Source organism: Triticum urartu, chromosome 7, assembly GCF_003073215.2.
Source record: "Triticum urartu cultivar G1812 chromosome 7, Tu2.1, whole genome shotgun sequence".
NCBI lineage: Eukaryota > Viridiplantae > Streptophyta > Magnoliopsida > Poales > Poaceae > Triticum > Triticum urartu.
The window spans coordinates 664,907,110-664,977,052 of record NC_053028.1 but is presented as its reverse complement, the minus strand read 5'-3'; the positions used below and the strand labels follow the sequence as shown (position 1 = coordinate 664,977,052).

Here is a 69,943-nt window from a genome sequence, read left to right as displayed (position 1 = left end):
CTCTGATAACCTCGACAGGGATAACTTATACCCCGGGAGCCCCCCCCCCCCCCCGGGCCCTCTCGCTCGACCAAAACTCTCGAGGACACACCCAAACCCTAGAAAAAAACGATGTCGGTCTCCTACCCCCTCCCGCCGCGCCCCTACCCTTGAAGCGTTGCCGAGGCCACCCCAAACCCAGAATAAGCTAGGTCTACGTTTGCCACTAATATATCAACATGCTGCCATGTTTGTGTAATAATTGCCATGTTGTAATATTTGCAGAAACAATGGAGCACGGACGAGACGAGGAAGCAGAAGAGGTGTTGGGGGACATAATCTTAGCCGGAGGTGATGTCTTGTCGTATCTTAACGACATTGATGGTCTGGAAGAATAGGGTGAAGAAGCAGGCTACGGTGATCGAATAATGGAGGAGGAAAGACATGATTACGATGGCTCCGGTGACCCAATGCTGGTGCAAGAAGGAGCCCATGGTGACGGCTCCGGTGACCGAACAGAGTCCGACCAGGTAAATATATTAGTTAAGCCTGTGCTGACTAGCTAATTGATGCATTCATTGTTTTGGTATGTACACATATTAATTAACTCTCGTCTTTCTTCTTTTTTTTCTAGCCCTCCGGATCGAGCACAACTTCAGTAAAGAGACGAGGCCCAAAGAAAAAGTTGCGCTCGGATGAAAGGTTTGAGATCACAACAATCGCGCGCGACGGCCAACCGATTGAACCCATCCGGACAAAGGAAGCATTTGTTGCTCAGTGCGGGGTTCTTGTTAGGGACAAGATCCCGATCAGCATCCACCAATGGTATAAGCCTAAGAACAAAGACCCTGAGGTGTCTTATGTCAATGATATGCAGAAAGATGATCTTTGGACTGAGCTGAAGGCAAATTTCACCCTACCGCCAGAGGAGGATCCGGAGAAGCCAGTTAAAGAGCAATTAATCAAGTCTCATGCTCTTAAGAAGATGGCAGACCTATTCAGGAGGTGGAAGAATGAGCTGAAAACGTTTGTCGACAAAGAAGAGACACCAGAATTCATCGGCAAATATGAGAAGATCATAGATCACTGGCCCGCATTTGTGGCCCACAAGACATCGGAAAAGAGTAAGAAGATGTCGGCGACAAATAAGAAAAATGCTGCGAAGAAGCATCACCATCGCATGGGGTCAGGTGGCTACCTCAAAGCCCGGCCTAAGTGGGCCAAGGCTAAGAATGATCTGCTTGATAAAGGGATCGAACCAGATACAATGAACTGGCCAGACCATTGCCGGACTTGGTTCTTCGGGGCTGGCGGAACCTTGGACCTTGTATTAGGGAAGTGCGTTTGGACGGACGAGCAAATGAGAATATCAGTCAAGAGGCTGAAGCACTATATCGATGCAGCGCAGCAAGGGACGTTCGTTCCAGACAGAGAGAACGACGAGCTCACAATGGCCCTCAGGAATCCTGAGCACCCTGGACGGATATGAGGCACGCCAGGCTCCGTTCCGTGGAAGGCTGGTTTTCCGGATGCAGGCGGTTACAAATGCCAAGAGAGGAGGAAAAAAGTGGAGCATGCCCAAATTCAGACGCTGCACGAAAGGGTTCAAGCACGAGAGAAACGAGAAGTAGCTCGCAGCAAGCGACCTGCCGAAACTACCCCCGAAGCTACCCCGCCATCTCAGCGGAGAAGCAGCGTGGCTTCCACCGAGCTGCTTCAGCCGGAGCATGTCTTGACGGCTCCTGCTAGCTACCCCATGGATGCTATCACGGAGTCTCAACATTGCCACCTTATGACGCAATGGCAGAACTTCAAATTCAAGGCGGCTGTCGGCTCTGTTCGACCTCCTGAACCCGGCGCAACTTTTCACTGTCGTCCGATTCTAGAAGGATATGCCAGGGGGACGGTGGACGAAATAACGGAGGGATTTGAGGACCTCCATCTTGACCACCCTACCGGTGAAGGGGAGACTCGGTTGGGTTCTGCTCTGAAGACTCCATGCCTATGGCGGAAGGAGCTCATCAACCTTCCGAACTGGACGCCTCCGCCTCCTCCTCCTCCTCCTCCGGCGAGTAAGGGCACTCCGCCTCCTCCTCCGCCTCCTCCTCCGGCGAGTGATCAGGGCACTCAGCCTCCTTCTCCGGCGTGTGGCGGCACTCCACCTCCTTCCCTGCCTGCGCCGGCACGCCCGAGCAGCCAGCCTCTTCCTTCTCCGCCTCATTAGTAAGGGCGGAAGAGACCCGCCGCTGCTCCGGCTGCTCTGGCGCGTCGTAGTCCTTCTCCTCCGCCTCGTAAGCAAGGAAAGAAGACATCCGCAGCCGCTCCGTCTGCTCTGCCGGCGTCTAGCAGTACAGTCAGAGGCGGGAGGCAATACAGATTCGGTCCTTCTCTGAAGACTCCAGAGAAGTTACCATACGAGAGGACCCCGGAGGAGAATGCGAAGATCGCGCGAGCCGAAGTGACGAACTTCTTTCAAGGGGTGAAAGCAAAGAAACATCCACCTCCGGAGGAGAAGGTAGATCCGGTGAAAGCGAAGCTCACTCTGGCTGCCCTGAAAAACCCACCAAAGTCTCCGCCGAAAGGCAACTATGAGCACATTATTGCAAAGACATTTGTCGAAGCAAGCGATCGGGAAGTACTATAAGTGATCAAAGGATAAAAGAACGATGAGCTGGGAAAAAAATTGCCCAGCTCGGCGAACAAGCGAACCAATCGTGCCCCCCGCTCAAGGTGTCTAGCGACATCGTCGCTAATGATCCGAGGATGGTGCCCGGTTATAGCAATCTTGGAGATTACCTGCCCGACGATGTACATTATGATTTCTTGGAGGTGGAGGAACACAAATACGAGTACGGGAAGCCTCTCGTCAAAGATGAAAGATCTCTAACAACGATGATGCGAAGATTCCATGATTGGTACATGAAAACCTGCAGAGAGTCCGGGGGGAGGAATACTTTGACGCTGAGAGTTAGAGAGGAGCATGACCTCGTTGGAATTGAACTGTTGAATGTTCCATTTGAGGAGTTCTTCCAGTTTTTCAATCAAAAGGCCCTCGATAAAGCAACAGTCACTTGCTACTGTCTATAAGTAGTACTACTTCTATCATTAAGTCTCTCTATATAGGTCAGCTCTTTCATTGCATGTATTTATAATTATCCTCACTACATTATGCAGATTGAAGATCGCCGAATTGAAGAAAAGACAAATCGGTGATATTGGGTTCATTAACACAAATCTCATAGATGCAACTGAGGTTAAATATCGTGCCGAAGATACCGAGGCCAACTTGCTATGATCGTTGGTAATAAATGAAAACAAAGATATAATACTCTTTCCTTACGACTTCAAGTGAGTGTTACTATCTTGTGCATATTCAGTTTCCCTTATTAGTCCAGATTATAGTAATGTAATTGATGAGTTATGCATGCGTGCGCAGCTTCCACTCTATTCTCCTAGAGATTAAGCTTGAGCAGGGACTAGTAACCGTCTTAGACTCGAGACAAAAAGATCCCCAGCACTATGCGGACATGACTCAAATGCTCGAGAAGTAAGTTAAATCGATCATTATCCACCATATCAGCAACTTTGTTCATTTCCTGATATCAAGTAATTGTTTTCTTTGTCTGGCAGGGTTTGGAGAAAATTCGCCAAAAAAGCTCCGGAACTGCCGAAGAAGCTGCAATTTAGACACCCAAAAGTAAGTACTATAGTAACATGTTCCGCGCATCTCTTAGTGATTCAAGCGCTAGTTTCATCAATACCATTTGGCATGCCTGCTTATCAGTTTGATTGACCTCTATTTCTTGTAAAGTGGTTGTGGCAGGAACAATGGAATGATTTCTGTGGATACTACGTTTGCGAGTCCATCCGCCACACGACCTGTGAACGGGGGTACACTGACGAACAATATGAAGTGCGTAAGCAATAATATTCACAATTTTATTTAATTACCATCATTTGTGTTGGGTTTCATTTATTCATATATATATATATATATATATATATATATATATATATGTATGTATTGACCCCCTTGTTCAAATCGATCATTATCCACCATATCAGCAACTTTGTTCATTTCCTGATATCAAGTAATTGTTTTCTTTGTCTGGCGGGGTTTGGAGAAAATTCACCAAAAAAGCTCCGGAACTGCCGAAGAAGCTGCAATTTAGACACCCGAATGTAAGTACTATAGTAACATGTTGCGCGCATCTCCTAGTGATTCAAGCGCTAATTTCATCAATACATTTGGCATGCTTGCTTATCAGTTTGATTGACCTCTATTTCTTGTAAAGTGGTTGTGGCAGGAAGAAGGGAATGATTTCTGTGGATACTACGTTTGCGAGTCCATCCGCTACACGACCTGTGAACGGGGGTACTCTGACGAACAATATGAAGTGCGTAAGCAATAATATTCACAATTTTATTTTATTATCATCATTTGTGTTGAGTTTCGTTTATTCATATATATATATATATATATATATATGTATTGACCCCCTTGTTCAAATTAGATCTTTCGGATGCGGGATGAACTCCTACCACCAGATCGTATGTGAGCAATTCAGGAGGAATTGGTGGCATTCTTACTTGACCACATGATCGCTGAAGACGGAGAATACTATGTGGACCCTGTGTTCATATATAATTAGGAGATTATATTGTAAGAGATAATTATTATATATATGTAGCCGGTAGTGTCGGATAGATATACGAGAACTTGTTATTCGACCAATCTCTTGGAGAAGGAGAGGTGGTCGATATCACTTCTCTCTGTATGCATATGTTCATGACGATCTTTTGTTTCCTTCATTTGCTTACTAGCTAGCGTGTCTAGTCCTCTCTATACGTATATATAGCGTCAACCAAGTACGGACATAAGAGAAGACACTTCTCTCTATTAATTAGCTAGCTAACACAATATATGAAACACCTAAATTAAAGGGAAACACTTCTGGTCATACGTCTGATAGCAAAGAAACATCAGACCAATTGCTCACCGTTCATTCCACACCATCCCACGGTCGTGATCTCGCTGGAAAAACCTGTTTAAACCGCCCGATTACCACGCACCCAGCCTCCCATAATTCTCGTTCGGCACCTCTATCCCCATATACCTGTTTTAGTCGTTCCTCTCCGGTCCTCACGTCGCCGACAAATCTTCATCCCGCAGTGCTGCCCTTGTTCTCTTCTCCAGCACCGCTTGACCCTGGTCACCATCGAGCTCAACAACCCAGCCCTGATTGTGGCGCACTGCGCGCCCGGCCGGCCACCTATATCCTCCCGTTTTCAGATCCAGGACGACCAGGTAGGTATGTACGTGTGCGATCTATTTCTTTCTCTTAGAATTCACGTATGTTCTAGTGGTCCAGAGTAAATTATTTCTTTGAGATCTATGTAGGATGTTAGATTCATAGCAAATATAACAACTTCTCGTAATCAATCTGTGACCAACGGATCCTGGAATGTTAGAGGTGCTTCTTAGATCTGTTGGGCTCACATATATGCTTCTTGATTTAGCAAAACAAATTTATAGGTTTCAATTTGTTTTCCAATTTTATAGTCAACTTTGAAGCTTTTTGTGCATCTCATATATGTCCTGACAACACCAAATTATTTCTTCTTGTCAACCATGCTTCCTACCTTTATTTTTTATTGCAAATATTTGTGTGGTAGTGAATTTTTTGCTTCAACTGCTACTAATGTGGGCTTCAGTCACTGTAAACTTAATTTGCTCCCCTCAGAAAAAATTTGTTTCGAGCACTATCTGTGTGTTGTTCCTATTGTGCTTCCTTCCTTAGTAAAAATTTTTATAATATTTTTTTCAAGCACTATCTGTGTGCGGTTCCTTGGTTCGCTGATGATTCTATTTTGCAGACATTTTACGACGCCTTATTCCAACAATGCATTCTTGCTTCCAATAAAATTCCAATGACGTTACAATCACACTGAGTTTGATTTTGAGGGACAAGACATCGATTTATGTTTGCCGGCTGCGCTCATCCAAGATCAACCAGTTCAGCACGCACTACGACATAGGCTAGGCGGAAGTGCAAATATTGTTGTTGTAATAACGTTTATGCAAAAATAGATGTAAACTGTTACTCATATCGAGTATCTTTGTATACATGCTTCATGAGTTGTATCATGCTTCCACACGAGGTTTGAAGCAATAGAGACAATTAGGAAGCAAATAACATGAGCATGTGCATACATGTTGGTTTACTATTGAAGCAGAGAATGGAAGGAATTTTTCAGCATGTTTGGTTTCGTTATTATTTGTTGAAGAAGCACAGAATGAAAACTTACGAAGCTTCACAAAACTATGGAGGAAGCAAGTAATGAGCTGCGTACATAACACACCTGCACAAACATCGAAACATGATCTTTTATATTTGTTGCATGATATAAAGTTTTTTATGGTTGCATAATATAAAAGAATTTTATGGTTGCATAATATAAAAGTTTGTACGAATGAATATATATGTTGCACCACTAATTTCATGTGAAGCAACCAAATTACTAGTAAACTGATGAAAAACTATTGAAGCATTGGCGTGATTGAAGGGTGTTGTTACCAAAACTACTGAAGCATAGGCGTGATTCAAGGGTGCAGTTACCAATAGGAAGCAATAAGCACGGTGCATTTATATGGAAGCAGAATAGAAGATCCACGTCCTGAGCACTAACAAACTTTTAGTCCTGGTTCACAAACCGGGACAAAAGGCCCTCATCAACCGGGACAGATGACCCTTTTTCTACTAGTAGGAGGAACATGGGGATCACGCATCGACTCGCTCCCTGAAGCGCAGATGACTCTAGCAATGGCGGCGGTGGTTGGTTGGGCGGGAGGAGATGCCGGCCGGCTGTTTCGTAAGATCAGCTGTGCCGTAGTGCGAATTTTTAGTCCCACATCGCCGATTTAGGCTCATTTGCACCAGTATATAAACTCATACCTCTGCACAACCATCACCAAGTAGCAGTAGAAGAGAGTTGTTAGAGCGATTAGCATAGGCACAACCATCACCAAGTAGCAGTAGAAGAGAGTTGTTAGAGCGATTAGTATAGACTAGCACATATGCCCATGCGTTGCAACGGAAGATGGAAAAAATATTCTGCAATGGATCTAAACTCGTAAGGATGAGCCTAACAAAATGACATGGAATGTTCATGTCAGAACGACATTCTAATGGCTGCATCAAACATTGATCGAGACGCATGTGCTTCACTGAAGAACGAATGTCAATTTTCATGGAGACACGCGGCATAGCTCGGGGCCTGCTTTTGGACTCGGCGAACAAACTGGTGTCGGTTGAGGTCTCACGACCTGTCTTCACCATCTGTTTCTTTGGATCTTTTGCGACCTTGAGGCAGGTGAGTATGGTACCTGGGGCAGTAGAGATAAACTTATATCGTGCAGATATAGTTGTTGCTAAGCTCGTCCTTGTCCACCTTCCACTATGCAATTTCGAGACGGCAACAATGACACGTGCAGTTTGGAGATAAAAAAGATTAAGGCAATTGAAGTATTTATTGACCTTTGACAAATTAGTTATATTTTAAATACAAAATGATCTAACAATTCGTCTCTTTTTTGCTTGGAGATGTTTTTGATTCCTATAATGTAGATTTGTACGATATGTTGTTAAAAAAGGGTTTGCACATTATATTTTTGTTTCATCGCAGTTCGTCGATGTGGAATGCTTATAGCAGCTTGAAAATGATGCGGCTCGGAATTGGGATCCGAGACGGCATGTGACATACAGGGAAGAAAGGGTTTGCACATATGTTTCGGGTAGACAGCATGGCCTGCTGGGGCGGCTTGTCAATTATATTTGTAGAAGAGTTGTACACAGATACAATACACGGTATATACCAAAAGCTATACAAAGTCTAACATATGTCAATCATGATATATAGAAAATAGAAACTGAAAGGCAAACTCTCTCGAAAAGAAATGGACGGGTGTTTGTTTTACTTTGGTGCATGTGCGTCCAATTAAAATATGGAAAACTCACCACAAAATGAAGAAGTCACATGCATGTTTATCTCTCACAGAGCACGCGGCAGAACCTGGCGCTGCCTCGATTGCCTCGCATGCAAGCTTTCAACACATGTCCCTAGTCCCAACACAGCATGACCGCATGGACATGACAAGCGAAAGGAGGACACATGCATGCGCATGCGCATGGCGAAGAGCGGCCGGCACGGAGGCGTGGTGTTCTGACACGCAAAGGATTAGACCGGAGGAGCTACAGGCGGCGAGGGTGTAGGAGTCCATGCACCAGCCAGCCGCGGTGGCGTTCCACGGAAGGTCCTGCACCAGCGCGGTGGCCGCCTCATGTACAGGCTCTATCAGAATCCAGAAGGCAAGGCCCAGCACTACGGCCACAGAGGTCGCCGAAGTGGACATCAGACACAGCAGCGACCCAGCGGAGGTCGTGAGGTGGCCGACTGCCGCACAAGGCTGGGACGACGGCGCTGATGGGGTTCGGCATCATCGTCGTCACTCTGATGGGGTTCGGCATCATCGTCGTCATCGGCTATTTGGTGATGCACAAGAAGGCGAGGCCCAGCCCTATGCCATGGAGGTTGCCAAGGTTGTCAGCACTAATCTTGATCACGGCCTCATGCAGCGACCTGGCCAAGTCACGTTCGGGCGTGAGTAGCGGCCGGGATTCCATCTACATGCATGGCTGGTTAGTTAGTGGGCTAGCTACAAGGCTGGGCGTGAGCGATTCTAGTGTGCATGCTAGCTGAGTTGGTTAGTGCATGGAGGTGTGGCGTCGTGGTAGTTAGTAAGTGCTGTTAGTGGCCGATGGAGAGAGCTAGAGAGAGATGATGTAGTCTCTGGGAGTGTGTGCGCTCACGGTGGGGTGGTGTGTGTGGCAGAGTTCGAGAAATACAAGGGGCTGCTCATGCGGCCGGAGGCGTTTGTGCGCCGGGAAACCTCGTTTCCTCTCTCTCTCTCTTTCTTGTTTCTTCCTTATCTTCGGTGATCGCCGTGGTTCAGTGAGTAGGCTAGACAACAACATTTTGTATCAGAGCTGATTCATCTTGGGTGTCGTCCCCTTGTGGAGGCTATTGTTGCTCGCAATCTTGTTGTGCGCGTCCGCCGCCGGCGGCCACGTGAGCTCCGGGCCGTTGTGTTCGGTCTATGGAGGTTTCACGCCGCAGACGAGGAGGTCACGGATGGCGCAGGTGGTGGCGCGAGACTGCGGTGGCGCGTCGACCGATGCATGGAGGTGTCGCTGCGGTTGAGGCCGCAGCGGTGCAGGGCAATAAGCCGCTGGCGGCGAGCCGGGCGCGACCGGTGCGTGTTATGGGTGCGCACTGGACGCGTCGGGCGCCGGGACCACGGGCGCGCGTACGAGCGTGCGGTTGACGTTGGGAGGAGGCGTATGTCGCCGTTGTGCTCGAGTCCGTGCTCGAGTTCGGCTACATCCTTCCGGCGTTTGTCGCTGGCGGCTGCCATGGCGGACACGGAGGCGGCGCGGTGAGCGTCTGGTGCGGGCTCGTCGGGCTCGTCGGGTGCGCGCGGGACGTGCGGGACGCACTTGTGCGTCGGGCTCGTCGGGCGCGTCGGGACGTGCGGGGCGCAGAGGGACGCCAGGCGTGTGTCGCCGACTGAGAAGGAGCTTGGCGTGTGTCGTTGCGCCAGGTCGGGTCCGCTGGCTGGGTCACGCCATGACGACGACAACGACAGCAGTTGCAACAACTTCGACGATGACGAGCCAGTCAAGATTAGGAGGGAAATTGTCAGCACTAATCTTGATCACGACCTCATGCAACGACCTGGCCGAGTCACGTTGGTGCGTGAGTAGCGGCCGGGATTCCATCTACATGCATGGCTGGTTAGTTAGTGGGCTAGCTACAAGGCTGGGCGTGAGCAATTCTAGTGTGCATGCTAGCTGGGTAGTGCATGGAGGTGTGGCGTCGTGATAGTTAGTAAGTGCTGTTAGTGGCCCATGGAGAGAGCTAGAGAGAGATGATGTAGCCTTTGGGAGTGTATGTGCGCTCACGAAGAGATAGTGTGTGTGGCAGAGTTCGAGCTCGCCGGAAATACAAGGGGTTGTTTATACGGTCGGAGGCGTTTGTGCGTCGGGAAACCTCGTATCCTCTCTCTCTCATATTTTTTTCCTTGTCTCTGGTGATTGCCTTGGTTCAGTGAGTAGGCTAGACAACAACAAAGGTTGCCAAGGTCGCTGTCGGGCACGGCGACCATGCCGTTGGCTTCCTGTCCATCTACCTGAAAGGGCCTTGCTACCAAGTGCCCTCCTGGAACCGCACGCACGCCTACCATGATTGGATGATCCAATCTATATGTCTCAGATTTTTGTATGGGCGCAAGTAGTACGATGTAATTTTGAATTTCCTTGCAGGGACCTTATACAACCCCAGCTTCCCGCCTCCCGATGGTACATCCACCAGATCTGGCTGGGGCGACGAGTCCATCCTTCTACTGCACAGTGTTCCTGCCTGGTGCCTGCACACTCCCACTCCCACGGCGGTGCCTGCACACGCCCGCCTTCAGAATTGGCATCGGAGGTAAGCAAAATAAAACACCTTCCGTGTGTTAATTCTTCTCTGGCAGTCATTGTTGGTGAACTAAGGATGCAAAATTAAGCCGGTGATGCTGGCGGTCGGCCAAAATCGAGACGGTACGTTGGAGTGAGCGCACTGGTGTGCCTTGTCCTCGCCGTCCGACAGCACGACACGATGTGTCACAGGTCAATGGAGGTCAATCCCACGTAGATTGACAGGATAGGCGCTTAGAAGAATAGGAGGCTTGGTTGCACTATATTTATTGGAGGAGGGGTGGGCGTGGCTGGGTGTGTTTGTGTCCTTCACGGCAAGTCATGACAACATATTGTATTGGGACTTTCTATAGGTGTGGCTTCGGGCGCACGAGTATCAGCTTTTGGTCCAACGCTGCTGAATACGTCAGGGGCAGGTGGACGATCGATAATATAAGGTACATACGGACGGACGAAACCAAAGACAAACGAAATTACGATAGTAAGAAGCAATAGCCCTTTTATTAGAGGTATAGATATAGATAGATATAGATATAGATATAGATAGAAGGATCTAGGTTAGGGTGCGTATACATGGCTAGGGGGGTAGCAAGGCGCAGGTAGAGGGGGGAGCTATGCCCGGGGTGCAGGTGATAGGAGGGACCTATGCCCCACCGAGGAGAGGTGGGTAGGGTAGGGTAGGGGTGGGAGGTATGCCCAGCCGGGGAGAGGCGGGACGGGGTAGGGGTGGGAGGTATGCCTGGCCGGGGAGAGGCGAGGCGGGGTAGGGGAGCGGCAATAGGGGGGTGTATGCCTGGATGCGTGGGACGGCAATAGGGGGGAGCTATGCCTCCCAGGAAAATGAGTTTCAAAAATTCCTCTTATATAAAAGAAGGAAAAGAGAGGATATGATTGTGGAAAAAATAATTATAAAATATGATTATGGGAAATGAAGCAGAGTTAACAGAACTGAGATCACACCTATTTTCCTTTTCTTTTTGACATGAAATCGCCGGCCTCCAAACGAAGTATATTCTCGCATAGTATATCGCCAGGCCGGGGGTAGGGGCAGGAGGACGGGATGCCTGGCCGGAGAGCCGGGCTGGGGGTAGGGGTAGGAGGGGGGCTATGCCTTGCTGGAATGTATGTTCACTTCCAGCAATGGATCGTTGTCTTCTCCTTGTATGCAACTCGCTGATTCTTGAGAGGGAGCAAAGACAGACTCTGACCGGAATGTGTCCAGTGTATTTGGTATCTTGAGGAAAAATAAGAGTGCGAGTCTAGAGAACCTCGTTTTGAACAGACCATCATTTGCCCAAAAGGTTTAGAACAGGCCATCATTTTCCCTCGTTTTGAACCTCGTCTTTCCATAGTTATCTCTAGTTAAAGATGGCAGCAGGGTGGCAATGAATTGATGACAATGGGCACCATATAATCTGCAAGGACTTTCTCGTATGGTGTCATTTGTGTAGCACTGCAGAGATGCTTGTGTATTTAATTTAAGTCTGCTGGCCTCGCACAAATCCAAGAAATGCAGCTGCTGCTACTGCCATGGGGCCAGGAGAAGTTTCCTACAGCAATTCTGTTTTCAGATTTGATTATAGAGATGGGAAGGTACAGTTTCTGCTCATAGAAGTCTCTTTTCGTATTTGAATATTTGACCTGGATAATCAATCTCATGTACATAGTGGATTCCTGCAAGAGCAGTACAGAAATAGTGGATGAAATGATGCTGTGTTTGACCTGGTGGACAATCAACATCGATATTGTTTAATATTTGACCTGTGTTTGCTGTATGTAGAAAGAAATAGTGCCCGATAACTTCTCCTTTATATAACAGTAGGTGCTTGAGCAGTAGAGATTCCTTGAGTTGGAAAGAGAGCAATTGCGACGTAAATAGACCCACTTGGAACTCTTTAGGGCATGTACAATGGTTAATAAAATAGTTTTATATTATAAAGTCTTGCATATAAGATGACAGAAAAACATGTTAATGGATCATCTCTTAGTCTTATGTTAATGGATCATCTCTTAGTCTTATCTCCAATAACTAGTTATTCCTAAAAACGTGGTGATAAAAAAGGTTTTCGTCGAACTGAGGTGATTAAGATCCCTATTCATGGCAAATAATTGTGCCTGAGATTCTGTCATTATGGTGACATTGAAATGGCACACGGACAGTAACCAAGAACCACCAAAAGTCTATAAATCGAACCAGCATCAACACCTCAAATCAGCTCCTCAAGCCCCAGTCCTGAATCAGCTCAGCAGAGAGATGCTCTGCTTTAGTAGTAGTAATAAGCTGAATAAGCTTGTTTATTGCACGCAGTGCCACAAAATTCATGTTGTGTATGATGTTAAGCCTGATCATTGAAAAAAGAACATGAACATCACCTTCTAACTTCTCAAGATCAGAGGGGGCGAGATTAGCTTCTGGTATCACTATCACACATCCAAAATCAACAGGGAAGAAAACCTTCCGGTATCACTATCATACAATCGATGCATACACATACATGTGGTTGGAAACGGTGGCGGAGACGACGCACCGTGAGTAGAGAATATGTAAGCGTAAAACAACCTTCGGTGGTTGCCTCCTGATCACCATCCCAAATACATTGGGTATCTACAATAATCTGCATCGACACAGCCCGGAAAAACAATCCAAAATGTAGCTATCTATTGCTTGTACAAAATTAACCTTTGGTGTAAGCATGACTTTCCAAATTAATTTTATCCAACACCACAGTACATTGAGTACACAGTCCCCAAACACGCACAAAACATATGGAGAATACATGCTCGAGAGTGATGCAAAATTTAAAGTCGGGGAGCTCATCTGGTTCTTGCCACCCAATGCGACGGAAGCAACGTCCATCGCGTCGGAAACTGCTGGCCATGGCCAAGGAAAGTGGAGACACCGGCCGGGAGTGTCCCCTGAGAAAACAACCATCCTCTTAACCGCAAATTGACATATTGTAAAACAGATGCATTATGCGTAATACTTTAGTCTGCTAGAGAAAAGGAACAAAACGAAGTGAACATAACCCCACATATTGTCAATGTTGTTTATTCTGTGGTGTGTGCGGACGCCATGCTTAGCAAGACAACAAAATGGAATGACTTCAGCACCGTTGATCCTGGAGGGTGCTTTGCTGAAACAGAGATCCTGGGGCGGGGGCACGTATGCATGTAGCCATATGATTGAGCCAAGATTCTTAAAGTGATTTGTGATTAGAGCTTACTAGTCGTCCACCCGTGCATTCGCACGGGCTAGTATGAAATGGAGAGGACTATATAAATATGTCTTCGAAGTATGGAGTTATATCGATAGGTATTCTATGGAATATTTGCTTCAATAGTTAATGGATTGGACGATATATGTATGCATTGCAACTTGTTTTTGTATTCTCATCTATGAGTTGTCTTCTATTTATTTATTTTAAGCATTACTCATTGGAGGTTATTGCTTCATCTATGCCACATGAGTTGTTAGAGTTTTTTTTTTGGGTTGCCACATGTACCATTGCAATGGATATTTCATCTGATTAGTAATTTCAGACATGGCTATCTTTGGAATTGATACATATAACACCAAAAGCATATTTTACCTTGTGCCAGAGTACCTACTATTATGCTTTCCACATCTTTTATACTTGGCCTGGGTCATCATCCTTTCTTCCTCTCTCCCATCGAATTAAAAATAAGGTCATGGAGAATATAGACAACTTCCAAAAAAAGGTGCAAAAAGAATAAAGAATAGCACTCTACAGGAAACTTGGAGTAGGGTGCGTCATATCTGCAGGAAGATATATGTCTAGGCTAAGGTGGTTACGGAAGGGCTTCAATCTGCTAAAAACATATATACTTGGTGATTTTTCTTTGATAGCACATAATTGATAATGATATAAGCTGGAACATGTTGCCTTTTTAGATTGAAATCAAACTGGTCCCAACGCACACACGGCTAGCACTCAATAAAGCAAAAGAAAAAAAAAACCACCAAAGCATGAAAAGCGTGTGTAGCTAGCAAACATAAGATTTGCACTTCTTTTTCACATGTCATTTGTTACTTATTTCAAATATACATAACTGAACTTCGCAAAACTAATGGAAAATTGAATCACCTTGCTGCCATGTTGTTTACTTCCATCAAGTCATTTGCCATAAGTACTTTTGAAAATCAATTAGCCTGGTATGTCCGGGGAGCATGCTCCACCAACTACGCATGTAAAAAATCAGTCTTTGAGGCCGCGTAACTGCCCCCGCTCGTCCTCCTCCTAGGGCGACTCGGGCGGCCAGAAACCTAGCCGCCGCCGCCGCAAACTCCCTCCTCCTTTCCTTCCGCCGCCGCCGGAAGACGCCGCTGGGCTAAGCCTGGGGGCCGACGGCGGTGGCGGGGGATCTCCTCTCTCGCGCGTCTCCGGGGTGGGGCGGACCCCAAGGCGTGTGGTGGCGCGACCGATCTGGGATCTGCGGCGCGGCGGATGGCTGCAGGCGGCGGGAGGCCGGCCCGTCCTCGGACGGCGACGGCTAGGCGCGGCGGATGGCTGCAGGCGGCGGGAGGCCAGCCCGTCCACGGACGGCGACGGCTTGGCGCGGCGGAGGCCAGGGCTGCAGGCGCGGCGGATGGCCCTTTGGACCGCGGCGGCTGCGGTCGGTGGCGGCCAGCTTGGCTGCGGTGGCGTGCTTGCTGCCTTCAGATCGGCGACGGCGGCGTGGAGGGCCTGGTGGTTTCGTCGGCGTCACCTCCGATCAGATCTGTTCTGACCGGTGCAGCCGGCGGTGGTGGTCATCTCTTCCGTTAGATGTGGTCGGCGTGAGGCTGGGTGTTCGGATCTTGGGATCCATCATCTAACACCAGCTACGAGTCGGGGAGACGTAGTAGCCGGTGAAAACTGAGCCGACGGCGGGCGATGGTGGCGTTCCACGTCGTTACCTTGATGAATGCATCGTCATGTGACTACCGTTGACCCACTCGTGTTCCAGACCGGACGATGGCGGCACTGCGGTGTCGTTTCTCTCTTGGGAGCATCGTTTTGTGGAGCAGCGCTGGAAGTCAGAGGCAGGAGGTGGAGCGGCTTCGTCTTGCACGGAGCTTCCGTGGAGATGTCAAGTCATGCCTGACCGACAGGTGCTATGCTTGGTCATGCCTGGTCGGCAGGTGCTACGCATGACATATTCTCCAAGGGCTTCAAGCTGTGTCGGCTGGTGATACTTGGCAGCATGGCGCTGATGTGTATCAGTGGCGACCGCGACGTGTTCAGTTGTTTGCGCAGGGAGGAGGTGCCGTTGGGCGCCGTGGTGGCGTCGATGATAGCTGGACCGAGCAAGGTGGATGCATCAGTACAGTTCTGAAGATGGAGCGGTGGCAGTTGGCGGTGGCGGCCTCTGAGAGCACGCCGGACCAGTGTGTGCCCCTGACCCGGCAAGTGGCTAGGTTGGGGTCTCAGGTCTTAGATGTTAGGCTTGGCTGCGATGTCTGTTTGGTATTAGGCCCAGGCTATCTGTGTCCCTTCATCAACTGGATATGTGTAGCGACAGTTTGTTGCTTAGACGACGGCTTTAGTCTTACTGTTGTATGAATTAGTAAGGTCCTGTGAGAATAATTAATAAAATGGTTGTATGCATCATCCAGATGCAGAGGCCGGGGTCATCCTCCTTTTCTAAAAAAACGCATGTGGCTATAATATTTATTATTGTTTATTCTCTCTTCGTACATGAACCTTGAAAAATGCTCATGAATGGAAGGCCCACTCATCCATTTGTAGATTAATTATGGGACAATGGAATTTTTCATACCTTGTTTCCAGGTAAGTCCATGTGTCATGTTATCGTAGGTGGTAGCTAGCAACCATCTAATCCCTAGTGCCTCTTCCTCGGTTGACATCAAACAAATATTACTGGAATGATGGAAGCGAGGATGTATCTTACTATGTTGTCCCTAATCTTAATTAGTGTACCAATATTAAAACTAAGAAAGTTCTAAACCATATAGGGAAACTTTTGCCAAACACGGCATGTCTAACCTCATCACAGCCGTCGCTCTCCATGAAATCACTGCTACCTGTTTTGTTGAAGAAGACATGCTAACATCCTTGTAACCTTCTTGATCTTGACCTCCAGGCATTGGGCATTTTCCAAACTCCACGGGGTATGAAGAGCGCCATGAGGATAATCACCATCAGCGTAATCAAGAACATGGACGCCACTTGAACGCCATCCCGTGATAATTTGTATCATGTGATTTCATGGCTTCATGCATCTCGGATGGAATGTGACATCAATCAGTTCGGAATGGCATCGCTGTTCTTGGCTGCAGACCACTATACATGGCAAAATCAATGGCCTAAACCATACATAATCTTGACGTTGCAGCCTTGCAAGATGATGTTTGAGATGTCTAGATGGACAGCACATCAACATTTATGTTCCATTGGCTACGGCCTAAAAAGAGGCAACGCCTATAAAACGAAAGATCTCTCCAATGACACAGATGAAGCATTAGAAAACATAACAGTAGAATAGTCATGAGATGACCAGTTTCCAAGCCTAAGACATCAAGAAATACATGATTATCAGTACGTGGGGAGTAGGGTATTACTAATTAACTGAGTTTCCAACATGAATCCACTATGAGCAATAACAAAGCTTGCCACAACTCACATGTTCGTCATTGGTTACACTTCAAATAACATGTTGCCAACCGACTCTCCTCCTTGTTGTATTTCTTAGCACGACAATGATGTGAGACTGATTAGGAGGAGTCCGAGCTAATTCTCAATGATGGCAGCCATGATGTGCGCCCCGTACAATTTAGAAGAAAATGAGAAAATCTTTGTAATGATATTCGAAAGAAATTTACAAATTAGAGTATCGACAAAATGTAGTATTGACTTTTTCATTATGAGAAGCTTGAACTGTACGTACCTTCCAGCATCTTAATCACTCAGTATAGCAATCTTTAAATGGTGAGATGACATACGCATCTTTATCACTCAATTAGCATATTCACTGTACAAACCAACTGACAGGTACGATACCTGATGGCAACTTCAATCTGTTTAGTAAAACATCACGTATCAACTAACCATATAATAAACTAATTATACAAACTGAAGAAAAAAAGGAAGAAATCATAACCTAAAGCAACATGTAGTCTGGGCGCTCGTACTATTGGAAAAGCATTCAATACTCCTGCTCAATGATGACCTCTGTGACCATGAACTCGGCTGCACAAACAACACAAATTTAAAAAATCAGCACAACCCGATCTTCTCAGCTTCAAGACGCCAACCAAACTTCAGTCAAAGCTGATCAAGATCATCATCATCGTGCATGAAGTCCACACAAATAAATCACACAAAATAGGGCGCCTTTGTCAGATCGAGAAGATTGAATTAATTATCTGATGGTTTACTTGGCTGTGACGGACGCTGCAGAGAGATGAGTCCACAATAAGATGGTTGGAAGGACTCGTAGTTGGACTGTGATCCCACGGAGAGTTCGACATCAGCGACGACCAGTTTCCCATCAAGCTTGCCTGGGGCTGCTCTTCTGAATTGAGGGAGACCACGGATACCTGGCAAGGAGAAGAACACCTCGCTCGCCATAATGATGCGGCCGAGGACCCGCACACGGGGCAAGCAGCAGAGCAGAGGACGGTGAGTTATCCTCGATGGATCCTCTTTTTCTTCGAGGAGAATCCATGGCTGGATGGCAAGTGGCCGACCGAGAAGCTAAATTATGTCGTTGTTCTTCCAGAACAATCGTCGTGTTACATGAGAGATGCAACCATGCACGTGAGTCTGGGATTGTTTTTTAACAGCTACACTATATGTTGTTGTTTTCTTAGATCGCAAGCCTCAAGTTGTAGGAAGTACGATATACAGGTTATTCACGTACCCAGTTTTTTTCCAGATACATTACTTTTTTTTTCCTTAGATTGCAAGGCTTATATGAGTGGATCTACACCGTTATAATTCGGCCCCAACAAATTAACGTGGTAATTTTTAGGGAGTCTGTGATTAGTATAGGCATAGATAGAGGTATAGAAGGCTCTATTTTGTTTGAGCTTTTGCTTCTGCTTTTGTAGCTTTTTCACTTTGACCAAAAAGCTATAAAAGCTCCTAATTCTTGGATCCATGCAGCTTTTGGTATAGATTTTGGCAGAGAGTGCATGCCCCACCCATCCCATCTCCTCTGTTTTTTTTTCTTTTTGACTTGTAAATTTGAATCCATTATATCTTTTGAATTAAAATTCCGGTTTATTTGTTTGCATATTGATGTTCCTTGTGATGATGGCTTTGAAATAAGACGAATTTAGAATATATTTCGACACGTTTTTAAAATATCGTTAAGTTTCTATTGCTAGAACTTCATAAAAATGAACAATAAAATCTGTAAGTCTCATAACTGAGACTTAAACTACCCGCAAAAGAAAAAACTGAGACTTAAACCATGTGAGCCCCAAAGTTTTGACAAGCTTCAAAAACTTAAGCAAATGAAACTTTGTAAACCTTGGTGAAACTTAATGAAACTTTGTAAACCTTGGTGAAACTTAATGAAACTTTGTAAAACTTAAAATTGTGACTATTTTTTTTAACATTTGAAACTTCGGTAAGTTTTTTGGAGAAAATGTGTCTAAATGCTTCAAAATCCACCTTATTCAAAAGTACTCATTGCAACGAACACAAATATGCAAACGATACTTAATTTGGACTTTCGGTTCAAAAGATACAATAGGTTCAAAATTTAAAACAAAATGGAAAAGCATGGGAAGGGAAGGTGGGTGACGCACGCAACTCTGCCAGAAGCTGGCATGTATGGACCCCGGTGGAGTGATTTTTAATACCATAAACTAGTGCACCAGTCAAATGGATGGCCGCATGCACGTGTGCCAGGCGTGCGTGCCCCTTTGCAATTTTCTCGATTAAAAATTCCAATAAGGAAAATAATAGACGATGACGATGATGGCATTCACGATCAAATGTTGTCTCTCACAGTGATTATCGTGGATCGTTTTTTTAGGGTGTTCGTCCAGGATCTTGACTAGCCAGAGCTAAAGAATAAACCTGTTAGCAGCCATCTAATCTGAATCATAATGTACGTTAGCCGCCACTTGAATTTAAATGGTTTGGACAGAGAAAAACCGCGAACCCCACAGTTGCCTGGCTAAATAGAATTAATACATTGTATGACTAAATAGAATTGGACTAAATACTCCTAAATATAATATATACAATATAGCGCGACTGTTCTTGTTAGTATAAATATATGTTTTCGCAGAAAATGAGTATAAACTTATGTTTTAGCTATAGAGCATGACACGGCTAAGCTAATTACAGCTAAGCTCGCGATCAATTGTTGAATCTCACAGCTCACACTGATCATGGATGATCTTTTCTTCAGGGTGTGATCATAGATGATCTAAAACTAGCTAGAGCTAAGAAAATACCTGCTAGCAGCCATCTAAGAGCATCTCCAACAGGCGTATGGTTGCAGCGCGCACTAAAAAACTTTTACATTGCGAAATAGCGTTGGTTTGAGACCAATGTGAATTGTTGAAACCAATATCCATAGTTGACATATATGTGTCATCATTAAAACTACAAAGTATGATAAAGGAAACTAATCAAGCTATCCATATGTATACATTTATCTAAAACAACAACAACAAAAAAAATGGGGGGGGGGGGGGGGGGGGATCATACCTTGTGGGCATTTCCTCAAACACCTTGTGGGCATCGGCTGCCGGCGCAACAAATTGCGAGCTCTCCGGCGCTTTGGGCGGCGGAGGCGCAGCCGGTCGCGCTGCAGGATTCTTCTTCGGGCGCCTAGAAGCGCCGTCCGCTTTCCTCTTCTTTTGGGATGCCGTCCCCGTCGCCGCCGCCGCCTTCGATCAGCTCGAGCCGGAGCCCCGTGGCTTCAAGGTGGGTGGTGGCGAGACGCTACCCTACAAGGTCGTCCAGGGCGCCATGAAAAGGCCGCGCGCGAGACCGGTGCTTTGAGGAGGAGGGGCGCCGGCGGCGAAGCTGAAGGTCAACCCCGCGCTAGGGTTCGCGACAATGGCGGAGGGGTCGCGAGTGTAGGGAGGAGTCGGGGGGATGTCGGCGCGGCCTTCCATCGGTGCAATTTCGCCGACGTCGGCGCGGAGCAGCCGGAGAGGTCAGGGCAGCAGTTGGTTGCTCGCGCGTAAATCTTCGCTGTCGAGCACGCGGGAGCTGGCTCCCGAAATAAGCAGCGCACGATGCCATTTTCCCCAACGCGCTGAACCAACTTTACCGCGCGCGCGATTTTAGTGTGGCTGCTAGAGTGCCAGATTCGGTTCTGCGCGCAATATATTTGTTTCTTACAGCGTGCGGCTAATCTAGCGCGCCCGTTGGAGATGCTCTAATAGGGATCATATCATAATGCATGCTTAGCCGTCGCATGATTTGAATTATTTTGCCATGTGAAATAAGTAGCCAACCGCACAACAAGAAGATAAAAACGTCGGATCCACAATTGCTCAGCTCAATAGAAGGGAATACATTTTTGCTAGAATCGTTCTAGATAGAAAGGACCGATTTGTTCTCCTTGGAGATAAACCGCCCACGCCACGGCTCGGCCGAAGATGCCACTTGTCCCATGAGCGGGTTGAAAGCACTCATTGGGATTTTTGAGTCGGCCATCGACATTCCCAAGTATGTAATGGGGAATGAGGCCAGTCTATAGTTTAGGTTGTCCGCAATCCGTTGTTGTTCCTCCGCTAAAAATTCTAGGACGACGACCTCACTCTTATCAAAGTTAATCTTTAGTTCCGACATAGCCTCAAAGAAGAGGAGCAGGAGCTTAAGATTCATGATCTCCAGGTCTGACCCTTTCACCATAATCATGGTGTCATCGACATATTGTAAGTGAGTGACCCCTCCACCAGGGATCAAGTGCCCAACTACCCCCGAGAGATGACCTGCCATCCTAGCTTTATCCAGGATGCCTGCTAAAGCATCAAACGAGGTTAAAGAGAAGTGGGGAAATTAGATCCCCTTGCTTAACTCCCGTAGAGGACATAAAGAATGGACCCACCTCTCCATTAATATTAATCACTATTTTACCAGACCGAACCAACGACATGATCCAAGAACACTGTCTTTCTTCAAAGCCCCGACGCTGAAGGACTAACCGCAAGAAGGACCAGTCCAGACAATCATAGGCCTTCTGAAAGTCCAACTTGAGGAAAACACCCTTATGTCCACGTGTCCTAACCTCATCAATAATCTCGTGAAGGGCCAGGATACTGTCATGGATCTGTCGTCCCTTCAGAAATGCCGTTTGAAGGGGGTGATCCAGCCCCTCAGCTACATGGGCTAGTCGTGTCGCGCGGACTTTGAAGAAGATGCGTTCAAGTAACATTGATCACCCTGATAGGTCTGAAGTGTCTAATGTCCGTAGCCCCAACAACTCTGGGGATCAGGATAATAACACCAAAATGTATTGAAGACATGTCAAAAGTCCCAATATAAAATTCATGAAACATTGGCATGATCACTGGTTTCAAGACATTCCTGATTTTTTTGGAAGAAGGCCACGATCAAATGCTGGATCTCACAGCTCACAGTGATTATCGTGGATCATTTATTTAGGGTGTTCGTCGAGGACCTTAACTAGCCAGAGCTAAAGAATAAACATGTTAGACTAGCCACAGTTGGAGTAACTTCAGCAATAACATCGAGTCCAACTTAGCAAATTTGCTTATGTGGCAATGAGTTAATGAGGAGAGAGGTAGTTTGAGTAACTTGGCTAGTTACTGTAATATCACATGTCCTAATGCAATATGAGTCTATAACCTAATAAATGAAGCTTTGCATGACACCACACTTCACTACCCACTATAAAGGTAGTAACATAGTTTAGGGATATGTGTATATTACTAGTGTATGTTACTCTCCATTGTGGCTAGTCTTAGCAGCCCTCTAATCTGAATCATAATGTATGTTAGCCCTCACTTGAATTTAAATGGTTTGGACATGCCAAGTAACTACCAGGCGCACCAAGAGAGAAAAAATGCAAACCCCACAGTTGCCTGGCCAAATAGAATTAATACGTTTTATTTTATGAATAAATAGAGTTGGGCTAAATAATCCTAAATATAATATATATACTACTATATAGCGCCACTGTTCTTGTTAGTGTAAATATATGTTTTCGCAGAAAAGAGAGTATAAACCTATCTTTTAGCTGTCCAGCATGACACGGTCTAAGCTAATTACGGCTAAGCTCGCGATGAATTGTTGGATCTTACAGCTCACATTGATCATGGATCATCTTTTCTTCAGGGTGTGATCATATAGGATCTTAAACTAGCTAGAGCTAAGAAAATACCTGCTAGCAGCCATCTAATCTGGATCATATCATAATGTACGCTTAGCCGCCGTATGAATTTGAATTATTTTGCCATGTGAAATAACTAGCTAACCGCAGAAAAAGAAGATAAAAACGCTATCAAACAATTGCTCATACCACCAACATATATAGAATGAATACATTTTTGCTACAGTAGAATCGTTCTACACAGCACACACTTGTATATCTAACTGATTTATCTATGTAGCATATCTAGCTAGCTGTCCTACTCTACAGCCCATCATATTTGTGTCCATTGGACAGCAGCTGCGTGATATACACATCATGTGCTGTAAGCAATCAAGATCAGGCACACCACCTTCCCAGCAAGTCAACTAGAATCAAGTGGCAGGACGAAAAATCCATGGAATCACCTCATCATGCGGGGCACGAGCATTAAACTATGTTAAACCAACCCTAGCCGTATCTCCAAGCATTCCATCTGTCCCAATACTATATTCCACAATATCGTTGGACATCTCAACTCCAGTTTGCTCAATAACTGACTATCCATGCTTGCAGTTCACACTCTTATATTATTTAGTTCATTTCTTCTAGCTAGCCGTGCTAGAGCTGTCTATGCCCCCTTAATAATCCTTCCCACGTGCACCTCGAGCGTAAGATACTCCTTTAATTATTTAGAGCACATACATTTTCAGACGACAGAATATATTGGTACAAAGTAATATCATAGAAAAATTGATTATCCAACCTCATATATAAGTTCGTTCCCGCAAAAAAAAAACTGCATTTTATGTCGTGTTATATAGCAAGTGTTGGTTAATAGCATCTTCAATGGCTCATGTTAGTCCTTGGTGATTTATCATATCGGATTTTTGACGATGACAAGCTGGGGAAGTTATTTCTTTAACAGGAAATGATCATACCACCAACACACAAGGTTGTTGTTTGTCAGCTAATAATATCTTATTTTAGATACTCCAATCTCTACTCCTATAAGAGACCTCGTTCTTGATGATGGTGGTTTGTTTGTCATCCATTATTTATTTTTCATTCGATCTGCATCAAGCGAACGCAAGGTAAGCTCTGCTACTTTTGCACAAAGACCCCACCACTTAGATTCACACTTTGCAGAAAACCCCTTAGTCCCCCATCCACCTCATGCAAATGAAATAAGATGAATAAATTTTCAGTGAAATCTAACATACTTTTAGAGGTATATATACCAAAAACGAGGGTGATGTTTTCTTCAAGTTTGTGAACATGTATTACTAGCCTCTTTTGGATCTGCTACAGTTAATCGCACTGACACTTTGGTAGTCAATGTCAAATTTCAACCATAACTAAAGTAGCATTTATTTTATGTTGGTCACCTTGAATTTGTCTTAGGCAGGCCGTTTCACATGGTTAATTCCAAAACGCAGGGAGGGACGGAAGAAAAAGTTGGCCAACTGAAAGCAACGGGGTATAGGCCAAATAGTCTTTGGTCAACTCCATGCTGTGCCGGCGGTGCTGGATTTAGTCCACATCCACACACCTTAGCCGCCACTAATCCTCACACAATGCTGCCCATATGGACATGGTAAAATACCCTCTCTTGAGCTTGCCGGTGAACACCAGATGCAGTAGCATCCAATCAAATCTCGGCAACTTGACCGAAAGTCCACTATACCAGCTACACCTTGCGTGTACTTGTCATTTCTCCAAATCTTTTGGTTGCCCCATTGGTCATAGCTGTCTCTCTCGGTCCATGAACTGCTTACCATCATGCCATGGCAAGAATACTAGTCAACTGGTACACACTAGTCGTCACGTCGCTATAAGTAGCAGAGCTCACACTTGGTGTTGTACCTATCTTTCTATCACCAATTCTCAGAAATGGCCGGCGGCGAGGGGGCTGCGGCAGTGATGTGCACCCCGGCGTTCGTGGGGCGGGTGCTGCGCAGCCGGTGGTACGTGGTGTTCGCGTCCATGGTGGTGATGGCGGCGTCCGGGTCGACCTACATCTTCGCGCTCTACTCCAAGGAGCTCCGGTCCGTGCTGGGGTACAACCAGCAGACGCTCAACACGCTCGGCTTCTTCAAGGACCTGGGCACCAACGTCGGCGTCGTCTCCGGCCTGGTGCAGCAGGTGGCGCCCACCTGGGCCGTGCTCCTCATCGGCGCCGGCATGAATTTGGCGGGGTACCTCATGGTGTACCTAGCGCTGACTGAGCGCACGGCGGCGCCGCCCGTCTGGCTCATGTGCATCTACATGTGCGTCGGCGCCAACGCGCTCACCTTCTCCAACACCGGCGCGCTCGTCGCCTGCGTCAAGAACTTCCCCGAGAGCCGCGGCATCGTCATCGGCCTGCTCAAGGGCTTCGTCGGCCTCAGCGGCGCCATCTACACGCAGCTCTACCTCGCCATCTACGGCGACGACGCCAAGTCCCTCGTCCTCCTCATCGCATGGCTCCCCGCCGCCGTCTACATCTTCTTCGTCCACACCATCCGCGTCCTGCCCTACCGGCGACGCGCCGAGGGCGACGAGCCCAACAGCAAGCCCTTCTTCTGCTTCCTCTACATCTCCATCGCGCTCGCCACCTACCTCCTCGTCATGATCGTGGTGCAGAAGCAGGTGCCCAGCTTCTCCCACGCCGCCTACGCCGTCGGCGCCACCGTGCTCCTCCTCATCCTCTTCCTCCCCCTCGGCGTCGTCATCAAGGAGGAGTACGCCGCCGTCTCCCAGCTCGAGGAGTCTCTCCAGCAGCCGCCGGCCATCGCCGTCGAGGAACCAGCTGCAGCAAGCACGAAGAAAGAGGACGACGAGCCGTCGTGTGGTATGAAGGGCTGCCTCACCAACATGTTCAAGCCGCCGGCGCTGGGGGAGGACTACACCATCATGCAGGCGCTGGTGAGCGTGGAGATGCTGGTGCTCTTCGTCGTGTCGGTGTTCGGCATCGGCGGCACGCTCACGGCCATCGACAACATGGCGCAGATCGGCCAGTCGCTGGGCTACCCGCACAAGAGCATCAACACCTTCGTCTCCCTCATCAGCATCTGGAACTACGCCGGCCGAGTTGGCGCCGGCTACATGTCTGAGTTCTTCGTTGCCCGGTACAGGTTCCCGCGGCCGCTGGCACTCACGGCCGTGCTCCTCTTCTCCTGCGTCGGCCACCTCCTGATCGCCTTCGGCGTGCCGCAGTCCCTCTACGCCGCGTCGGTGATACTTGGTTTCTGCTTCGGCGCGCAGTGGCCGCTGCTCTTCTCCATCATCTCCGAGGTCTTCGGCCTCAAGTACTACTCCACGCTCTTCAACTTCGGCTCCGCAGCCAGTCCCATCGGCGCCTACGTGCTCAACGTGCGCATCGCCGGCCGCATGTACGACGCCGAGGCCGCCAGGCAGCACGGCGGGCACGCCGCCGCCGTCGGCGACAAGATCTGCAAGGGGGTGATGTGCTTCAAGCACGCGTTCCTCATCATCACGGGGGTCACGCTCGCCGGCGCGCTCGTCTCGCTCGTGCTCGTGTGGAGGACCAGAAACTTCTACAAGGGTGACATCTATGCCAAGTTCAAGGTGGCGCCCGTCGTCGCAGCCGCCGATTATCAAGGAGGGGAGACGGTGGAGGGCACCGTCGTTACAGAGGAGGACGAGGCAAAGAAGCAGGGGAAGAACAAGAAACTGCAGGAGGTCAACAATGACGAGTTCAAGTGATAACTAACTAATTTCGTTCGATTAAAACAATAGTACTTAGTTTAGAGAAGATGTGGATGAACCTGTACTGTTTCTGATGTTACTCTCTGTCAAATTAATGTGGTAATACGGTTTCCAACTTTCCACGGCAAAGACTCTTCTTAGTATGGTACGACCAGGCATGCATGTGACTGCAAATAATTCTAGCAAAGATCGTGACAGGATCATCATGAAGATCGGTGCACGGGATGGGGTGTGACAGCACTCCAAAATGATTTCAAATATCTTTTCTTGGCGCATTGATTTTTTTCCACAACTTCTACGAAGCGCTCAAAACATTTATACGTTGGGTGTGGCTAGGTCACCAAGTCTAAGTAAAGTGGTATAGTATGTAAAAAGAAAAAAGAAAAAATGAAAAGCATTTTTGCACGAATCTCCATGCAAAATCAAAGAAAGATACTATTGACTGAGACATAACGAAGTCTAGGTCGACTGAGACATAGCAAAATTGTTATTCGTTTGTTTGCCATAAAAATATTTTTTATTATTTTTAGGTTTTATAGCTAAGAAACATGTCATCCCTAGCTTGAGGTATCCCGCGCATGGTTTTCAATTTCAGTTTCAGCAAAATTTCACCAATCAAAATCACTGAAATTCACTAAATTTCAGTTATTTCAGTTTGCATTTCAGCCAAATGACCGAAATATTCACTTGAATTCAATTGAAAATTTGAAAATTTGAAAAAATATATTGAAAAATATTTGAATTCTTGTGTTGTACTGAAATTGCTGAAATATTTTGGCTGAAACATAATATTTCAGTGTCTACTGAAATTCAGTGAATTTCGCTGAAATCTCACTGAAAGTGAAAACCATGATCCTGAGTGCAAGAGGGCTCTGGTGCTTGTTGTTGCTTGCAGTTGCCGTCTCCTCGGCACCTGCACCACTGTCGGATATGGTTTCTTTGGAGGTTGCATCGATGGTGTTAGCTTCCACACCGCCACTTAGCCTTGTGCTCAACCTTGACCGAGAGATGCAGATGCACATGTATGGGTAGGCATGTAGTTTCCTGGTGAATCCTATATACTATTTACTTAATCCTCACTATTTCTATATGAGGTGTATTTCTAATATCTTAACATGCACACGTGTCATATCATGAAAGGGCAACCACATGTGAAAAATATATTATTGATTGATCCCAAGCAAAAATTCCACCTCACCACACATGTCACATCATCAAAGGTGCACTACATGCATTTGAGAAGTTTTCATTATATTCTTATATTTAATAATTATTTTGAGCTATACAAAATCAAATACTCAGCTATACAAAATCAAATACTATATCTAATATGTACTTTTTTAGTTCATATAATATCAATTCGAATATTCATTTTTCATACAATCAAATTTCTCGAAATATATTGCAACTGATTCCGTTGCAACGCACAGCGCATCATCTAGTCTCCATGTTATGTGTTCTCTACATCGAGCAGCATTATGAGACAACCAACCAGAACGCACATCAGACACGGTGGAAAGTTGACGGACTTGTTGACAACAGTGATTATACCCTCTTATGTGAAGGGTATGTTTTTCTTCACCATTGATTCAATTAAGAGGGATGTACTGAAGTGGAACCCGAAAAACAAAGGTCATGATGGCATTACGTGGGATATATCCTGTTGTGTCAAAATTTCAATGTTCCAAATAGTCAAATAAGTTTCTTATGCTCGACGAGTACTGGCCTAAATAATACTACAACCGTGTGATTAAACTGCAAGAGCATGGATACCATCAATTATTGAGCAAACAGGAACTGAGATTTCCAACGATATTGGGGATAGAATACTGAGGTAGAACGAGCGCTTGGGAGGTATGATTATATGTTTGGTTTATCATAGTTTAATGCTCCGTGCCTTACATGATGTATTTTATGTATGTCCAGCCACTTGATTCTCGTTGACTTGGGAATGTGATGTGCCTAATCTTGATTGGCGGCACGACGAGACGACTTCATTTTGTAGGAGTTTCTGTAGTTGTACGATGGTGTCTTGTCCGATGAGCAAACGATGAAACACATCAAGTATGACAGCTACGTGATGATACACATATAAATTTATCAGTCAGATATTAGCGTAAGTTATAGGTAGAACATTTTTATTCACCCACAAAATGTACCTTTTCTATTCAGCTGGCAAGTGTGTGGCTGGCTAGTGTCTTCACATGGCACATGTATTTAAATCCAGACCGCGGCTAAGCTACATTATTATTCAGATTTGATGGCTGCTAGCAAGTTTATTGCTTAGCTCTAGATCACCCCTTCAGAAAAAAAAAAGATCCCCGACTATCACCGTGAGCTGTGAGATACAACATTTAATCATGAACTTAGTCATAATTAGCTTAGACCGTGTCATGAGCGGGCAATATCTTCACCATTTATTATTTTTCTGATTGAAATTCTTATTGAAAGTACATACACTTAGAAGGCATTAAGTTTTCTTAATTTTTGTTTATTATATTTGTATCACATAAGAATCATTATTATAACTGTTGTATTTTCTCTCCATAAAAAATCAAACATAATCCAAGAGAATTGATTAGAACTTTGACAAGCACGCCAAGCCCAAAAATATATTGCAATATAATAATGTTTAAAAGTTTAAATATAGTACATCTTCTGATTTAGAGAAGTGTTGCATTAAGTCAAAAAACTTCTACTGATGGTGAAAACTGAAAAGTATAGTCCTATAATATGTGTAAGGAGTGTGATAACTACCAAAATTTATGTTTATAAGCAACAAATCCGAACGATTTTCAGATTCCCTCGATGTGTTCGTGAGCTCCTCCTTTCCTTTTTCTTAATGTGGCTGCCGTGGTCCAAGGAAAAGCAATGCATGTATGTGTACCTCCAAAAGTAAGTGCATGCATGTAAGACAAATTTGATGAGCTGATGTCATCAAAGATTCTTTCGAAAATCAAAATTCAAAATGTTTGGTAGCTCAAATCATCGCTCTGATTGAAAATCCATTTCCATGTAAAAAATTCATCGCGACGAGATCATCGAAACGAAATCCCATGTTGGTATGCTTCCACGACTTTTTCTTCAGGTAAAAAGTTACCACGCGCGTGCTACACAAGTTATCATGTGGGTTGTGCATAAATTATTATGCTATTTACACATAAATTACCGAGCACAAAAATAGTTCCTCCAATCTTCTCTTCACATGTACATGTGTGCATGCATTAGAGGGGGAAAAGTTGATGTCATTCTAAATTCTCCATATTTTGAAACTTTAAAATATTTTATAGCTCAAACCGTCAATCCATCAAAAAATTGTTTTCACATAAAAACTCCATCTCTGTGAGGCCTACGAAACTAGATACGATTTTGATATATTCTGACAACCTTTTTTTTCTACAAATAAATACCAGGCATGAGCTAAGTAAATTATCAGCTTGGATGTGCGTATATTATCATGTTATTTATACATGAGTTATGTGGTACGTTTTCAACAACTTTCTTTAGAATAAAGTTACTGTGGTGTTTGTGCGTGAATTACCACGCTTGTGGTCCATATATTACCACACTATTTACACACAAGTTATCGAGAATATGTTTTCAGACAACTTCCTTCCCCGAGGTCAAAGTTACCACGCTTTCGCAAGGCAAATCGAGCGGACGGCAGAGCTTGGCAAGTGAGTGCCCACGCAATTACATGCCCCTGCGAATGTCCTATCAAGTGAAGTTGCAATTGTGTGTGCAAGAAACTTATGTGGCTTAATCCATTTTTTGGGTAGGATTACATGGGACCTGTATATGCATTCCGTGTCAAAATTCCTGTGTCAGAAGTAGTCAAATGGGTATCTTACGCTCGAGCTGCACGTTGGAAGGAATTATCTAGGGGCCATTGACAGCTATAACCAAGCTAGCCAGAAGCAATTAACTAAATACTACTACCATAAAGACATGCGAACTGCAAGCATGGATATGATCAATTATTGAGCAACTGGAATTGAGATCTCCGAAGACATTTGGGGGTAGAGTACCCAGACACAACGAATGCTTGGAGATACGATTAGGTTTGGTTTATTCTAATTTAATGCTCCGTGCCTCGCATGATGGATTTTCCGTGCAGCCACTTGATTCTAGTTGATGAATTGGAAAGGTGGTGTGCCTTTTTTAAGCGATAGCAGTGCCCGACTTTAAATTGATAAAGTCAAGAGAGATCAAAAATAGTCTTATAAACCAAAGATAACAGACATAACACCGAGCTAGATAAAACAATTTCTATAGCTCAAAAGCAAAGATCACAAGGCATCCAACACACTATAGTTTGAAGCTAAGGAGCCTTGTATAAATGCCAATCTGATGATCAATGAATGACACAAGTTCATTAGTCCGACTACATTCCGTTCTCCATTCAACACTTACAATCCACCACCGACAATTCAGAGGGTTGTAGAAATCAGATCTTCCCGCATAACGAGTCATTGGTAATATTTGTTTTTGTGTGTTGACACATATTTATAGATTTACCACTCGGAGGTAGGTCTTATTTATTTTAGAGCTTGCATAGGGTTCCAGAAATTTTTTGCCTACTCAACACAGGGCCTACCACCGAAGAAGAAGACTCCTTGGCTTCATGGTGTGTGATATTTGATGGGTCGTGGTTGGTAGACTATCGAGGCTTGCAATGGGAATTGCCTGGTGCTACACACCTGATGTGCGCTCCATCTGGTTAGCGCGAATAACCCAAATAGCAACCGACAATATTTGTTTTAAGATTGCTCACCACATACACCATGTGGTCAGCAATCCTGAATATGAAATACAAGATACAACTTTGCCCGCCAAAAAAAATGATACTACTATATGACACCATGAGCTTGCTTTTGGAAACATCCTAGTAAGAACACCCACCACACCCTGTTAATCTATGAGTTGCTTTAATTAGTTAATGCGGCCCAAAGCCAAAGTGGCTACCAAGTTGCATTCCACGTTATCATTGTTTTTGGCGGGAAAGTTATATTTCACATTGTACAGTAGGTTTCTGTTTGGTTTACTCGCAGTCTCAATCACCGCACCAGCGTCTAGTGCTTGGCAGCGACTGTAGAAAATCACTACAAATGTATCATTTGCTACGCAGCTTCCACAGATTCTGTTGCAGTACCCTGCTTCCTCTGTTCCTCACAATCTTATTACTCCAGCACCCAGCTCTCAGCTGAAGGCAGTAAACCGTAAAGATGACAAGCATGCAGAAGCCGGGCGTGGACGAGCAGCCGCTGCTCGGACCCGCGGAGCGGGACGAGCATGCGGCGGCGGCGGCGGAGGCGAAGCGACTGCTGCAGCTGGCCGGGCCGCTGGTGGCGAGCGGCATCCTCCGGTGCGCGCTGCAGCTGGTGTCGGTGATGTTCGTGGGCCACCTCGGCGAGCTGCCCCTCGCCGGCGCCTCGCTCGCCACGTCCCTCGCCAACGTGACCGGCTTCAGCTTGCTGGTGGGCATGGCGAGCGCGCTGGACACTCTGTGCGGGCAGGCGTTCGGCGCGCGGCGGTACGGCCTCCTCGGCGTCTACAAGCAGCGGGCGATGCTGGTGCTGGCGCTCGCCTGCGTCCCCGTCGCCCTCGTCTGGGCCAGCACCGCCCGGATCCTCCTGCTCCTCGGCCAGGACCCGACCATCGCCGCCGAGGCCGGCGCCTACGCGCGGTGGCTCATCCCGGCCCTCGTCCCGTACGTCCCCCTCGTGTGCCACATCCGGTTCTTGCAGACGCAGAGCATCGTCGTGCCGGTCATGGTCAGCTCCGCCGTCACCTCGCTCAGCCACATCCTTGTTTGCTGGGCGCTGGTGTATAAGGCGGGCATGGGCAGCAAAGGCGCGGCGCTGGCCACCGCCGTCTCCTACTCCACGAACCTGGCCATGTTGTCCCTGTACACGAGGCTGTCCGGCGCCTGCAAGAGGACGTGGACTGGGTTCTCCATGGAGGCCTTCAAGGAGCTTCGCCAGTTCGCCGAGCTCGCCGTCCCCTCGGCCATGATGGTTTGGTGAGACAAAACCCTCAATAATTCTTCTTAATCGTTGGATGCTAGCATACCTAATTCTTCTTAATGTGCAGCTTGGAATGGTGGTCGTTTGAGCTGCTTGTGCTGCTCTCTGGCCTGCTGCCTAATCCTAAGCTTGAAACCTCAGTATTATCGATATGGTGATCAAACCAAGAGACCTTTTTATAATCCACAATTCACCAATTTTTTTGCCTTCCCCTACTTCTCTGAGTATTGCATTACTGAATTGTGCAGTCTTAATACCGGCGCTCTCATGTTCATGGTGCCATCGGGTCTCTGCGCAGCCGTAAGGTGCAGTGAAACTTTCAAACAAAAATGCTTAGTGCTGCATATGTATATGCTGATGGGTGTCTGTCTCTGCTTTTTCCTTCATTTGCAATACAGCACGCGCGTTTCCAACGAACTCGGCGCCGGCAGGCCTCAGGCAGCGAGACTGGCAACCAGAGTGGCCGTGTGCATGGCCCTGCTTGCAGGCTCCGTGATCTCCATCACCATGATTTTGCTACGCAAATCCTGGGGTTACATGTACAGCAACGAGGAGGAAGTCGTCACATACATTGCCAGGATGATCCCTGTCCTGGCCATATCTTTCTTCATAGATGGAATCCACACATCTCTTTCAGGTACATAGATGAAATTCCCCACATTGTCACAGATTTACAACAATATCAAACATAGACACATAGTGACATGATCTTTGTCTGAACATCACAAACAGGTGTGCTCTATGGATGTGGTGAGCAGAAGATCGGCGCACGTGTCAACCTCGCCGCGTTCTACTTGGCGGGCATCCCCTTGGCCGTGTTGCTTGCATTCGTCCTGCATTTGAACGGGATGGTACGTACTATGTCAGAATGAACTTAACATTGTGCCGGGAAACTACATGAATATGCCTGAAAGAACGAAATTGTTGTGGCTCCGAACCAATAGGGGCTTTGGCTCGGCATCGTCTGCGGCAGCCTCATCAAGCTTGTGTTGCTCGTGTGGATCGTACTTTCTATAAACTGGGAGAATGGGGTAATAGCTTGCAATTTGCGCAGCACCATAGAATTTTCTTTGGACAGCAATGCGTGACCCCTCTTTATTTGGTTTCAGTCAACTAAGGCAAAAGACATGGTGTTAGGAACTTCTCTTCCGTTTGCATGAAGATCCTTCGGCTGATTGTTATGTGTATAGACAGGCCAATTTGCTTCGAGGAGTGGGTAGAAAATGTGAATATTGTGGGCTAAGATTATAGTGTCACCAGCATCACTTGATATTGTCAATTATTTTTCTCCTGTTTTTTGAGAGAGTGAGATTGTTAATAATTTTGTAAGAAATTGTTTATTTCCTATTGACTATTTCTGTCATGCGGAATATATGCTTAATATATACTTTGCATTTAGCATAGTTGGAGATGTAGAGCGTATTTTGTTGAGGAATCACACAATGTCACTGTAAGGAACACAGGAAGTTGCCGCTGATAGCACTAGTATATCTCTGAATCTGAATGAAGTAGCTGATACAGGGAGGAAATATTCGGAGAAGGGAGGCAGGGGAAGGAGAGGGAGCAGGTGAGAGGGAGGATAACCTTCTGAGAAGTAAATTTGAGCAGCTGCTCCTCAGAAATAGAGTTGCCAATAAGTTAACAACCCCTAGAAAGAGGTCAATCAAAAGGACCCGAATATCTAGCTAACGTCAGATTTTTAGGCATGGCAAATCGAACGTTTTTCATCGCAATTTGTGGTCTTCGAGGATGACAAGTTTAGTTCACGGGCATGACAAATCTGCCTCGGCTCATTTTTTTGGCAGAAAATTGCCGTGCTTGTATACTAAATTTGTCATCCTCGCGCCAATATAAATTGTCATGAAAAACATTTGTTTTCCCATGTCTAAAACATTTAGGTCAGACATTTCCGAAAGAATAGGGATTGTAAGTTCGATCACAAAATTGCACAGGGAATGAGCACTTTAGACAACAAACTTGGAAGTATAAGACAACAGCCAACGTTTTACATAACACTCTTGGTACACCATTTTTCCACCGCCCAAGTTTTCTGACAGAAGGGCTCCTTCTCCCGGTTCATTCATTGCCTAACTTACATCATATATATATATATATATATATATATATATATTTGTAACGCTACTGTCCTCAGGACACCCTCCAGCTCGAAAAAATGATACAAGCCTGTAACTATTCCTTTCTATCTCCAATTCATGCATCAGCAGAACACCTGCTAGTTCACCTAAAAAAGCACCGCAAATGTCAGGTTTCAAAAGGGGAAATGATTGATTGCAAGCAGATATAACATTTGCAGATCCTGATGTGCCTGTGGCGAATGAGATTTACCTTTGAAACATCTCGCTGCCGTTCATTCACTACGCAGATACAACAGCCTGTCACACAGCAGAAGGTTTTAGAACAGCTGGAGCGTGATCTTGAGCCTAGTCTGCTTCCACTTTGGCAGCTTGGCAAAAGCCTCCTTCGTCATCCCGAATTTCTCCCTGAACTCCGCCGAAGACAGGTACATCTGCAAGGTGCCAATGCAGCCGTGTTAATTAGACTGTCAGGTATGGAGGAGGCGTAGATGATATGGGCGTCATGAGAACAGTAGGATACCTCGCGCCTGGCTTGATCAATGGCTGTGGCAGGATCGGTGGAAGATGTCCTCAGGCGATCATAAGGGTACTCAGGAAGCCCTTCCACGCCTTCCGGTTGACCCTCCTTTGCATCTTCCTGTTTCGCTGGAGTTACAGTCTGCCCATCCTCCACAGCAGGGGTGGTCTCCTTGGCATTTGCCTCTGGTTCAGGTTTGCTTGCTTCAGGTTGGTGTTTGTTTACAGCACGACCTGCTTTGGACAATGATAAGTTCATAGCAGATAAGATGTTTGCAAGGTAGTAAAATGTATTGCTTGCCGAGAATGCTAGCATACCTTTCCTTGACTTCGGTATCAGATTTCGCCTAGGCTGCTCGAACAAAGCGGAGATTGCAGCGATTGATTCACACCTCTGGTGTGACTTCACAGGTTCAGGGGAAGTCCTTGGAGTCGTCCTTGGAGACGGCTTTGTAGCAACAGGTGGAGTTGACAGATTTCGGGCATTTGGGTTCTCAAAGTTGGCAGCCAATGCAGTGAATGATGGCGACCTTCCTCTAACTCTTACATGGTCAGGACTGGAAGACGTAGTTCTCCTGTGAGGTTTATCAGGTACAATGCATCTTCCAGTGTGTGATGATGATGTCGGTCTTCTTTTAGTCTTCTGCCAATTACATAACCAAAAGTTCAGCTTTATGAGAAGGAATGCATATGCCACCTGGTAATGCCATTTGGGCATCTCATATGTTCATACATGATACAGTGTTCAACAAATGCTCAAAATTTACGTCTGATGGTAGTAGCATTTTTATCCTGGCATCTATGTGGTATTGGCTTAAAATATACTACTAGCAAAAACATAGACAATCAGCCAATGGCATCACGAGGTTATTTCAGTTAGTCATGACTAATGAGTACCACCAATATACAAACATTCCTATTACTAATGTTCCAATGAAGAGTGCTGCAATAACTTGGGAGAAATATACAGAGAGAAAATTTAGGAGATTCAAAAGGAAATCAAAAGCTACAGAAGTCTTACATCTCTTATTGGTTTTACTCCATTCTTCACTATAGACAGCCTCCGTTCAAATGAGTTACCATGCATCTGAGTCATTTATAAGACAAAACACATGAGGTTAGCTTCTGAAGTTTACACGATAGAAAAAACATATGAACCCACAAGGAAAAATGCTTACAGCTGATTTTGCAGAGTCCCAAGTGAAGAAGAACCTTGTGAAAAATTGGGGCTCACTTCCTTCAGTGATAACATAAAGTGGCATTTCTTGTGACAAGTTTTCCATTAGAATGTCAAGTTCAATAAATTTCTGGCGGAAATGGAAGCTTCGTGAATCCAGCGTAAACTAAAACAAACTTTCTATATACACTGAGAAACCATGATATTCTCACATACCTCTCCAATGCTCAAAGCACGTGCTCGTATATTTGTGTCCACATGTTGTCCAACCCATATAAAGAGACATGAATGACAGTCCAAAATATATATGTCCTCTGTCATCATATCATCTTGTGTAAAATTGAATACCTCTCTAGCCTGCAACATCAGCAGACCACCATTAATTTCTCATCATGTTTTCTTATCTTCATAATAATAAGTATAAACTTTAGAATTGCTCACCTTAAGCACCCCTTCATTACCCCAATGTATGCCACAGAAAATATTAATTCAAAAGGAGAAAACGAGTAAGTACAGTACGTCGATAACCGTCTAAGAGAAATGAATGGATACGAGAAATGTTATGAACTTTTTTTACCTTTTGAAAAGGTACAAGAGAACAAACGAGAGTCACTTTCTTGATCTCTCGCAATCTTCTGCCTTGGGTACTCACACTTGCTTCCAAGTAACTTCCAAAATTGATCAGATTCTGATCCTTCCTTGAGCAATCTTGACTGGAGATTTGGCTGTGGATGAGCAGAATGGAAAGGGTCAGTGTTATGACATACATGATATATGTTTGATGCCAGCCGTGCACAGCAATTGGATGTGTTACAGCTAAATAAACTATGGTATAGAAGATGTGCTCTAATTATAATCTTGCCACAAAACTTCAGCCAAAAAAAAAAACCTCCCAGAAAGTTTAGGTAAATCTGACCCTTCCGGTCAGTGCCAGCAACCCAACCGCTGCGGTAGCACTACTCACCGGTGCGTTCACATGCCGCAAAGGGCACCAGGTTCTCTGACGAGGATGTTGGGTAGGTCAGTGCCATGGTTGGTCAAATGTTTTGAAACATCAGAACGAATACATGGCGCAGTTCTTTTGCCCAATTCTCCCAGAATCTTGAGAATCGGACCTCCCCTAAGATTCTCCCAAATCTTAAACTCATACCTTTTTGACAACCCTAGCAAGTTAAGATCTAAATAGCTATGATTGTCAAAAAATATGGCTTCAAGATTCTGGAAGAATCGACCAAAAGAACTGGGACACAGTGTGTTGGAGAGGTGCGTTCCACAAGCAGTTTCAAATTTAATTTCACTTGGGAGCTATGAAAAAACATAGTTCAGCAACCAAAAAAGTGAAACGTATAAAAATGGGAGATTACTGAAATTGATGCTGTGTTTTTCCATAGCTCGCGTGTGAAATTTAATTTAATTTTGAAATGTTACAATGTTTGTGAAACATGTTACAGTGTATATTTGACAGAATTTTTGAAACATCAGAATGATATTTTCCAATTGATTTTCACATGTTTCCACCAAAACTTGGTTTCCACTGGATATTCTCTCGGCTGTGCCTCGGGGACTACATTAGTGGAAGGGTGGCCCACCCACAGCTGCACGGAGCATTTACATGTTGCAAGGATCAGGGTCAGGGCCAGGGCCCGTGGCGTTTAGGTCGGGTAGGATAAGGAATGCTCGCTGGCACTGAACTTATACACATAGGGTCAACCGTCCAAGTCACCAGCGAGGATGGGCACCTCATCAGCACCATTGACGATGGTGCTAAGTAGTGCTAGGGTTGTGCTGCCTCAATGCCAGGGCGGCCAGCACTGACCTAAAAGGGTCAGATTTGGCTAAAGTTTCGGGAAGGGGTTATTTTTGGCTGAGGTGTCGTGGCAAGTTCAGAATTGTCAATTTTAACCAGAAAGCAATAAAATATAAATCATCTCCACAACATGGTTCAGGTTCTTATAGTGACTAAGTGTCCATAACATTTTATAAAAATGAAAACTAGATAAGATTGGGAAATAGAAACACATACAGATAAATTAAATATCATATTAAGTCAGTCAGTGTGATGTGGCAGCATAGCAGCTCATTTGAATGATCAAACACATTTGCACGACATGATCGTAGTCATACCTTGAGCACATCTAGCTGCCTCTCGGCAAGCCCGTGGTCCATTGAGGAGCTTAGGTTCCCAACCCAAGTAAATAGTGTGTCTCCATCATGTAGTATGTAACAATAAGAAGAGTTCAGCGATGGTGTTGCCTGGTAAGAAGTACAATATCAAATTTAAAACATCTGGCATAAATAGGAGCTAAGATAAAATGGACTTAATATCATGAGCACAATGCCATGTCCAGTGAAGATAGACTGAAACCGAATGTACCGTGTCAACTTGAATCGCTTGCATATTTTCCGGTCCTGAACCTTGAACCCGGAAAAGTGCAACACCGTTGTCCGAATATGTATCATCCTCAGTGCCATTTTCTGAGACATATTTTTTGTATCCAGTACTAGCACCACCCTGCATTATTGAGATTTTTTCACAATGTAAGGGTGCATATATTGTCAGAGTAAAATGATACATTTGGCAGTGAAGCTTAACAGAAGAGTTAGTAAAAGGCAGACCTTGAATATAACCAAATTCTGAAATATAGTAAAGAACTCCATGGACTCCTTTCCTTCATAAAGGCGAACCTGTGATAACCAGAGCTTTTTTAGGTTGAAATAATCAAGCATGCTTTTACGATTTTTTCAGCCGCAGACAAAGTTGATTATTTTACCAGAACTGCCTGGAATTTTAGTGAATCAACCATCGCATGAGCAAGGGAAGTGGCTGCACTCCTCTCCTCCTGTCGTCACAAAAAAAACACATGATTAGTTAATTATTCTCGAGCTTGAGAGCTTTCAAGTATGTCTAGAAATGTGGCCCACTCATATTCTAATTAATCCAAAGTTTTTCTCCATAAGAGAAAAGGTATGCTCGATATATTCGCACTTACCACAACACAAAGGCATCTTGAAATATTGTATATAGTACATGTTAGTACAGCATGAAGAAAAAAATATCCAAATTGTAAAGGAAGGCAGTGATTGCTGTCATGAATCTCAGAGAGAAACAAATCCGGGGAGGCAAGAGAACTTGCAGTTTACTAACTCCCATTAACCAGTAATCTATCTAGTACATTTTCATGATCTTATACGTTACTTTTGTCTCAGAAACTTACACTCAAAAGATAGCACATGTTAAATAGTTACCTCAATACTCTTCTGGCCAAACCAAGTACCGATAAGACAATTCTCGCCATCACCACCACGGTAGCTATATTGGAAGATATAGCAATCTCCACTGTAGAACTTGCATTGTTCGTAGAACGAAAGGAACGTCTTTTCACAATCATTTACACGCCAAACCTGACAAGTGTTTTCCCACAACAGTTCAACAAGTGTTTTCTCACCACCGCTCAACAAGCAATAATGCAGCAGCTATAACTGCGAAGTATGTGATTGGTCTTGTTGCAAATATTTAGCAAGAAAGGAAATTGGACTGACCTGTAAGTTTCCTGTGCAGTCAATGTGAGCTTGAGACTCTTCCTTCAAAGGAGCAGCTTCTGCCACACCCCTAACATTAAATCCTTGGCGCTTCAGAAGGGCTACAAAAAATTATTTATATATCAATAATTTTAATAGTGTTAGAAAAATAAAAAATATATAATCCATGATTAATAAGAAAAAGTAATCCATGATATCGATTCTAACCTGCAACTTTTCCTCTGCTTTCAACTGACACAACTGTCTCAACTTTCTTGGGCCATTTACTGAACTTCGACCGGAATATAACCGTCTCAAATCCTTCCATGAGATGAATGATGTGAGATCTTGGCCGATTTCCTTCACGGAGTAACTCCTACATAAGTGAGAATACGAGCACCATCATGGAAAAGTTAATACTTGCCACTGCAAAAATAAAATTATTAATCTGGGCCTAACAAAAGCTTTAGGTGGCCACGTTTCCATAAGCAATTATATGGTTCATCACCATAGTGATGCATGCCGTGTCTAACTTAATATCTCTGGGATCCACCTGTCGTAGGATTTTTTCCCCTAACGATAGTTAAGTTGTGGAAACCAATTAAACCGCCTTTGAACCAGAAACTCTCAATCATATATGCCACTCCATTAATCTAAGCTGCTAAATTATCACCAACCATAAAAATTATTCAGTCCAGAGAGCAGAAACAAGAAGATGTTACCTCAGCGGCCAGTCCTGCTTGTTTCCTATCTTCAAGTACTGTTTCTCTACCCATCCAGACATAAAGTTCAGATCCACAGTCCAGAAAGTAGCATTTTGTTGAATCTAGCAGCTCTCTTGTTAGATCTTCACAATCCAAGGGAAATGTTTGGCCCTCATTTACACTGAAAATATAAAGAAAAATGATATTGATTAGTAGGGGAAAACAGATATGCAACCTAACCACAGATTTAGGAGTGCATTTACTGTAGAAAGAATTGAAATCCCCTATGATATGTTTCCTGTAATATATTACCAGAGCAGCTTTGAAGGGAAATCATTATCTTTTCCATCGAGCTCAGAAAATGTCCTTTTTGGCAGAGGAGCAAATCCACCAAAGAGACCCCAAAACTCACCAGCATCAGCGTCTGCCATCAACTTTCCATCATCTGTTGAAAGAGTAAATTATAATTCTGGAAAAAAGGACTTTGTCCAATTTAGACCTTTTGTTCAAACATGAACTTACCAACCATAGCCACATCGCATTTTCCTTCATGGTTAGCATCTTTGAGGTATTGCACAACCTCCAGGGCTTTAGCCCTCTCTTGAATACTCGAATTCAATCCATTGAATTGGAATATCTTTGACTTAGTATCCAAGATAAGTATGTCATCATGGTTCAGTGATGCCCGTGCAAAAGGAACCTGTTATGGGGAAGAGCAACACGGCATGTTAGTTTGGTAGCTATCACAGAAAATGGCAGTGACAAAATACAAGCAGGAAATTTTTACAGGGGAAGCAGATTTTTTTTCACCTCTTTAACCTGGACCGTGTGTTTTCCTTTGCAGACAAATAATCGTGCCACATACTCCCGCTCATTGACTACAGCCTGCCTAAAACCAGATGCAGCTCCACCTTCCACTGGTATGATACAAGGTTTAAAGTATGAAAGAAATCTTTCAGTCTCGTTTCCTTGTACTTCACGGTATTGTACAGCACGTCCACCAAGAGCAGCATCCAGTTCCACAGTCTTGATTGCAGCTATACCAGCTTCATCCTATTTATTAATTAAACTAAAACAAGTGAATTTGCCATTTCATTAACTAGGATATCTGCAACTAGCATGAGAGATTGAAATGTAATAGCAAACCTGACTGGTATCTTTCCCAAGCCAATAATGGATCTCTTGACAAAAAGAACCATTTTTGAGGGCGGACGTCTGTTCCAATGATAAAGTAATTAATAATCTCAATATGACAAATCAATACAAACAACTGCATTCTCACTACTATTACAAACAGAGTAATTAATTCCTAAAGAGGTGGCATATCTCCAATACGCTGACGATATTATCATCATCATTATTACATCACATAAAAAAGATGTGAAACAATCAAACATGTTAGAAAATAATAACTGCATCCAGTATAAGATTGCTTCATTATGGTAAGAAAGGAGGCAGGATAATTCAATATTCAGTGAGGTTGAGATCAAATACAATCTTAGGAATGAAATTAGTTACATTGTTGACAAACATATAGATCTCTAGACCAATTTCTCTTACATAATTAATCACAGAACTTAGGCACATCTACACAATACAGAAAGGGTAGAGTACCTTTAATATTATATAAGAATCTCCTGTGAAAAATTTCCCATGTGATTCCCTGGGAACAGGAACAGCCTGCAACTTTTCGATTCGCCATATCTCCAGTCCACTAAGGGTTGTTAAGGATGACTATCCACGGATAAGTTAACAAATATTATACAAAGCAATGTAATTGTATACCAATTGCAGCATCATGCTCGCTAGTGTATTAACTAAATGTGATATTTTCTCAAGACTTCCAGCCATCAAATGTGTAGCTGACCTATGTGTACTACAAATTTCCTATTGAATACACATCATTAATTTAAAACAGCACCGCATAACAGTAATGAGAAATAAAAATATATGACATAGACCAATATAGGAAAAATAAGTCAAAATTATTATGTAATTCAGTGACCAAATTAGCAATTGAAGGATACTCCTTTTGGCCTGCCCCTTTGAAGACAGGATCCACTTCCCTTATTGAGATCACCATAGTACCCCTAGATTTTGTCTAGTCTAAAGTCTCTTTTGCTTCGATACAGAAGAGAAGGCGTGTACTGCAATAAAAAAATTCATAAGTAGAAATTCCATATGCAGCAGCGAAAGCTTTAAAATAATCTTGAACAAGAATATTCACAAACAGTACAAATTACTTTTCACATACATATTTAGCTAGCAAAAACTCAAAAGCATAAAATGCTTCCTACTCAAACAGCTCACTGAGAGCAGCATGATACCAAAACCTTGAGAGCTTGCCCATAACAGCGGCAGCAGTCCAGAAGACTTATTTTCGATACAGTCGAAGGTTTAGCTATTACAAAACAGATCCAATGTCAACCATCTTGGAGTATACACCAAGAGTTGCTCATATCCAATTGAGCATGTAGTGCAATACAAACCTAAGATTTGCGATGACCAGTTAAATTAATCGATTTCCAATCACTAGCTAATTTACTGAACTTGAGACAATAAAGAGAAGATCTGGACACATGTCTGGTATTCAATAAAGCTGCGCCCAATCTGAAACCGCCCACACCCGCCGGTGGAAACGAGATGCAGGTATGCACACCTGGACCATGTATATGGACATGTTTAAAAATCCACTCGCTGTCAAGTCATTAGCGCCTAAAATTTGAGGTTCTAGGTTCTGAACATCCTTAAGATGAATCCACAAGTCCACAACAGAGGCAAAATTTGATCAACCAAATGGTACGAAGTCAAAGCACACATCATACACTAAGATTTATCTAATCGGTAAATAAATACAAACTTAGGTAAATGTTAGTGTAGGCCTGGGTGATTAATCTAGACAATACGTGTTGGTTTTCCTGCCAAAGCAGCATCGCTCGTCTGTTCTGATTGTCTCTCAGTTCTCAGCTTGTGGAGCCAACCTGTGCAGCAAGGGCACGGAGCAGAGCGAGGGTGAGGCTGAGCAGCGGTGGCGGCGGTGGCGTGGGAGAGCGCGAGGCAGTGGATGGCGAGGACGAGGAGTCTTCCTGACGGTCGCCTCATCTCTGGACGGACGGTGGTTGGGTTCGCATCCATTGCGCCAGCCCCTGTTCACGGAGCACCATGATATGTCATATGTGACCCGCGCGGGCAGGCTTGGCGGCCGATCGGATCTGGGCTGCCGGAGCGCGGACGGGGGCCGCCGCGCTGGGGTGCTAGTGCCGCTGTGACCCGTGATTTGGCATGCGCGGGCGCCGAGGCTGCCGGGATCTGGGCGGGGCGTTCGGAAGGCAGCCATGCGCGGCGAGCAGGGGAATGGCCCGCTTGGAGTGGGAATGACAGCGGCGGCGCAATGGGCAACGGCGACGAGAGAGCACACACGAACGCAATCTAGGGCGGGGCGGGGCGGGGCGAGGTGCGGACACCGGCGGCAACTTGGGTGACGGCGGTGGGTGCAGCGGGCGGCGTCGGCCAGCGGAGAGGGAGGGACACAGGAAGGAAATCGATCTCTTTTCTTTCTTGGATCGCCACAGGCCCACAGCGCCAGAGAGTCGTGGTATCCGGCCCAAATACGATAAACTACTACGACTTTACTTTTTTATTCTCTTCGTACTTAGATTTTCTGCAGTATGCCTGAATTCAGGACCGGACGCCGTCAGGACCGGAGCGAGACAGCAGTTGCAGACAAAAATCGACTTCATGCAGCCACTTCAGGCAGACAAGATTGTCTCAAAAAAAAAAACTTCAGGCAGACAAGAATTACCCCTCAAAAAGAAAAGAAAAAGGGCAGACAAGAATTGAATCGAGTTCCCGCTGCTACACAGATCCAACTCACGGAACAGTTTCTCTGCTAGGCCTGACACCCAGCTTACACTCGACGACGACACCGACGCCATGAATCAGGTTGGAGCCAACGTCTCCAGACAAGAACTGAATCGACTTCCCGCTGCATAGATCCAACTCACGGAAAGAAAAACAACGACGGAAACTCTAGCTACAAACGCCGCCTCCGCCAGACAGATCACGACGGGCACCGGAGGAGAAACGAAGCGGAAACCAAAATCCTAGAAAAACTTGGACAGACGACGGACGGTCAAAACGGCCGGCCGTTCCTCGGCGAATTGATACCGGCGCCCCAGATCCGATCCTCGGCAACTCACGTCGTCGGCCCCGAGCCGCCCGTCGCACCTTCGGCCCCAACGAATCTCTGTCGCACTCCCGATTCCCGTCGAAGCAAAGACGATTAGCGAGGAGACACGGGGAGGATTCGTTTCGGTCCATACCTTGGGGTCGGGGTCGAATCGCGGCCGGCCGGTTGCTGTCGCCGCCGCCTGCCGGCTGGAGTTAGCACGGGGGAAACTGACGCGGGTTTACCCGGCTAGCCCGTCCGTGCCACGCGCCGGCTGCACGGGTAGACTGGGAGGCGAGCCGGCGGCCGACTGCGGAGGAGGAGGGATGGGGGGCGGAGGAGCACGACGACGAGACGAGACGGGATGCGACGGGAGGGAGGTGCAGGCTGGAGGCAGTCTGTGGGTGGCGGAATTCTTCGGGGGGTCGGCGCTACATATATCCGCGGGACAAAAAGACAAAGGTGCAGCTGCGCCGGCCCTTACCTTGTCCTGGCCGTAGATGATGGATCGGACAGTGTAGGAAGCACCGGTAGGAAAGGGGCGGGGCTAGGGTTGAAAGGGCCAAAACTAGGCAGGTGCCTGGAATTTGAAAAGGGGGAGGGCGGGGTGGTGTATTTGGTCCAAAAGTTTTTTCCTTTTTGCAAAATAATAATTCTTGTATTACTCAAAGATTAGGGATTAAAATCACGTCTAATAATGTCCAATCCGCCCGTCCTCAAGACCAAATTCAGGCCACATTGTTGTTTGTTTGGTACTGCGATCTACCAAAGGTCGCCATGAAATGACTTGCGCAATTTGCGGTTGGGCGGATATGAGTGATACAAGAACCACGTTCGTTCGTAAAAATAATAACTGATCTCTCTAATCGGAAAAGCATATTTCGATTCGTTGATCTCCGCGCTCTTCACCATTGATGGCGTAAAATTGTGATGGTTGTCATTTAACTGCAGTCCTCGGCTATCCGTTATACCGCTAGTTAGTTCTGGCGCGAAAAGAAATTTATTTATTTTATGACCGTCAACATCGAACTTATGGAAAGACCACCGACAAATGAAGAACGCTTGGGCTTGCCGCCGGAAAACTGTTAAGAATTTACGTCATCTCATAGAACAACATCATTGTATCACACAATTACGTGCACCGGGCTACTTCACACTTGTATAAAAAATGGCGCGAAAAGTTGTCCAACTTCGATAGCAGTTCAAGTATTACGCCGCTAGGGACATGTTATAATTTGGCACACGAACACGCCGCCTTAGAAATAGGTATCCGTTGTGCCTAGGTATAGGTAGGGCGCGAAAAGTTGTAGCGCATCCGGCAGGGTGTAGGGTAGCCAGTTATGAAAAATTTCAATCTATGGAAAGTGTTTACTCACCACCAAAGTTGGCCTGCCAAGGAAAGCAAATCTGCACCGGTGGTTTCTTTAGTTATGGAAAAGCTGTCCATTAAATACTCCATAGATCACCCGCAAAAAAAATACTCCATAGATATTCCAAATAATCCATGATACGCGCGATTTTCACTGCTGGTGTTTTAGTTACCCGAGTGCAATGAAATGTTAATTTTAGGGAACTATTTAGTGGCCAGCCTGGACATTGCAAGGGTGCCACCCAGAGTTACCAAAAATGTGCCGTACATGGACCATCTGTAAGTATAATCCTAATTAGGCGCTGGGATAAAGCGATTGGTTGTGTACCACACTTGAAAGGTGACTAAGACCGGGATCCCATAGTTACATAGGCTATCACATTCACTGGACCTTCTGGTTTGATCAGTCTTGTCCGATCTTAACCCTGACCAACCATGACCGTTGGATATTTCATGGATCAACATGAGCCATTGGAAATTTTACCGATGGCAAAGGTGGGCTATTCGGTAGTTTTGATGGGAGCAGAATGGACATTTCGCATCAGGAGATATGAATGACAGCCGCTGCGTGCTAAGGGCATCTCCAGCCGCGCCCCCAGGAAGGCCTCCCCAGGCGATTTTTTCGCGCCGGCGCCGAAAAAACGGCCCAGTCGTGCCCCCAGGAGCCCGATTTTCGCCGGCTTAGGCCAAAAACAGCGCCGGCGGACCCAGGCCGAACTCGGCGTGCTGGGGGGCGCTCGGGGGCGCCGGGGCGAGCTGTTTTGGCGCGAAAAAGCCGCGGGCCAGCCGCGTCAGCGACTCGGCGCCTTGCCTTCCCCCAACGGCCTTGGTTCCCGCGAGGAATCAATGGCAAGGCTGCCACCGGTCAGCCTTGCCATTGATTCCTCACGGGCGGCGCGTCACGGGACGGCGCGCCGACGCCTCCCCTCCCTCGCACGCGTACACACAGGCACGGCGCGGCTATAAAAGCCGGTGGCCTCCACTCGCCTGTGCCCACACCAGCCCCGTCCCTCGCCGCCGTCCAGCCCCTCCCTCTCCCTACCTCTCCCGAGCGCCGCCGCCCAGCCCCTCCCTCTACCTCTCCCGAGCCCGCCCAGCCCCGCCGTCGCCATGGCAGAACGCTTCCCCGAAGACGAGGCGGCGGCCAACGTCTTCGGCCGCCGTTCGCTCCACGAACAGGAGTCCTGACTCCTGTTCCAGGCGAACATCCCGGCGCTGCCGGACATGCGCGCCGGGCCCACGGGGTGGAGACTCAGCGCCGGGGGAGTGCCCATTCCCCCGTTGCCCGACGCCGCGGCGAAGCCGAAGTACTTCGCCGAGGAAGTCGAGGTCGTGCGCACCTCCCTCACCGACGCGCAACTCTCCCTCCCCCAGTACGCCGCTGACAACCACGCGGCATGGGCGGCGTATTTCGAGCGCCGCCAGCAGCAGCGCTTGGCGTCCACCAATAGCGCGCCGGTGGTCGGCGGCCGGCAGAACAGCGAGGGGCGCCACCTGTGGTGGGGCGTCCCCGGCCGCACACTCGAGGGCGTGCTCACGTACCTCGAGGGCGGCAACGACCCGCCGTTGGCGCACCCCCCGGCGAGGGTGGCCGCCCCGGCGCAGCACCGACGCGCCGGGCCGTGGGCGCAAAGGAGGTTCGGGTCCTCCTCCTCCTCTTCTTCCTCCCGATCCTCGTCGCACTCCTCCGGCACTCCGGCCCTGCTCGGCGTCAAGGCCGAGCCCGCGGCGGAGACGCCGCTCGGCCGGCGCACTCGCAGCGCCGGCATCGTCATCAACGAGGGCGGCCGGCGCGCCTCCCCCTCGTCGGCTCCTCCGCGCTTCGTCAAGCCAAAGACGGAGCCGGGGCTGGCGCCGGTGAAGGCGGAGTTTGAGGACGACGACGCGGCCATAGAATGGGCGCGCCAGGACTCCATTGCAATGGAGAAGGCGCGTCGGGAGAAGGAGAAGGAGCGCCAGTGCGCCGCCCTACGCCGCTTCGAGGAGCGCCGACGCGGCCGCGATGAAGGCGGGGTCGTCGTCTTATGTGACAGCGACGACGACGACGACGCGCCGCCGCCAGTCCGCCATGGCGACGCCGGGCAGGGGTCCAGCAGGGGCGCCTGCGTCAAGGAGGAGAAGGCCGACGACGACGATGGCGGTGACGGCGGCGACGACTTCAGCCCCTTTCTTTTTTTAGATTAGGTTAATGTAATGAAAATGCGCGAATTTCGCCGAAATTTGCCATGTTTGGCCGAAATTTAACTAGTTTTTATCATAACTTTGTCGAACGGTCCTTCTTTTTTTTAATACGCGCCTGGGGGCGGCCCTGGGGGCCGACGGCTGGGGACCGACTCGCCCCCAGGGCCATTTTTTGCGCCGGCTCATCCCCAGGCGGCGCTTTTTGACGCCCCCTGGGGGGCCAACGGCTGGAGATGCCCTAAAATCCTAGCTTGCCCCCACCTTGTCCCCGTCCCAGACTCATCCTCTATCTTCCCCGTGCCTCCACCCCCGCCTCCTCTTCTCCTGCCGCTCACCCTCCCCGCTCCACCTCCTTTATCTTACTCGTGCCACCATCCCCGTGCCCTTCCCTCCCACTGCTCACCCTCCTCATCCCATATTCTCTATCCTCCTCGTGCCGCCACCCACACCTTCTCCCCACCCGCCGCTCACCCTTCCCGCCCCACCTCTGCTCCTTTCTGTCATCGTGGTCATGTAGCCACTGCACTCCTCTTCCTTCTAAGACATTTCTTTCCCCTCCCTCCGCCCTGATCCCGACATGACAATCTAGGGCACCTGTCTTCATCGCCGCTCTCCCTCTAGGACGTCGTAGTCCCCTCGTAGTCGTCCACGTCCCTGTCTTCACACTCTATTGTTGGATGCCACCCATTCTAGCTTTCACTCACCGCCTCTCATCGATTTAGTAACCCGCCTTCCCTCGCCGTCATTTTTTGAACTGAGCCATTCTAATTCGGAGCATCCTACGATCATCCCCATGTCCACTTCGACCACTCCCCATGACCCAAGGATACATAAGATGAGACCTCAACTATACACCATTAGACACAAGGTGAACTCGCTCCTCTCCGAACCATCACTTTCCTCACGTGAGACATGGCTACTACCTCAAACATATGTGCTATGCATGACCAGGAACCAAGAGGAAGACCATGGGCAAGACGGCGAGGACACCAAGCGCGAGGAACAAGAGAAGGAGCTGCCCGAAGACTACAGCCACCGGACGACCGGTCTGGACCGGACGCCCGACGCCTGGAAGCCGCACAAGCCAGAAGGCCAAGCCCCAACTCTACAATGACCGGACGACCGCTAGCCGCCGGACGTCCGACACCCTTCAGTGCCCGGACGACCGACGCCGACCGGACGACCGGTGCCACCTTCACAGAACGATATTAGCGGATGTCCGAAGACTTCCGGACGTCCGGACCATCCCGAGCCACCGGACGTCTGACCCCCACCGGACGTCCGGTACCTGCTTGTGCGCAGCTGCGGGCCTTTGGCCTTGTATCCCTCTCCCACTTACCCCTTCGTGGCTTAGACTATATATACTCCTCGACCTCCACCTAGTTAGGGTTAGCGTTGTGATAGCTCATATTAGAGATAGAGCCTCGCTCATCCATACGGATCTACTCCACGAGAGAGGCCGCGGCCTCTACGGAGAAGATCCACCTTGGATTCAAGACCCCTCACGGGAAGATCCCCTCGTGGATTCAAGACCTCCTCATGGAGAAGAACCGGTTACCTCTTGTATCATCCTTTGTTGACTTTGGATCGTGTATCTCTCTTTGTGTTTCGAGGATCTAGCACATGTGTGATCGTTCTTGTTGGTTTGAGTGATTCTCTCGTGTTTCCCCTTGTGTTCTACGTGTTCTTCGCGGGATCCGCTCCTTTCGTGAAAGATCGGCCATCTAGGGTTCCACCCTACATCATCTTGGTATCATGAGCCAGGTTGATCACGATTTCGGAGCCTCCCATCTTCATTTTCTAGCTTGATTTTGTTGTGTTCTTCCCTAATTTCGAAAATCCCCACCAAAAATTGCCCCAATTTTTTTGTGATTTGTTGGTTTGATGAAGTTTTGTTGATTTTGATCCATGGATTTGCTTGGTTTCAAGTGGATCTAGCATCTCCCCAAGTTTCCCCACTTTCCATCCACGAAATCTCATCGATTTTGACCCCAAGTTTCCCGGATCTGAAATTTTGCGTTGACCTTGACCCACCGGACGACCGGCGTTTTTACGGACGTCCGGACCCCCACGAAGCACGGGACGTCCGTCATCCACCGAACGACCGGAACCGGCCAACAAAACGAAATTAGCGGATTTCTGAGCCCGACTGGACATCCGTCCATTCCGGACGTCCGTAACCTGTAGTTTCAGACTTCGGCTGATTCTTGTTTCGGCCATAATTAATTCATCCGAGCTTCGATTTTGATGTTCTTTAGCTTTTTTTGAAGCTCTTGACATCCCCCTTCCCAAAAAAATACTTCCAACATCTTTTGACACCATAATTTTTTTGAAACTTTAACATCTTTGCCTAGGGCTTCCATCATATCATCCACTACACCACCAGCGACTTCCGCAACCTAACCCATTGTGATCCCCATAGCATTAGTGGTTGTTTGAGTTGTGATTTGAGTCTCCTAAGGTGTTTCGGCTATTTAGGGACGGTTTCTTCTTCCTCAACCACCACCACCACTACCTCGTAGGCTTACCCACCATACACTTCCGCCACACCAACTTAACCCAATTTTGTTTGAGTTGTGAGTTGTGTCTCCTAAGGTGTTTCGGCTACTTAGGGACGGTGACCTTCAACTCTGACTCACATAATCCAATAACCCTCCACTTCCGCATTGCCTACTCGCAAAACCCATCATTGCATTTCCGCAATCCCATTGAGCTTCCGCAACCACCACCGCATTCCCGCTACCACCATTTGACATTTGACGTTTGTGATTTTGAGTTCGCGGTTTTTCCGTTTCCTAAGGTGTTTTGGCTACTTAGAGACGAGTCTCCATCATCTTGGTATCTACATCAAGAACACTGCCACTCATCATCGCCAAGGACGGTAACCTCCATATCATCTTGGTATATATCATGGTATCCCTGCATTGTATATTCCCTTGCCATTGCATTGTTAACCCGTAGCCCATTTTGTGTCACTTGCCTATCGAGACTAGCCTTTGAGTATTGCCGGCAACGTTACTTGTGCACATTAGTGATCTACACTATCCATTGCATACATACCATATCATATTGGTATCATATCATCCCTTGTGTCACAAGATTGTTCTCGTATATACCCAATTGCTATCTTGGTTTGTGCATTTCACAAAGTGGCCATACAAAAAAAAGAATAAGCTTTTAAGTAAAAGAGAAAGAGCAAAAAAGCTTGTAAGCAATAGCCATAGCATCATACCACATTGCAGATAAGATTTTCATATCCGATCATCTTGGATCGTACCACCGGAACATCATACATAGCATAATTGGGATATAAAGTTGATACATTTTGCATCTTATAGGTTGTGCGCAAGTGTCGTATCCGCCTATTGAGCAATCGTGCTAGCGTCTCTCTTGAGTTGTGCAACACGAGCGTTTTCCGTGGATTCCATGTTTTGTGCTCATCCTTGGTTGCACGACCCATTTATCTATATGTGTGTGCGTTCCCGTGTGCCATTCATTGCTATTAGTCTACTTGTTTCACTTGCAAATTTGTGAATCTCTTCCAACATTATCGACTCTTGCTAACATTTTGCATCAAATTTTGTGCCACTATCCTCACCGAGCTCCACCATAAGCCTTATTTTGTGTAGGTGTGAGAAACCGACAAGAATTGATACCAACTGTGCTATTTCCTTGTTACATCATTGAGTGATCACTAATCCATCTTCAACATCGGTCAAGGTACATTTGGTATAGTTCTTCTCCTTTCTCCACTCATATTTTCTCGAGTATTGTGATGGATAGGCAAGGCATTACATCTTCGGTCTTCCACAACAACAACGGCGTGAACAACTACATCACCAAAGCGTCAATCTTCGATCAACAATGACAAATGCAAGGCGCACAATCAAGATTGCGGGAGTGCATCGAGAACCTCTCCATCAACATTTGTCACTCCGAAGCAAGGAAAAGGGACTACATCGACAACAAGCTTTCCACACAAAAGGAGGAGCAAGATGCAAGGATGGAGGAGATTCGGACCTTGTTGATGAACCGTTCTTCCCCTTCATCATCCTCAAGGCGGCGACGTTCAAGTCACAAGTCTTCGGAGCGCAAAAATGATGCAAGCGCAAGTTGTCCATGTCCACATCTCCATGGCGACCACCATCACGTTCATGATCCACCTCGTCATGAAGGGCAAGTCACCTCCATATTTGTTGATTATGCTCACACATGTCATGCTCGATGGACATATCATACACATGACAAATTTGCATCTTATGCATGGATTGACTCACATTATGATTGCCTTGTTGCATCTTGTATTCCCATGTCATCCATGATATATGAGCTTGTGCATTTCCTTAGCAAATTTGTTGTGATCTTTCTTGACGGCATCTTCATAAATCATGATCATATTGCCCATCATCAATTGCATGATCACATACTCATATTGAGCACCCATTACCATGTTCATGCTTTTGATACACCATCACATTATGACATCATTTTGCACAATGGTTGCATTGATCACATTCACAACACCTTTGTGCATACATCAAATGCTTTGCATATCATTCTCTATCATATGAAGCATACTCCAGTAGGTGTATTTCTGAAACTTCACAATCTCTCCATCTTACATGTAGATACGACTAACTGACTGGTAGTATTATTATGAGCTACGACACAGTCACTCCATCTTACATGTAGATTAGTTCAAACCGATAAACTTTAATACGAATTGGCTAGTCTGTACTAACACACAATATTGGTGATCTGTGAGAAACTGAGAACATGGTGACTGCAAAGTACTTTTCCTATTATACAGTCTATCAACACCACTGGAATCAGCAAGAGGAATTTGTTTTTGAACGACACCACTCAAATTTGTAGTACCCAAAAAGACATTCGGCTCAATAAATCAACTAGTACAATGGAATAACAATACCAAGGAGAAAACCATCTTATTTCTCTCTGTACGCTCAAGCGTTCAGAAATAGATCAAATTCAGATTTTAATCTGAGACGTACCTAACTTGGCCGATGTTGAGGCAGGGCAACGAGGAGTGACTGTTGCAGAAACGGCGACCGGTGGCTGACTCCTACATAGAGAAAATTGGTGGGCGGCGGTTGGCAATTGGCTCGTCAGCGCTGGCGGCGACTTGGACAGGATCTGGAAGATGGCGCCCACACTCCCAACTCGCTGGATCTAAGAACCCTCGCCCGGGCAGTCGGCGGCGGCGCTGGCGGCACCGACAACCGAGGGGGCAGTCGGCGGCGGCGCTGGTGGCACCGAGGGCCGAGGGGATTGAGCGGTGGTTTTCTTTTTGTTCTTCTGGTCTCAGGCTAATCGAGGAATATACACGAACTGTTTTTTTAATCCTCTTGTATTATCCAACTGACATGTTGGCGACACAAGGCGATGCACGCCACGTCAGCGTAAGTGGTAATCCATGACGGTCTGACTTATATATATATATAATAAAAACTAAGCCCGATCAGGCCCAATTGTTCAATCCCTGACGATTTGCGTGACAGTTTCGGTCGGGCCGTCATTACTGGGATGCCCAACGTAGGCCCATCCACGGCTCACTGATCAGTGACAGTTTCCATGACGGCAAAGTGAGGACCGTCACAGACTGTGACGGATTACAGGACCGTCACCCATAAACCGTCACAGATAAGCATGTTTCTTGTAGTGCATCTTGATAAGCTTCATGCGCTTTGCCACGAGCAATCTTGCCGAACGGATTCATACTTACTTGATGGACACTTTGTGTGCGCCAACCATTGTATTTTCGAGTGTCGCTTGTGTTTGCTCTTTTTGCATGTCTATCCCTCCGGAGACACCTTGGAGTACTTGGATTGCGCCATGTCTTCAACTACTTCCAACTACAAGTCCTTCCACGACCGTTTCCATGGTGATGAGGATCACGATCCGAGGTCGGATCTTTCCCAAGGGGGGGGGGGGGCGAGATGATGCGGAGCATCCTACGATCATCCCCATGTCCACTTTGACCACTCCCCATGACCCAAGGATACATAAGGTGAGACCTCAACTATACACCATTGGACACAAGGTGAACTCGCTCCTCTCCGAACCATCACTGTCCTCATGTGAGACATGGCTACTACCTCAAACATATGTGCTATGCATGACCAGGAACCAAGATGAAGACCATGGGCAAGACGGCGAGGACACCAAGCGCGAGGAACAAGAGAAGGAGCTGCCCGGAGACTACAGCCACCGGACGACCGGTCTGGACCAGACGTCCGATGCCTGGAAGCCGGACAAGCCAGAAGGCCAAGCCCCAACTCTACAACGACCGGACGACCGCTACCCGCCGGACGTCCGACACCCTTCAGCGCGCGGACGACCGACGTCGACCGGACGACCGGTGCCACCTTCACAGCACGATATTAGCGGATGTCTGAAGACTTCCGGACGGGCGTTTGGACCGTCCCGAGCCACCGGACGTCTGACCCCCACTAGACGTCCGGTACCTGCGTGTGCGTAGCTGCGGGCCTTTGGCCTTGTATCCCTCTCCCACTTACCCCTTCGTGGCTTAGACTATATATGCTCCTCCACCTCCACCTAGTTAGGGTTAGCGTTGTGATAGCTCATATTAGAGATAGATCCTCACTCAGCCATATGGATCTACTCCACGAGAGAGACCGCGGCCTCTACGGAGAAGATCCACCTTGGATTCAAGTCCTCTCACGGGAAGATCCCCTCATGGATTCAAGACCTCCTCACGGAGAAGAACCGGTTACCTCTTGTATCGTCCTTTGTTGAGTTTGGATCGTGTATATCTCTTTGTGTTTCGAGGATCTAGCATATGTGTGATCGTTCTTGTTGGTTTGAGTGATTCTCTCGTGTTTCCCCTCGTGTTTTTCGCGGGATCCGCTCCTTTCATGAAAGATCGTCCATCTAGGGTTCCACCCTACATCACATTCCAGATACCAAGCATACATTTTGCCCATGCTAGACGTGGGGCAAGGCTACCTGGTGGGGCGCGTGGGAGGCTGACACTGGTCGCAGGCAGCCTCACTAGAGGAGGCACGTGGGAGGCCGGTGCTAGTCACTCGGGGAGGCGGTTGAGAGGTGGAGGTCGCGAAGTGTCGGGGCGCGAGCACATGGTGTGTGTGAGAGAGATGTGCAAGGGGGAAGAAGTAGGGAGTTGGCGATGACAACATGGGAGAGCATCCCAACATGTGGAATTCGCATGGCAGGAAGCTCTCAGGCGTTGGGGCTTAGGGACAGGAGCTCGCGGTAGCGACGGGAAGAAGAGAGGCTGGGGATGTGTGAAAGAGAGATAATCAGGCTTTCGAGAGGGAGAGGTGATTTTCTCATGGTCCTTTGTTTTCTATTTACCATTCATATGTGTTCCTCCTTCTGTCATGTAAGGTGTTTATTGGATAAATTTTTTTCCCTCTTATAAATTTCATGTCAAGTAGCTGTTAATCCTGCAGTATACTTACTCATTTTTTCATGCACTGTCTACACTAGTACAGGAACCCCACACTAGCGGCGTGTAGCCCACACACCCCTAGTTTCTCATCTTTGGAAAGTGGTTACTATTGGCGTGCCAGTTGCAAGCCGCTAGTAAGTCACCTACTTGTGGTGTGTTGGTAGCACGCACCTAGTAAGACACCTACAATTGGCATGCAATAGGGTGGCATGTCACGGGTAGTAAGAACACTATCGGCGTGCTAGTTGCACGCCGCTAGTAAGTCACCTACTTGTGGTGTGCTGGCAGCATGCCGCTAGTAAGAAACCTAGAAGTGGCGTGCAATAGGATGGCATACCGGGGGTAGTAAGAACACTAGTGGCATGCATTTGGATTGCACTCGGGGGGTAGTAAAGAACATTAATGGCGAGTATGAAGGCGCACACCACTAGTAAGTTAGAACACTGGTTGCATGCTTACTTTCTGACACGCCACTAGTAGTTTCTTCAGAGCAAAAAAAATCTACCATGACAACATTTTTTTGCTGTCTGGCTGTTGTGACAACGTTTGCACATATGATTCATATATTGATATAAAAATATGCATTAAATAGATAATTTTGTGTATAACATTTTACATGAATGAAATGATCCAAATGGAACACATACATAACACATTTATTATGCATACATTCACATTCCAATTTTGTAAGAAACATTGTCTAGTTTCATGGGGATGACTCGGTCATGGGGAGGCGGCTAGTAGGCACAAAAAAGATATGAACCTATGATGTGTCGTAACAGAAAAAAATATGATGTGTCGATGAACCTATGGACTATGGTGTGTCGTAACAGAAAAAGTATGAGCAAAGATCATACCAAACATATAACAACATACATAAAAAAAACCGTCTATATAACCTTAGATACAAACATAGCAACATTTGTCCATACCACTACTAGGAAAAGACTTATAGCTGTCACCAAATTAATGACGGGAACGGACAGGAACCCGCCATTGCTAATTTAGAAAAGTAGCAGTGGCTGGTAAGAACTCATTACCACCACTCAAATATGTAGAGCAGTGGCAGGCAGAAATAACGACCCGCCATAGGTAAACTCTTATAAATACCCCGCATAGTCACAAACAGTAGTGGCGGGTGGTGCCAGACGCCCTCCACTGTTATATAAGGTACCCGTGACGGGCTCACTGTACTACCCGCCACATGCATATTTCGGCAACTTGCGCCAACCACATTAGGAAAATATCAAAGGTTTGTATTGGCGGGCACTTTAGGCTGCTGGCCAGACTGCTACAACTATGACTAGTGGCAGGTATAATTGAGATGCCCACCAATGGAGAGTCACTAGCGGTGGCGGGCGTGCGCCCGCCACTGATGCGGTTTTAGCAGTGGCAAGAGGTCAGTGACGGGCGCCCCTCAGAGCCTAGCCCACCATTCTGGCCTTTTTGCGCCCGCCACTGCTAGGCATTCCTGAAGTAGCATACCAAACCAAGCACCGGTAGAAATTTGAGGCTTGGTAGTATTTTGTGTTCATTTTTGAACACTTGGACTCGCAAATGCTACCATGGCAACATGATGTGTTCATTTTTTGCTTCCATGTGGAAGCAAAAATGAACACTAACACTTTGGCTTAGAAATGCTGCCATGGCAGCATTTTCTGTTCAGTTTGGCTGCCATTGCAACATTTTGTCACAAATGGCTCATTTACTGCCGAACAAGAGTACTTAAGCCTTGGGCCTCATATTTATTTTCATGAAAGCATCTTTAGTTTAATTTTGCTAACATGGCAGCATTTATGAGCGGAATGGCTCATTTTGCTGCCACACAAGAATTTTTATGTTTCAAAACCTTGAATAAGTACTAAGGTTAAACATAGTATGTCAGTTGAAGCATGCATCATAAAAACTTAAGTAGAAACTACAAAAAAGGTAGGTAACTCTAGATAGTCAAGTTTGGAACAACGTTTGAAAAACAACCACTATTGTTTTACACAACACCACGATTCCATTGTCAGACGAAGAAGGGCTAGCTATTCACATGTAGGCGGGGATCACTCGGGCATGTCGTCCCTATGTCACTTTTGCCGGGACCATCACTCATTAATTTTTGTGTGGATGTGGAAGATCCCATTTTTACTGACGCCATACTTCATGATGATCTGGGCAAGGATGTGTTGGATTGATCCAAAGTTGACTCTGTGATAATTAGGTGCAAGTAGCTCCAAGGTTTCACCCCAATTGGTGATGTCATCATTATTTTTGAAGGTTTTTGTAATGTCATGTGTATTCGTCCATGTGGTTCATGATGTAGTAGATGACTGTCAGACTGTTATTGTGCGGTTGTTGAATGTAACAGAAATTTGTGTTGTTGTCGAACTATATCAAGCCGACACCGTTTTTCTTGATGCAATCTCTGATGATTCTTCCCTCCATGAAAGTGGAAGAGAGTGTGAACTAGAACCCCTTCAGTTTGGTGTAGTCCCTCTTCACTATTTGATTCGAACCCAAGATATAAGAACTAGAAGACTTTGGGAGTAGAATGATGAAGATCCAGTGGTCACTGTGCAAACAGTATAAAACATACCTGTATCGTCAACCTTTGTATGCTGCAAGGATAACCAAAATATATGGAAGCATATTTTCATTGGTGGTTGCTAGAAATTGAGTTATGTCATAAGGTAGGGCATGAGATGATGGCCCACCAGCTTATTTTGAACCAGGAAGTTGGCAAGGTAATTCTTCATTTTTTTCTACACCTCCCCGACCGTGAAGGCTATTCTCGTCCATGTGGTAAAGGCCCCCCACCACGATCAACATGTAGCGCCCATAGCCATACTAAGTTGCTTCTCAGTTGACTGAGGAGGAAGATCTCCCCAAAATCAATATAAAATTTGTCTGCACGGAAATCTTTGGCGAAGCCAACACCTGATCGAAGGCATGTTCACCGTGTAAACTGTGCGATATTCAGGTTGAGTGAGAAACATGACTTTGGTAGACTGTTCTGTATTGAAAATATTGTGATGAAGAAACCTCATATCGAGCAATAGGGTCTCATACATATGACTCGGTACCATAGGTTCAACAGGGAAATGGTCCCATCAGAACCGAGAATGACGATCTTCGATGTTCTTCTAGATCGATTTCTGGCTGCCACCGCCCATGTTTGAATAGTCAGTCATCCCCCCCTACTTCCTCGTATTTTTGGTACAACTCTAGCTGGGGTACCTGCCATAGCATCTCGGACGAACCCGTGCAAGGTGCAAGGAGTCACCTGCACTCTAGAGAGAAGTTTATCATTATGAGTGTCGTCTGTTGGCGATGTATTAGACAGGAAGTTCGTTAAGGTTAGTTGCAGGAGTCATGCAGTCACCATAGTCATTGTAAAAACTAAATGATACCCCGCATGTTATTGCTGTAATTGTAGTAAGGAATAATGGATATAAATAATTTGAATATACCATTTTATTAGATTGAATGATGCACGATTGTGTAGAAAAATACAAAAGATTTTTTTAAATAAAAATATGAACATTAGCTAGTGTTTCAGTTTCCATTGACTAAATACAGCGATGACCCCGCCATCCATCTGTACATAAAATAATCTCACTCGCAAAGACCAAATAAATATACTACAATTCAAATAAGCATTGGAGATCTGCTTGGCAGGTGATAATGATTCTGCTCAGCTGCTCGCATCATAGCTCACTTCTTATCTTCATCCGGTGAGGATAACAAACATTAAACAGCCACCCGCATTAACAGGGGCCACTGTGCTGGCACTTGAAAAGTGAAACAAAAGTGTGTAAGAAGAGTTGCATGATGGTGAGAACAGAAACATATCAGGTGTTACCATAATTTATGCAAAATGATTCAACCCGTACTATATTATGTGAAAGCAATATTACAAAAAGTTAGCGAGAAAATAAGTTTCAGAATAAAATAAAGTGGTGATACAGTTTGACTTAGTATGGCAAGACCAGTCAAGGGAGAAGACTTTTAAACTTATCATGGTGATGAACTTTGATTCAATAATTGAACATCGCATTCCATAAGCATTCTATGCATCCTTTCTATTCTATTCCAATTAATACAATAATAGTCATGGTTTTGTAAGTCGGGAAAACCTGTTCCAAAACAACAACATGTATGTTAAGTCAAACAACTATGAGAATGAAGAGGGATTGGTAAAATAAATCTAATCAATTGCACAAAGCCAAAGGTGTAGAAGTGAAGCATTTCAATAGCAACCAAAGAATAACAATCTATAACGTCAGTTATAGGAGAACATGTTCTTACTTCTATAGATAGGGAAATTAACATTTCAGAACACAATCACAAAAGTTGTCATCGTAGATAACATATACAAAATCATACGGAAAAAGACTTAATATATCGGTTACAACTTTTAGGTCCATGCAAGACTAATGAGAATGGACCAAAAAATTATGTTGACATTCCATCAACTGTTTTTTTCCGTCTTCCTTCAACTGTTCAGACCTCTTGTCAACATTCTCGGTTCCGCATATATATGATGAAGTAACTCATGGCATTAACATGTGAGAACGATTGCAAGACAACTGCAAATCTAGGGAAAGGTAACCTGCGAACAACAAGATGTTTTGGTTATGCATAAATACATTCAGCACAGACCAGTATTTACCAATAGTAGATATGTTGAACAAGAAAGAAGATTATGGGCGTCATACCATCCAAAAAGAGTGGCGCATTTCTGTAAGGTAATTTCTTCAGGTGTTCTTTTTAACGATGCATGATACTACAATCTGTGCAAAATTTATGCCATCCTACTAACAGAATGGAGGAGTATGAGTTACCTCCAGTGAATGGCATCCTCGCCTATCTCGAAGAGATTCAGTTACATGATTATGCAACCTGCTAGAGCAAATCAGATAAGTAGCAAATATGCAATGAGTTTATACCATTTAAAACAAAGCAAAGTTGATACTTGAATTTTAAGAAAACACTAAATAGTTAATTCGAGGAATCAACCTGCATAGAAGGATATATACACACACGCCAAGATTTGACAATACAATACCCAAACATCAGTACATGCATGGCATCACGTACTCTTATTCATTGCTTCCGGAGCTAGCCACTTAGGTAATCACTGCTGGTGGGGAGTTGTGGCAGCGTGAGTTTGTTCAGTGCTCGTGGCGCTAAGGGATGGGATCAATCTACGCAGTACGCAACGCACACATGTGTCAGGTCCAGCCGGCGGCAGATGACAAGGTCAGGTGGGTGAGGCGACCGTGTGGTGAACATCTTGATGGCCTAGCCATGGCGAATCGAGAACGGCGACGCTGAGCGGAAAGTTGCCGAACATGTTCAAGTAGGAGAAGGATGGCGACACTGCATGCGGTGACTGCACCACAGAGGCGGGCGTCACCGATCGACTGGTCTAGAAGCCTCCACACTCCGCCTCCTCCTCGAGATTTATCAGCAGGCGACGGGCCTCGACAGTCGGCACTTCAAATTCGTTGTCTTTGTTGGCGCAGCCTCGACCTTCACGACGCAGCCTGCCACTGAGCCTCCGGCGGGTACGTGCACGTACAGTGCTTTGGCCAAACCAAGCTACTGGATCGATCTTTGGAGTTCACGTTAGAGAGGTAGCTAGCTAAACCAGCGATTGGATACGTCGGACGGCTGCACAGGAAACTCACATACACGAGATCGTATTCTTTCCCCCCCTCTGCCTGCCATAGCTTCCCTGGGGCTTTTCTGCTTTATTTATATCACATGACTACATAGACTCCAACACAAATACGAGCTAGTACTTGCCAACCTTGTGCTATCTAACCATCTAACACAATGACTCATCTAACTTGAGACATACGTTTGAAATACCTAACAATCTCTCCCTAATCCAAACTTGTCTACTAACCAATTCGACCACGACAAGTCTAATTGGCTCTCCCCAACTTTAACTTGACGAATTTACAGACCAATTCAAATATGCCTTGGACTATCCAGCCTTGCTAGTAACCAGTGGAAAACACCACCTGGTGGACTTCACCATCCACCCTAGCAAGATGCATGCCGCCTCCTTGTGCATCACACCACCCCGTGCACTACACCATGCACTCTATCCTCATGTAGAGACATGGCCTTGTTGAAGAGACTCACCTTCGCTGGTTTACCACCCCCACATACTTAAACTTGACCCTCCCGTCGAGAAACATAGACGACTTAGACTAGACTGAGAAAACAATATGTAGACTTCACTAATATATTAAAAGCACAAAGACATGACTCTTAACCTTGTCACCGTTCCCATCCTCAGAACAATCTCGGATCATCATGCACATCTCCCACCACGGCCTGGTATGCCACTTCCTTCTTCTTCTTCCGATTAGGACAATCTCTCTTGATATGTCCGAATTCTTGACATGTCCAACACTGAACGTTGGACTTAGGAGGACCTCGTCCACGCTCCCTTGCTATCCACCACGATCTTGTCAACAAAAGTTGTTCACCATCTTGATCATCATGGACATAACCCTGCAGTCGTTCCTCATGAACCTTCAACCTTCCTATGACTTCCTCCATGGTCATCGTCTTAAAATCACCAAACTGCTCTATAGCAGATGCAATCTGAAGAAACTTTGATGGAACCGCTCGAAGAATTTTCTTGACAACATTAGTCTCACCAAACTTTTCTCCAAGTCCTCTTATCCCATTGGCGATGGTTGTCATCCTAAGAGCAAAGTCATCGATTGATTCAATGTCTTTCATCTTGAGCCTATCAAACCCAGATTTGAGGGTTTGCAATCTCGTCTGCTTGATGCGATCATCTCGAAGACGATTCGTCTTTATCGCCTCCCAAGCCTCATGTGACGTCTCCTTCTCAGCGATGAAAGCAAACACATCATCCGGGGTACTTTGATAGATAGCCGTCAACGCCTTTTGATCCATCGTGTCGTCCACCTTGCCGGCAGCGGCGGGCTACACAGCATCCGAAACTCCTTGTGTATGCATCAACGACTTCATCTTGATCGCCCAAATCGAGTAGTTGCTCTTCGTCAACATCGGGTACGTGACAACCACGCTTCCTCCTTTTTCCGCCATGATCTTGATCGTCGCTCCATGAAGACGCAGCGTCCACCTGACGATGTAGAACTTGACTCTGATACCAATTGTTGGCGCAACTTCGACCTTCACGATGCAGCCCGCCGCTGAGTTCGTCCAGCGGGTACGCGCACATACAATGCTTTGGCCAAAGCAAGCTACTGGATCGATCTTTGGAGTTCACGTTAGAGAGGTAGCTAGCTAAACCAGCGATTGGATACGTCGGACGGCTGCACAGGAAACTCACATACACGAGATCGTATTCTTTCCCCCCCTCTGCCTGCCATAGCTTCCCTGGGGCTTTTCTGCTTTATTTATATCACATGATTACATAGACTCCAACACAAATACGAGCTAGTACTTGCCGACCTTGGGCTATCTAACCGTCTAACACAATGGCTCATCTAACTTGAGACATACGTTTGGAATACCTAACAATCTCTTCCTAATCCAAACTTGTCTACTAAGCAACTCGACCACAACAAGTCTAATTAGCTCTCCCCAATTTTAACTTGGTGAATTTACAGACCAACTCAAATATGCCTTGGACTACCCAGCCTTACTAGTAACCCGTGGAAAACACCACCGGTTGGACTTCACCATCCACCCTAACAAGATACATGATGGCTCGTTGTGGATCACACCACCCTGTGCACTACAACATGCACTTCAGTCTCGTGTAGAGAAATGGCCTCATTGAAGAGAATCACCTTCGCTGGTTTACCGCCCCCACATACTTGAAGTTGACCCTCACGTCGAGAAACATAGATGACTTATACTAGACTTAGAAAACAATATGTAGACTTCACTAGCAAATTAAAAGCACAAAGACACCACTCGTAACCTTGTCGCCGTTCCCATCCTCAGAACAATCTTGGATCATCATGTACATCTCCCACCACGGCCTGGTACACCACTTCCTTCTTCTTCTTCCGATTAGGACAATCTCTCTTGATGTGTCCGAATTCTTGACATGTCCAGCACTGAACGTTGGATTTAGGAGGACCTCGTCCACGCTCCATTGCTATCCACTGAGAACCCACAAGTATAGGGGATTGCAATATTTTTCGAGGGTAGAGTATTTAACCCAAATTTATAGATTCGACACAAGGGGGGCCAAAGAATATTTGAAGGTATTAGCAGCTGAGCTGTCAATTCAACCACACCTGAAGATTAATTATCTGCAGCAACGTGATTAGTAGCAAAGTAGTATGATAATTTTGATAATAGTAGCAGTAGCAACGGTAAAGGTAACAGTGATAGCAGCAATTTGGTAGCAAGTGTGACAATGATGATAGCAGTAGTAACTTAGTAAGAACAATATAGGATAAATTCATAGGCATTGGATCTGTGACATGTTGGATGATATTCACCATGAGATAGTTATAACCTAGGGCGATACGGCACTAGCTCCTGTTGGTCAATATAATGTAGGCATGTATTCTGTAAATAGTCATACGTGCTTATGGAAAGAACTTGCATGACATCTTTTGCCCTACCTTCCCATGGCAGCGGGGTCATATTAGGAACTAGGATATTAAGGCCTCCTTTTAATAGATAACCGGAACAAAGCATTAACACATAGTGAATACATGAACTCCTCAAACTACGGTCATCACCGGGAGAATTCCCGATTGTTGTTACTCCGGGGTTGCCGGATCATAACACGTAGTAGGTGACTATAACTTGCAAGATCGGATGTGGAACATGGATATAATGGTGATAACATAAACGGTACAGATCTGAAATCATGGCACCCAAGCCCAAAGTGACAAGCATTAAACATGGCAAAGTCATAGCAACATCAATCTAAGAACATAGTGGATACTAGGGATCAAGCCGTAGCAAAACTAACTCGATTACATGATGAATCTCATCCAACTCCTCACCGACTAGAGAGCCTACGAAGGAATTAGTCACTCCCGATGGAGAGCCTCATGGAATTGGCGATGGAGAAGGGTTGGTGATGATGAAGAACGAAGACCCCCCTCTCCGGAGCCCCAAACGGACTCCAGATCTGGCCTCCCGATGAAGAACAAGAGGTGGCAGCGGCCCCGTCTTGTGGATCGCGATAATTCTTTCTCCCTGATTTTTTCTCCGAAAATAGGATTTTATAGCGTCGATTTCAGGGTCTGCGGGGCCACCAGGTGGGGACAACCCACCTGGGCGCGCCAGGAGAGGGGGCGCGCCCTAGTGGGTTGTGCCCACCCAGGTGCCCCTCTCTAGTGGATCTTGACTCCAGAAATTCTCATTTATTATGTAAAAAATCCTCGCAAAGTTTTGTTCCATTCCGAGAACTTCTATTTCTGCACAAAAACAACACCATGGTAGTTCTGCTGAAAACAGCGTCAGTCCGGGGTTAGTTTCATTCAAATCATGCAAACTAGAGTCCAAAACAATAGGTATAGCGTTAGGAAAAGTAGATACGTTGGAGATGTATCAACTCCCCAAGCTTAAACATTTGCTTGTCCTCAAGAAATTCAGTTGAGAAACTGAAAGTGAAAAAGAAAAACTTTCACAGACTCTTTTTCTCTTGTTTGCATAAATAAACTTAAACAATATACATGTTTTCAGCCAACATTATAACTAACCATGCCGACAATAACTCTTAAAGACTATTTTAACTCATATCAATGACATAATCAGCTAGCGAGCAATAATAAGACATCTCAAATGACAACACGTTGTCAAAACAACCCTAATATAATATGGCAATAGTGGTATCTCGCTAGCCCTTTCTGAGACCGCAAAACATAAATGCAGAGCACCTCCAAAGTCCAAGCAGCGACTAAACATTGTAATTCATGGTAGAAAAATCCAGTCATGATGCAACCAACATTAGCTACACACAATGCATAAGTCATGACAACTGTGCTCTCAGGTTCTAGCGCTTGTTTTAGAAGGTGATGACACAACATAAAAGTAAATAGATAGTCCCTTCGCAGAGGGAAGCAGTGATTTGCAGATGTGCCAGAGCTCAAGTTTTTAAAATAGAGATAAATGATATTTTGAGACATGGACCCTTCTTATTTACTTCACAACCATCAGTTATCAATATCTTCCATGCTAAGCACGCTAGTGGCGGTTCCCAAGCGATAAAAGTTAAGGTTTTGACTCCATTGGGAGTTTTGTTTGATTATTTGAGAGATTAACTCTTTTTGTATTTGCAGTTTGAGACTGGGCATCCCTATTACCGCCCTTCTCTCGTGCGATGTCGAGTGAATAAATACTCGACCTAAGAATAACCCGCTTGGCATGGAAGATACCGACCACCTCCTATCGTTCCATGAACGATCCAGGCACACAAAAAGGATATATTTTTAGAAGTTTTTAGAGGTGGCACATGCAAATTTACTTAGGACGGCAGTGTAATACCGCATATAGGTAGGTATGGTGGACTCATCTGGAATAACTTTTGGGTCCAAGGTTTTTTGATGTACAAGCAGAATTCCCACTTAGTACATGCGAAGGATAGCAATTAGATTGAGAAGCGGCCAACTAGAGAGCAACAACGATCATGATCATGCATTATGCATAAGTAACATTGGACACAAGCATGAGTAGGATATGAACACCATGAACATAAATATCATAGAGGCTATGTTGGTTTTGATTCAACTACATGCATGAACATGTGACAAGTCAAGCCACTCGAACATTCATAGGAGGATACCATATCATCATACTACATCACAATCATTTTAACGCAATGTTGATATCCAAGATAAATCATTATCCACTCCTAGCTACTTATGCATGGCATGAGAAATTATAATCTATAATTGTCATTGCAAACATGTTTAATCATACTGGGCTGAATCATGGATACTAGGTTAAACATATTTACACAAACAGAACAAGTCGAGTTCATACCAGTTTCTCTCTCCCACGACCAGTTCATCGAATGTCGTCATTATTGCCTTTCACTTGCACAAACGAATGATGTGAAGATAATAATAGTGCAAGAGTGCCATGGACTAAGCTGGAATCTGCCAACATTTCATTCAATAAGATAAGACAAGGTAAAGTGTGCTCTTTATTAGTTCAACAGTTATTCATATGAGAGCCACTCAACATTTTCATCGTGGTCTTCTCCTCGGTACAACTTGAATAAAAGAAAAAGAAATTCAGAGAAACACACTGAAATATTTTTGGAGTTTTTGGTTTTCTTCAACAAGCAAATAAAAGGGAAAAGCAAAAGCAAGAAAAACTATTTACCCGGGAAAGCTCCCAGAAAGCAAAAGAAAAACAAGGATTTTTTTTGGGTTTTCTTTGTAATACTACTATTACAACTAAGCATGCATAGAAAGTAAAATAACTACAACTAATTTTTTGGTTTTTCTAAAGTTTTTCAAACACACAAGAAGAAAGCAAGAAAAATAAATCTAAGCATGGATGATACAATGAAAAAGTGTGAACACCGACAAGATGAATAAGTGGACATGAATGAAATGTCGGTGAGAAACACGTACTCCCCCAAGCTTAGGATTTTGGCCTAACTTGGTAGCCGATCAGTAGCCTGGATAGTAGTTGGCGTGGTAGCTCACAAAGGCTCTCGATGCGGATGCCTCGGCCTGCCATGCGGCCTCCACTACTGCGTTGTGAGCTCGAGCCTCGCTCTCAAGAACAAAATATCTTCCTTTGCTGTGATAGTCAAAAAGAGCAGGCACAGACAAATATGTGTGCCCAATAGATGTTTCGTTAAACAATAGATTATAAGTGAAGTTATCAATTTTTCCTTTAAGGATCTTATGATATTTTAAGGTGTCGAAGTCCAAATACTGCATGTGTAGGATAGGGTCAACAGGCAAAGGTGCAACACCCAGCCATCGTGGTAAACGTGTGGCATAAATTCCACCATAGAACCAGCCACTATTAGCGTTATGCTTAAGTCTGCGTGCAACAATCGCTCCAAGGTTATAATTCCTTTCACCGGTGAGAGCGGTGTGTATGAGGCTCAAGTCTGGTGCACAAAGTTTACTACAGTCTTGTTTGCCTACTATACATTTCCTGTTAAATAATGGAAAATACTGAATTGCGGGAAAATGAATGCTCTTTATTCTACCTTGTGTCACTCCCCTCATCTCACCGTTACAAAGAATAGTCAAGAATGTTTGATACTCAGCCTGTGGCGGTTCGTCAAGCGAACCCCAGAATGGGAGTTTGCAGTGTTAAGAAAAATTTTCTAGTGAGATGGTAAATGGATTATCATAAAGCATAAACGACACCCTAGACTCATGGGGATAGAATTTAAATCCTTTGACAAACGATTCAATAAGAATATGGTGTTGTTCACACTTAGCTGAAATGTAGGGACCGAGACCGACATTGTGAACATATTGCTCAAATTCCTCCTTAATGCCCACACGCATCATATACTCATCGCAAGGCCATAAGCATGTTTTGGTGGCGACATCTCGTGTGGAAATTTCACTTGGTTCGACATAAGACCGGGGAGCAGAACTGTCACTAGAAGAGGTCCCCAAGGATCTCCTCCTCGAAGAACTCCTTCCAAATAGGTTCATCATGTTCGCATACAATTTTCTGAAAATTTTTGGGTGACAAAAATTTGTCAACAAAACTTTATTAGATTGATAGCAACTACTCATAGGGATCCATAGAGGCCATAGCAAGCATTCAAACTACTTGGAACACTAAGAATTCAACATGCAAGCTCATCTACAGCAGCACCAAGAGTAGCTAATTGGACAAACGAAAACTAATTATTCAAAATATAAACCACTAAAATGAAAACTAATTGGACAAACGGTGGAGTCACATACCAAGCAACAATCCCCGAAACAGTTTCGGAAACGGAGCTTCGAGCAAAGAGATCGAAATCTGCGGGTTTGAGAGCAAGAACACGGGAGAGAGAGAGAGCAATGGTGATTTTTTTTCTGGAGGTAGGTGATGATGTGGTATAAAGAGATATGTGAGGGGCCCACGTGGGGACCACAACCCACCAGGGCGCGCCTAGTGGTGCTGGCGTGCCCAGGTGGGTTGTGCCCACCTGGTGCACCTTCCTCTGATGTTATTTGCACCAAAAATTCAGAAATATCGTATTAAATTTTCAGGGCATTCTGAGATCTTTAATTTTTGGGTCATTTTTTATTGCACGGGAAATTCAGAAAACAGACAAAACATGGCATTTTATTTTATTTAACTAATAAAAACAAAGAATAAAAAGTAAGGATAGAAGGTAGTTCTTACTAAATTCATCAACTTCACACCGTTCAAAAATGATCCATTAATAAGGTTGATCAGGTCTTATTAACAACCACTTTCGATTAGCATGAAACCGAAGAACTTCCGTAAATCACTAAGTTACCTCAATGGGGATATGAATGTCCCCAACAATAAGCATTTCATATTTCTTTTTGACAGTAGGTAGAGGTACTTGAAAACTTGCAATAGTGATTGTCGGAGATTTTTCAATAACATTAATACCATTCACTTGGAATTGTTTCTTCGGAAAGTGCACTGTATGCTCATTACCATTAATATGAAAAGAGACCTTTCTTTAATTGCAATCAATAACAGCCCTTGCAGTATTCAAGAAGGGTCTACCAAGGATAATCGACATGTTGTCGTCCTCGGGCATCTCAAGTATAACAAAGTCAGTCAAAATAGTGACATTAGCAACAACAACGGGAACATCCTCACAGATACCGATAGGTATGGCAGTTGATTTATCAGCCATTTGCAAAGATATTTCAGTAGGTGTGAGTTTATTCAAATCAAGTCTTTTATATAAAGAGAAAGGCATATCACTAACACCAGCTCCTAAATCACACAAAGCAGTTTTCACATTATTCTATTTGATGGAGCAAGGTATAGTTGGTATTCCCTGATCTCCAAGTTTTTTAGGTACTCCATCTTTAAATGTATAATTAGCAATCATAGTGGAGATTTCAGCTTCCGGTATTTTTCTCTTATTTGTGATGATGTCTTTCATATACTTTGCATAAGGAGGGATTTTAAGGATATCAGTCAAGCTAGTACGCAAAAAGACTGGCGTCAGCATTTTAGCAAAGCATTGAAATTCATCATCATCATCATTCTTCTTAGATGACTTAGGTGGAAAAGGCATAGGTTTTTGAACCCACGGTTC

The 69,943-nt window shown here is 45.6% G+C and overlaps 3 protein-coding genes across 5 annotated transcripts; 2 read left to right on the top strand and 1 right to left on the bottom strand.

Moving 5' to 3' along the window:
- The first annotated feature begins 24,678 nt into the window (after positions 1–24,678).
- Positions 24,679–26,659, top strand: LOC125523527 (uncharacterized membrane protein YMR155W-like). Its single transcript, XM_048688553.1, has one exon. It carries the CDS (start codon positions 24,720–24,722, stop codon positions 26,532–26,534), a length of 1,815 nt encoding a protein of 604 aa, XP_048544510.1. The 5' UTR covers positions 24,679–24,719; the 3' UTR covers positions 26,535–26,659.
- A 4,275-nt stretch (positions 26,660–30,934) lies between these two features.
- On the top strand, positions 30,935–33,961 carry LOC125522693 (protein DETOXIFICATION 16-like). 2 transcript variants are annotated; one of them, XM_048687732.1, is made up of 7 exons: positions 30,935–32,559; positions 32,631–32,717; positions 32,812–32,868; positions 32,962–33,200; positions 33,296–33,414; positions 33,508–33,594; positions 33,673–33,961. In XM_048687732.1, exons 1-7 carry the CDS (start codon positions 31,763–31,765, stop codon positions 33,721–33,723), a joined length of 1,437 nt encoding a protein of 478 aa, XP_048543689.1. In that variant the 5' UTR covers positions 30,935–31,762; the 3' UTR covers positions 33,724–33,961. The 2 variants fall into 2 exon arrangements, with proteins under 2 accessions (XP_048543689.1, XP_048543688.1); XM_048687731.1 differs by having other exon boundaries at positions 33,508–33,961.
- A 560-nt stretch (positions 33,962–34,521) lies between these two features.
- Positions 34,522–45,138, bottom strand: LOC125521704 (villin-3-like). Of its 2 annotated transcripts, none has more exons than XM_048686761.1 (24): positions 44,898–45,138; positions 42,603–42,722; positions 42,190–42,289; positions 41,722–41,790; positions 41,386–41,628; positions 41,098–41,275; positions 40,888–41,020; positions 40,594–40,756; positions 40,100–40,247; positions 39,893–39,993; positions 39,599–39,754; positions 39,124–39,192; positions 38,969–39,037; positions 38,727–38,864; positions 38,477–38,605; positions 36,930–37,077; positions 36,794–36,804; positions 36,569–36,709; positions 36,354–36,482; positions 36,197–36,262; positions 35,494–35,818; positions 35,180–35,409; positions 34,910–35,090; positions 34,522–34,805 (listed from the first exon to the last, which is right to left on the bottom strand). In XM_048686761.1, exons 2-23 carry the CDS (start codon positions 42,656–42,658, stop codon positions 34,977–34,979), a joined length of 2,916 nt encoding a protein of 971 aa, XP_048542718.1. In that variant the 5' UTR covers positions 42,659–42,722; positions 44,898–45,138; the 3' UTR covers positions 34,522–34,805; positions 34,910–34,976. The 2 variants fall into 2 exon arrangements, with proteins under 2 accessions (XP_048542718.1, XP_048542719.1); XM_048686762.1 differs by having other exon boundaries at positions 40,100–40,244.
- Between the last annotated feature and the right edge of the window lie 24,805 nt (positions 45,139–69,943).

Coding starts and splice junctions, on each gene's coding strand:
- LOC125523527 (XM_048688553.1), top strand. CDS start 24,720: ATGGCCGGCGGCGAGGGGGCTGCGGCAGTGATGTGCACCCCGGCGTTC.
- LOC125522693 (XM_048687731.1), top strand. CDS start 31,763: ATGACAAGCATGCAGAAGCCGGGCGTGGACGAGCAGCCGCTGCTCGGA. Junction 32,718..32,811: donor ACCTCAGTATTATCGATATG/GTGATCAAACCA, acceptor TGAATTGTGCAG/TCTTAATACCGGCGCTCTCA. Junction 33,415..33,507: donor TCCTGCATTTGAACGGGATG/GTACGTACTATG, acceptor CCGAACCAATAG/GGGCTTTGGCTCGGCATCGT.
- LOC125521704 (XM_048686761.1), bottom strand. CDS start 42,658: ATGGTGATCTCAATAAGGGAAGTGGATCCTGTCTTCAAAGGGGCAGGC. Junction 42,290..42,602: donor AAAGGGGCAGGCCAAAAGGA/GTATCCTTCAAT, acceptor AACAACCCTTAG/TGGACTGGAGATATGGCGAA. Junction 38,865..38,968: donor AGAATTTGGTTATATTCAAG/GTCTGCCTTTTA, acceptor TCAATAATGCAG/GGTGGTGCTAGTACTGGATA.